General features: G+C 35.5%; 2 protein-coding genes across 2 annotated transcripts; both read right to left on the bottom strand.

The window, feature by feature from the left end:
- Nucleotides 1–17,778: 17,778 nt before the first annotated feature.
- Nucleotides 17,779–21,001, bottom strand: LOC143631539 (uncharacterized). Its single transcript, XM_077100281.1, has 3 exons — nucleotides 20,932–21,001; nucleotides 18,038–18,444; nucleotides 17,779–17,871 (listed from the first exon to the last, which is right to left on the bottom strand). The coding sequence occupies exons 1-3, from the start codon at nucleotides 20,999–21,001 to the stop codon at nucleotides 17,779–17,781; spliced, it is 570 nt and encodes a 189-aa protein (XP_076956396.1).
- Nucleotides 21,002–35,831: 14,830 nt separating this feature from the next.
- LOC143631538 (uncharacterized) lies at nucleotides 35,832–59,088 on the bottom strand. Its single transcript, XM_077100280.1, has 5 exons — nucleotides 58,822–59,088; nucleotides 49,290–50,300; nucleotides 43,116–43,295; nucleotides 40,980–41,156; nucleotides 35,832–35,888 (listed from the first exon to the last, which is right to left on the bottom strand). Exons 1-5 carry the CDS (start codon nucleotides 59,086–59,088, stop codon nucleotides 35,832–35,834), a joined length of 1,692 nt encoding a protein of 563 aa, XP_076956395.1.
- Between the last annotated feature and the right edge of the window lie 13,001 nt (nucleotides 59,089–72,089).

Raw genomic sequence — 72,089 nt, 5'->3', positions numbered from 1 at the left:
TAACTCACATAATTTTTATTTCAATTTTAGTTTGAGAATAAGTCCAGGTCAGTAGGTGTGTCCTAGGCGCAAGATTTCAATGTTGTTATGCACATATACGACAAGCCAAATAATTAAAGTATGTTTCTCATATTCAATTGATAAACTCACTTATTATATTTGCATAGTAGCAATCTGTTGTCACATGATACCATGGTTACATGATTACCTTTATATGACTGTAAAGAAATTATATGATTTTTGTGTAAATAGCGTGAAAAATCCAACTAAAGCACACATCTTTAGCAAACACCAATCAGGTTTTGGCTTTGAACTTTTTTGTTACAAGAAAGCTTTTGATGAGGTGACAGCTCAACAATTTGCGAACGGGTCAGTTTTTGAACTCTTTTTAAAATTATTTTGTATTATGGGTTACTTTCGATACAAATCAAAACATTGGTCACATGTAATTTAACTTGGATTAGTGGCGGCAATTTCTAACACGACCCGGACCCAACATAAAAGAATTACAGGTTATAACGAGCTTACACGACCCGTTTAAAAAACATGTCGGGTTTGGGTTGACCTGTATAAATCGGGTGTACCCGTTAAACTGTTTAAATATATATATATATATATCTATATATATATATATTTTAAAGCAATTTTTAAAACTTTCAGTTTCCTCCTAACTCTTAAAATGTGCTAGAGAAGATAATTACTATTTCACTCCCCAAATTGCCTTTACAGTGCAGCCTTCAATTGTCATCCATAATATCATTTCCCAAGTTACATTTCCGACTCTCCAACTAGCCGAGTTCAAGCAAATGCTTTGATTTTATTTGAAGCTGTGTGGTTTACTTTTGGTTTGAGTCTACCGGTTTTAACTTCGTAGTTAAATTTTATTTGGACTTTTGCATCTTAATGCCTTGATATTATTATTAGTATGTGTTATTGTAAAAATTGAGTTATTTTAAAAATATAGGTTAAACGGGTCGTGCTCGGGTTGACCTGAATTTATATGTGTGCGGGTTAGGGTTGAATACTTTGACACGGATAGTAATATGGGTTGGGTTCAAGTTGCACATTTCAACCTGTCAAACCGCCAACCGATAATCCGACATGATTGACACCCCTAAATTGGATATAGGTCGATTTGAATTTTTTTTTCACTAACATTAACTTTGATTTTCAAGATACTGGCATTTATCAAAACAAAAAAATTACCAAGATAAATTTTGGTAGTGTTGAAAGGTTGATAGTTTGCGTATAAAGTTTGGTTACTTATAAGCTTATTAGTTAGTGTGCGGGTCAACGATTTGCATACATGTCAAATTGACAATAGATATTATGCATATTCATTTTAGGTTAGGTTTGATACGGGTCAACATTTTGAGTATTTTGTACAGAACACTTAAATTTTTTTTTCTTTCTAGCTAACGCCCACTTTGACTTCCAAGTTTCAGGTCAAAACAAAGGATTATTCTTTCTAGCTAACGCCCACATGATAATGAATGTCATGTTGTATCGGTACACATTTCGCAGCCATTGGTGCTCTTTGTATATTGATTCATGCTAAAAAAAACCTTGTGTACATATGTTTTGTTTTTTGCGTCGCAACGCGCGCAGGTCAATTACTAGTATGTATATATGAAAGAAGGTATGTATGGATGTATGGTTGTATGAGCAGGAAGGGAACATGCTCTAAGAATATATGCGAATGTAGGAAACATACCCTAAATATATATATATATATATATATATATATATGCGAATGTAGGGAATAAACCCTAATAATATCTGTGAATGTAGGGAACAAACTCTAATAATATCTGAGGAAGTAGGGCGTAATGCTCTTTAAAGAAAGGTAAAAAAGTTATGTATATGATATGTAACTTCAAATACGTATATGTAAGTATGTGTATATAATGTATGTTTCTTGATTAACTATAACTCACTTAGCATAGCTGACTTTTAGTATGCACACATGCAAATAGGTTAAAAACGAATGGCTTGAGGAAGGACACATGACATTGGAATGAAGAGGTTGACATCTTGAGATGAATGTTATGATGTTACACTTTATTATTTTTTTATTTTGCAAGACAAGTTTGAATAATGTTAAGACAATATTTGAATGACGATGTAATATATGGCTGTTTAATGTTTTTACAAAAAGTTCTTAATTCACTATGATATTTAGAACTATGTTTATGAGTAAATCCAATGATGATGTAGGGCATTGTAATCGGGGCTTTACATTCGTGAAGAAGAAACATAGCACAAATTTAGTAAACAAACACGAAGACAACATGTTTAAATGTTTTATAAAGACAAATGATATATCAAGGTTTAAGCTACATAAATTAGACTAAAGGTCTATAGCTTGTAATTACCTTAACTATCTCAGATTATATAAGTATTCAATTGATTAATTTAAGGATCCAGTTTATATGTACATATAGTTGTAATAGTAATAATAAGATTAAGGAAGTTTTGAACGAGAGAGAGGATGGACAGAGGTTCGGTATAATATAAATCAACACTTAAATTATGTAAGGCTGCACAACCTTATATAGACGATTGTTAATCACGATTCAGATCTACACGATATTGATTATCAATCATAGATCTAATATACCTTAATAAGATCTAGTTCATTGTTTTACTCTTAATCAGTATATATATATATATATATGTATGTATGTATGTATGTATTAGTTGTATTATAGTAATAGCTTATATGAAGAATTGATCGAGAGAACACTTGGACAGAGGTTCATTACTTTATAATCAAAACTTTAATTAACAGGGGTAGGAACACTCCTATATATAGACGATGGAACCAAATCATTATACATCCCGTAACGAATTGGTGTCCAGTTCGTTAACACACAGACCCAATAAGGGAAACATAACGAATCTTTGATTCGTTATGCCCCATTCGTCAACATTCCATGACGAATGGGAACATACATAACGAACTATCAGCCCATTCGTTAAACATACTTAACGAATGGGTGCTACATTAAACGAACTGGCTAATTCTTTAAACATCCTTAACGAATCAGCCTTACATTAACGAACTAACTATTAAAGATAAATATCTTTTCATTGAAATAATAAATTACAATACGATAAATACAAAGACTCGAGACGCCAAAACCATGCACTAACAAACACCCCCTCGTCTTGAGCTCTTTGTCTTCTACGTTTCTTGAAACGCTTAGTCTGCCTGTCCCGACAGCTATGAATCCCATACTCATGACATAGACGAACCACATGCTAAAATTGCATAGCTCGGACATAGTCTTCATGGCGTTCAATCAATATCTTATTCACGAACAGCACGTCATTGTCAGTCTCTGATAAGTTAATGAGCCACATTGGATCGATAACTCGAATAAAGTTAGTCTTTAAACCTTTCCCAAGGACAATGACGGCCTCACCAGTATGATTGTCGTAGTACCAGCGGTTAAAAGTTAGGTGAAGACCTTGCGGGAAAGTCTTCACAGGTACGCACTTCATCGTTTTTGGTGGTTTTACCTTAAACACAAGCTTCCTCCATCCCGTATGTGGATCTATCTCGTCGACACGTTTACGTATCGGAATCTGCGGCTTAAAGAATTTGAACCTGCGGTGAACAGCAGGTGTTGGTGAAACCATTTTGCATTCCAATTTCCACCGCGGTTCATGAAAGGTCGATTCACGAGGGTACGCACATCCCAACGTGGTAATGAGAGAACGTCAGTGATGTTCTGATAATACTGAACACCGTTCTCCCATTTGACAATACAGACCTTTAATTCTGAATCAAAAAGCCAGGAAATGATATCACCTTTCATAGTAGACACGGCCTTGAATGTAGTCTTTTGATTGGCTTTGGCGCGTGCAACTGCTTCCTGCTTTAGCTCTTCATCCACATATCTGTACGTTTCAATAATCTTACTAATATTCTTGTTTCGGCAAGAGAACCAACCCTGAATATCGGCAACTGAGGGATCAGATTCCATTCAAACATCTTGCCTTTACCCTTAGAATCTTTCTCCAGATGGTCTTCAGCAGCTTTTACATTTTCTTCATTGAAAGTAGGAATACCCTCATCAACAATGGATCGTTGTTAGAGATCGGGGTATTCCTATGCTGTCACATCTTCGATCTCGATTTCCTCATCCTCATAAATAAACGACGTATTCAAAGGAATCTTCGGATCTTGTAAGACTTCCTCATCGTTCAACACCTCTACATCATCTGCTGCCTCTAAGGCGTCAAGTTCTTCATTATTAAGACCCAGCAGAATAGAAATTTGCTCGCGTGTCAAAGACCGATCAACAAACTGTCCCTCCTCTATCTCATCAGCATTCACCATACTTCTTATAACGCCCGTAGCATCCATAAATAGCACAATATTTGCCTTGACCGACTCGATTGGGTTGACATTTGTCGAGTCTTGATAAACAATCAGCTGTTTATCTTGGTCACCAACCCCACTTGTACCAGCACCGGAGGATGAGCCGTGAGCTTGTTTCGGCTCACTTCCCCCTGCACCCGACTCATCCATATCTTCATCATCATTCCTGAGCTTCTTTAATACATCTTCTTTACATGTAAGCTACAGAATAAGATCCTTTTGTTCTTTTATCTTCACCCCCTGAGCAGTAGCAATCTCACGAAGGGCTCTAGTCTCCTTTTGACCGAAAGAGACATAACTCATAAGCTTACGTTGATTTATCAGAATTTGCTCTTGAGCTTGACGATCAGCTGCCATTTGATTCTCATAATGTGACATTCGTCAAAATAGGGTCCCGTTTGTACTCGTTTGTATTCGTTTATGATCCGTTTGTCATATAAACCGACCCATTTTGTAAACCGAAACTTATGATATAATCAAAATGATGGTTTTTATGTTACAATATTGTTTTACACTTGTTGGGTCTTCAAAACATCCTTTACGGGCCTTAAAACGCGTTAAAATCACTTAAAACGAACTTGGGGGGCCAAACTGTCATTTTTGAAACTTTGTAAAGTATCATTGGACCAAAATATTGCTTATGTTCCCTTATGTCTCCTTGTTGGTTTTATTATCAAACGAGTCGGAGTTTTAACCCTTAAATCACTTGTTTAACCAAATCTAACTCTTCCTATAAATACAAGGCCATCTCTAACATAAATCTTTGCTCATAAACTCTTTCCTCACTCAAATTCAAAGACTATATAAGGTTATTTTCATGTTTATGTCGGGTTTGACTTTGAAAGTCAAATTTTTGTAATTTTTCATTTTTGTTTGTTTATCTTAGTATAAATTAATACTTGAATCATATGGCACAACATATATATAATAAACACCCCTTTTTACCTTTGGCGGTTACTTATTTGACCCCGGTCGGTTAAGTTTCGGGCTTCGTAAGGCAAGGCTTCATGTATTTTACAAACCAATCCGAACCAATCCGATTTTTACTCGCTTAAGACACACAACTGATTTTAATTATTTTCATAAGTACTTGGAAATTCTGGATCCAACTTGATCTCATAACAAAGTTTGGACCGAAAAAACCGAACACTTGATTAACGTGCGTTGTTAGTTCTAAAATAATAGAACTACATACTGGTTAAGTGTTAATATATTTTTATGAGTTATCTCATAACATTTAATATTTTGGAAAGTTGACTTTGGGTTTGACCAATTATCAAGACCCGAACCAACAACCCGAACACTCGTTAAAAACCCGTTTTAGTATCTATATTCCGAAGGGCCTTGCATTTTTACCCACCTTATTACTTAACATAGGTTGAGTAAATATTAAGGTTAGATACTTTAACTCGGTTTCGAGCAAACTTACATTTTAAAAGGTTATTATTATAATTCCTTAAATAGTTATATTTTAAAACCTTTAACTTTAATTGTTTACATTACTTAACTTTTATTTTATCCTAAAGACCAGTGACGGAACCAGAACTTTTCTGTCGGGGGGTCGTAATATAATTTTTTTTACATACGTTAAACTACATTAGTGACCGTTAAAAAAAACGCCAATAACCATTTCAAATGAAAAAAGTACATCAATCACCATTTCAAAACAAAAAAAAACATCAATCACCATTTCAACAAAAAAAAGATAGTAAAAAAACTAAAATTAAAAAGAACCAAAATAAGTAAATAGACTTACTTCATGATTTTGACAGAATGTGTACAATGAAATAAGATTTTTCTGAAGATTTTGATGGTGACTTTTCGGAAAACGGCAGGCATAAAACAATGGTACACATTTTTTTATAAAATATAACAATGTTGTGAAACAAGCCTAGTAGCTATAATAATATGACAATGAGATGTAGGGAGAAAGAGAGGAGATTTCATTAATAGGTATATAGTACAATGAGGTACAATAGAATATTATATAGGGATGGGAAAACTTGGAGAAGAAGCCAAATCTATTTTAGGTGTTGATAACCATAATAACTATTATTCATAACACTCCCCCTTGGTTATCAACTTCATACGCTTCGGGATGCTGCCTCATTAAAAACCTTGCTAGGAAAACCCATTGGGACAAAACCATAGCTAAGGGAAAAAGAGTGCAGCGCGCATTGTCTCACCCTGATTTATATATCAATTAAAATAGTAAGTAAAAATCTTATGTGAAAGCTTCGTAACTTTTGTACTCAATCATTTGCGTCTTGGTCCCATGACATGCGAATCTTGAAGTTGAACAATGTTGCATGATCTTCACGTGAAAACTTCTATCACCTCATCTCGTAACATATACAATTGTATCCCTGACCCTGTTGTGTTTTTCTGCATCAACAAGACTAACCAAACTTGTTTTGATGGATTAGTAAAATATATACATATATCTTTCATACCTGAAATATATGTTTTAACCCATTCTGATATCTCCTAGTATGACACATGTCGATAAATACACATAAAGAAAATAATAATAACATATAGCTAACAGTATGACATAATGCACATATTCATTTAATTATGGTATTTCCGAACCAATAATATTCATATTCAGATAGGCAATGATATAAAGTCATTGTTATACATCCTTTAACATGCTAAATAAATATGATTAAACTTTTCCATGGTAAAATGTCTCAACATTTTCTTGATGCACTTTGATAGATTTATAAGCATATAATTACACATCTACTCGAACTATAAGTCGAACAATAATCACACTATGTCAAGGTCTTTCAAAAGAATTTTCTCTTTAAAAGTTCATAAGTTCCTCTTGATGATATGTGCATCATTGTAAACTGTGATTATAATGACCTTTTAAGAGTGAAATTTTGATAAAAGTATAGTTATATCCAACTCATCTCCCTCTTTATCAAAATATCACTTGATTTGTATCAAGTTCAATCCGAATAATTTAATCCATAATTAAAAAGCATAAATCTATGCAATTACCAATCCATCATGGACTTCTTTTCAACTTGACAAATTATGCATACGCATTCACTTTTCCAGGATTTTTCTGCATAAACATGCTCATTATCATATCATTTTATATCACATATCAGAAATCCATAATGTATAATTTCTTTGTTTATTAATATATTGTACTCATCATGTACATTCTCTTCTATGTGTATGCTTATTGATACACACAATCAATTAATTTTTTCAAGTACTCAATTACCTTAGGAAACTCTTCAAGAGTTCCATTTATATTCAACATATTCAATATCGTAAAGTATACAAATATGAATCTTCATACAACATGAGTCATAGTGTTCTCGAGAATTTAATTAACATGATTTGATAATTCAAATTCTTCGAGACTTTCTTTTAAACTTTCAGTATCAACTGAATCACAATATTTATTAAATTCGTATTAAATCTCTATTTGTATTACCAGACTATTTAGTTATAGGAAAGTCAATGATTCCACAATTGGAGAATGCGTCTCCTATTAATCAATTATGGGTCTTTGCAAAATCTTTGTGCCACCAATTTTACCTTATATCATTTGATTGTATTTTCATAACTCATATATAAGACCCGTTTGTATCTAACACATTTTACAACATTAGTTGTACGGACTGCTGGTCCAACAAACTTTTCGTTATTTAAAGAATTCAACTCTGCCATGTTTGCGTCTTTCCACTTTGGCCAATCATTTTTCATTGGCAGATTTATAATCTTGATCCTCGTCATCTTTATATCAAGCGCTAATTATATATATAACGACGTCGGATTTATTTAAATTCCATATATGTTATAGACATGATACGATATAATTTACTAAGAGCTCTTTACTTTTAGGTACCTAAGGTTCTTCAAGAACCATCTTGTCTAAAATCTCTTTCAAGAGACCTTTTATTGCACCTCGACTTGACCATCTTTATCACTTTCTCCAATTTTCGAGGAAATTTCACCTTTGGAATCGATTAGTCTACCACGCTTCATGTGTACGCTACACTCATTATCAATATGCGTTTGTCCTTCTGTGACATTTATTAACTGGAGCATCAGCAGTTGGTACTTATGACTTACTTAGTCACTTCATTCTGGTCAGTGAACACGTCTGGTAATTGTTTCAATATTCTTTGTAAATGAATTATCCTTTGAACTTCTAGTTCACACTTTTTACTTTGAGGATCAACGATAATTCATTCTAGCCCATTTCCTTTTCCAACTGCTTTATATCTCCCCTAATGTTGGGAATGTTAATTCACTTATAATGAAAACCAAAAAGTTGTAACCATATCTCTCATTAACAGCTCTAAGATATTTACAATGTATAAGTGTTTCATACCCAACATAAATCCCAACCTCCATTGAGGCTCCATCTATCTTTGTGCGTCGTGGTGGAGCAATTTCATTACATATCACACAACCAAACTCTTTGATGGGAAGTACTTGGTTTTGACCAAACCAAATTTACTGGGGAGTAAATGTTATAACTTGTTGGCTTGATGTGAATTAATTTTAAGACATGTAAAATCATATGTACTCATATACAAACATGAATCTTTGCTCTCATGATCATTGGTTTCATAACCAATTCGTGTATGAATATAATATGTATGAAGTTCAGCATATTCTTATTACCAAACTCATATTCTAATATGGAATAATGTGCTTGCTCTCTCATTAGCTAAGCCAAAATTCTCACAAACTTGAAGTTGTGAATTTGATAATCATTTAGACGATGCATCGATTTGTAATACTAAATGATATCATGTTTGGATATGTGTATCCTCTATTATTTCCAGAATATTCAAAAGTTCATACCTATAAAGCAGACATTGCATATTTAATTATCATGAAAAATATTCTGATTTTTCAATATATTTCACATCATTAACTCGGTGTGGTCTACCCGATCAGGCCATTAGATAATCATGATCCATAAACTTAAGGTTTATGATCCTATATGTATTATGCTTATTTAATACAAGACATAAAATACGAGACAACAATGTATTATTGTTTCAAACGATCATGTTTAGTTACTTTAATAACTCCAGATTTTGTTCTCATATTTGATCAATATCTTTGCCACTTATAGTGGTCGATCTCAATATTAATATGAATATTACTAAAATTCCGATGGTTGATCTCACTATGAACATGACCATCATTGGAATTTTCTCAACTGTGTCCATGAGAATGATAAATACATAGTCACATACACATAAGTGGAATGGAGTATAACCAAACAGGTTTCATGATTTTTTATTATTTCTTCGAACATACGGATATAAAGTTACTTCAAGAATTCTCATGATATGCTCCTGAGCATATTTGAAGTGTAACAAAAAAAAAATTATCCGATCTTTCGTATAAATAACTTTTCTCTTCACATAATATATATGAGAAATAGTTACATGACCAAGCCATGTAAGATTTATTTTGATATTTTTATAGACTTCTAATGAGATTTATTGATCTTTTTGCAAGCTATGCTATAACATGCCATGGTATAAAAAGGAGTTACATGATCATGCTTATATATTATAAGAATAAAAAACAAAAAATGTTATGAATGAGAACATTGATGATCAAGTTATTCAAGAGCTTTATTATTCCAACTTTTTAATATAATTAATATTCCAACTATCTATAGTATTTCGTAGTAGCAAATAAACATTAATGGTAGGCACTCATCAACAAAACTATTTATTTGACATACAATACAAAACAAATATTTTGTTACTCCGAATGAATACTTGGTAACATCATTTAATTATAAGAATAAAATCTTTCTTCTTAAAATAATAACAATGATAATAAGTTATTTTTAAAAAAATATATAATGTATCTTATTTTTAAGGAAAAGATACTTAATATTTTATAACCTTGAATAATGAAATTTTGGGAGAATAACACTTTAGGTCATATTTTTTAAATAAATAAGTGAACCTTTTACCATAGCCCAAAATGATTATGATACTTCATGATAGTGGTAATAACCCACAACTTCGGTTTAGTTGTTCGATTCAACACTTTCTATATAAATAAATTTAGCACATAAATACAAGGTACACACAATGCAAAATTATACAAAACATGACATTATAAATATCACTATATAAACAATGATATAACTGATCACAAATATATCATATAAAGTATTTTGTCACTTTAATTTTAATATAAACAAATATCTCTATCGAAGTTCTACTTTCTTAATAACATATATTACTTTTCTTTACCACACAATCATCTCACATGTTCAAATCTTATTCAAATTACAAATTATTGATGATTATTTTATTGATAAGTGTGTTATTGAAACATATTAAGAACCAATTTTCATGAAATAACTAACTTCCATAAAGTAGCATCTTATAACCAATTTTCATAGACAGCTAATTCATTTAGTTTGATGCAAATATGAACCACAATATATGCGGTTCATAACTTTGCAATTAAGTATTGATCGTCTAGAGGTGCATAACTTTAACGCCGAATACATCTAAAATAATTTTAGTACAATTATTTGATTACTCATGGACTATATATTAATTATTCTGTATATCATACTATAATTTCAATAAAAATATAACATGTACATTTAAAAATAAATTAATATTGAAAGGCAACAGTGCCTTTTTCATGAGACACATATTGATGCTTTGAGAAAAATAGTTTTCTTGAAAGTTTATAACCAGATGTAAGCTATTTGGTCGCTTTTATAACGTAAATATCATCGTTTTCTATTAGCGTTATAGTACAAGATATATTCAATCAAGGAATTGTCAGAAATTATTACCTTCTCATCGAGTAAAACGAAGCATTCCAGCTACGAATAACTTGGACGGTTCTAGTGGTTTATCACAGTGTTGACTCTTTGTACAACAGCAGCTGCGTTATCTGGTGATACTCTAGTACGTGGCTCGTAGCAGTATAGTATCGGCCCCAATATCATAATCATAGATATCAAGAACATTTAAAAGACCAAAATATTGTAATAGAAATAAAACAATCCACCAAATATCATTTATATTGTTGTATAAACCTAATATTTTTAAAATCTAGAACTCGAGCTATTATAAAAATATAATAAAATATATCATACCCAAAAGTTCTTTACTGACAAACTAAAACCAAGTTATATTTATTGTTTAAATTAATAAGTTAGTTGTTTTTGTAATAGTCAGGAAAAATAAATCAAGATATGGTTAAAATTCATTCATTATGCTTCGTCATAAATTAAGATCACAAGTAAAATAAATTCTAATTTGAACCACTAAAATCAACACATAACACGATTGCGTTTTATGGTTTAATAGAAAAATATTCAAACATTTAGGATTAAAGATCACCATCTTTTTTATACCATAATCTGCAATTTATTTTATTTATTATTTTTGTCTAACCTTCTGTTGTAGCATATGTATTTAATAAAATATTATATTGTATTCTAGATGACGACGTGAGTATCATGAATCAAAAGAAAACTTGTAGAATAGTTTGATTGAACATACCTTATGATAATGAATTCCAACTCTAAAGCAACTCGTGCTGATAACGTGTTGTGAAACAAGCCTGGTAGCTATAACGATATGACAATGAGATGTAGGGAGAAAGAGAAGAGATTTCATTAATAGGTATATAATAAAATGAGATACAATAGAATATTATATAGGGATGGGAAAACTTGAATGAGAAGCCAAATCTATTTTAGGTGTTGATAACCATAATAACTATTATTCATAACAAACAATAAAATATTAGGTTTTTAATTTTAATTGAACCCAACTCTTTTTTAGGCCCATACCCATTTAACTATTAAATCCACTTCAAAAAACAAATAGATCAAATATGACGCAACTGATGTCTGCTCTTCGTCATCTTCTCTGAACTAAAAGTCTGAAACTGCCGGAGTCGCTGCTCGCTGGCCGGAAAACTAGTGAACTTTTTTTTTAACTTGAAAGCCTTATGGAAGAAAACCAAGAGGGTCAACCATCCGGACCCTCCTGTAGATTCGTCCCTGCTAAAGACTTCCAAGACAAATCTTCTAATACAAGACTTCTTTTATTTTAGGTTTCGTTCGTTAAACCCTAACATACCGGTTAAACTCCAAATCAACCATCTTTCAAGTTTATTACTTGAATGTGAGTACTTTCATACCCGTTTTTCATCTTTCGTTTTGGGGTGACATTTCATACTTATTCAACTAAATGATTTATACTTGAATCTTAAACCACAAACGTATTTGTATACTTTACTTAAATAATTGCTTGATTTGGTGTTCTATGCTTACATGATTATTTGCCTACGTGTTTATCTCTTTTGGTTGGTGGAACTATAAATCCTAGTCTATTTGGCAACCCCTTATAGTAAGGTGTCGTTAACGTAATGCTATTAACGATAACTATAAAATCCTAGACTATTTGACATCCCCTTATAGTTAGGTGTCGCTAATGTTTTTAGCTATATCTATTTATCCAAGTTATTGCTTTATTTATTGTTTCGTATATAAGATTGTGGCTTTTTCATACTATATACTATTATGCTCAAACTTAGCACTTCTTTGGAATTGTTCTTTGATTTCTATGTGATGGTATGCTTTGCGGCTGGTTTCATGAATGGAGTATGGTAGTTCCTTGCATCCGCTTGATCACTGTTAATATTCACTACTCTCCACAGGGACAGAATTTTGATCATTGGTGGTAAGTTGACGCTACTACTTTCATCTCATGAATCCAGGGTCTGCCAAGAATCACATTACAGCATGATAGGTTATCTATAACACAAAACTTTTGGAAAGAATTAACTCCCTCAATGTAAATACGAAGCTTGATGTCCCCCAATGTATTTTTGGTTTCTCCACTAAAACCTACAAGGACAGATGATCTTGGTGTGATTTCTGTTTCAGGGATGCTCATTTTCTTGAGTGCATCGGCCTAAATGATGTTCATTGAACTCCCGCCATCTGCGAGGATTCTGCGAACATAATGGTTAGCAATAAATAAAGTAATAATCAAACCGTCATGATGAGGATCCTAGAGGTGAATGCGATCCTCTCAAAAAACTTCACGTCTCAAGATACAATTATCATTCCATTCTTTACGTCAAAAATATTGTAACCCTTGGTACCCCGTAGATAACCCAAAAGTATTCTCGGCCACCCACGTTTCTCAAACTTGTCACCCATCGCTTCGGTACTACAATAATATGCAAGGCACCCAAAAACCTTTAAACCTTCATAATCGAGTTTTTGTCCATTAATGATCTCACAGTGGGTCTTATTTTCAATAACTTCTGAAGAAGTCGGATTATAATGTACGTTACTGTCATAATGCATTCTCCCCAAAATGGTGTGGGCAACTTAGCTTCAAATTTCAAAGTTGTTGCCATTTCAAGGAGATGACGGTGTTTTCGCTCCATCACTTTGTTTTGTTTTATGTGGGCATGTAGTCTCTAGAAGAATACCATGCCCTGTAAAAATTATGCATTCTAGTTGAGGTAAATTCACCTTCATTCGTACTTCTAATTCTCTTGAAAATTTTATTAAATTGTGTATTAATCATTTTGTAAAAAGCAATTAAACAATCGCCCACTTCTGAATTATGTTTTAAAAGAAACACCAACACAGACCGACTAAAATCATCAACTATGATTAGAAAATAGTTGGCACATGTGAGTGATGGAGTTCTATACCTTCCCCAAATATCACAATGTAGGAGCTCGAAACAACTTTGGGTTTTTATTGAACTTACTGGAAAATGTAATCTGGTAAATTTAGTTCTAGTACAAGAATCTCCACAAGTACCATTTGTTCCTAAAGAGTCATTCTTAGCAAAGTCCAAAATATGAAGTTTTCCATGCGAAGCATGTCCAAGACGATCATGCCATAAATCACTAACAATTGTCATTGTTTTTCTCTCTCTTACCACCCTGCTCATCTGATAGAGTCCTTTCTTCCATTTACCCACCCTAATCAACTTCCTCGAGTTCAAGGCATGTATAACACAAAATTTAGGGAAAACGTGACATCACACTACAAATCATTTGCTAAACGACTGACAGATAAGAGATGACAAGTAAACGTGGGATGTGTAAAACGTTTTTAATTCGACTTCTGTTGGGTAGGATGCATGACTCATATTGGGTATGGTAACATGAAACTCACATGTATTTTTAAGATCATTATTAAACCAATCGATCCTGCGAGTTATGTGATCAGTAGCACCCGAATCCACAACTCACTGGTTACAAGTGCCGAATTTGCCTTCCATGTTGGCGATGGGGTGGGACCTCGCATTTAGTTGAAGCGACTTCAGGAGAAAATTTTCTAAGGAATTGTTGGTAATGTTTGTTGTTTAAACCGGGAATAAGGTTGTTCTTTGCTTCCACACAACACACTTTCGCCTTAGGTTGTTCAAAATTTATTATCTTTACTGACATACTTTTTTTATTGCCTCTTATTGTATTTCTATCGGTTTGTTGTGAATGAGCCAAGGCTGAAATCAACTACATCACAAAATAAAGACAAACCCTATAAATTTTATTTTTCTTGTGTTTGCGTCAAAAAAATGACAATGGCATATCAATTATTCAAACCACTGCAATCATTCCATTACACGATGGTATATGTGCACTATTTAAAAGCAACAAATTAATCCAATACAATTGGTAACAATAAAAATATTTGTATACCAATAATTAAGTTGTAGATGACGGTAGAATCCTTTATTCTTGTGTTGTGGCAGCCGTGATGTTCAACTGTGGTTGCAGCTATGTTGTTTAGCGTTAAGGTTGGTTCAAGCGATAGGATATATGCTCTTATACCATAAAGAATTCGATAGGTTTATATCTATCTATTCTAATAAATGAAAAATAGCTGAGGATATAAGTCATTTTGAGATTAATTCCTAACCTAAATTTCCAGCTCAAACTATTCTTGTTTTTTTAATAAAATTATATTTATGTCAATGCAATCAAAAGCATATCAGTGTTTCCTTTAATCACAACTACTCCTCCAGAATGGCTGGTAATACCACTTAAGGGCGGATAGACCGTCCACCCAGTGCCACTACCCACTTCTACTAAGGCTGGGCTTAATAGGAGCAAGGGACTTGGTGGCAACAACCAGAATGAAATATTATTTAATCGTGGAAATACCATGTCAGCGCACCTATCAGAATCGGAACAGACCAATTACCGGATCCACCTATCATCGCCGGCATAACCATAAAAAAGATCATTAAAAAAGCGTGAGCCGTTATTAAAACATTATAAAGTTGATGATTCCCACCAAGAATTTGATCGCCGGGTCGTGCTAATTCCATACGAATCAGTACTGAGAAGCATGTACTATTTATTGTTAAATTATAGGGGTTAAAAATATGCGTGTATTTATGTCATTGTAATCAAAATATTTATATCTTTAATGAAATCAGTATCTATTTTTATTATTAAATCAATTTATATACACTTTTGAGTGATAAATGGGACAAAATTCCATAAACGATATTTATAGGTCTAAGATGATAAGGATAAGAAGAAATTATGAATGAATAGCAATTTCATTATGACATATTAATTTAACCTCCATAAATGCATGGAGTTTTCATCCATCTCTTTCGAAATTGTTATGAAAATCATGTGTTATTCACGCTAATTTTATATATGATTTTTTTATTTCATTAATAATGAAACATCTTATCATCTTTTGTTAAATTTCACTATTCCATTAAAAATCAGCATACACGTTTTTTTTTCTTTATTATGAAGAAATTGTGTGAGAATTGAATATTCTATTGGAAAATGTAGTCTAAACTTATAAAACCATTTTATTTGATAAACTATAGGTTTTTTAAAATTTAATCAATTAATATCTATAGCTTAGTTGTATTTCTTTTAAGTATTTCGTGCATTACATGGGTTTTAAAGATTGTTTTTATAATATATCATCAATACCCCAAAAGGTATAATAAATACAAGCACAAAATAATAAATAAGGAAAAGATCACAAATTAATATCTTTTCTATGTGGTTTTGTTTTCATCACACACATTATTCAACTACCAATCCAATATTATTTCACCATTAATGAATATTAGCAACGAATCATTAGCTACCATAATATGCGATTGTTTCTCCATGTGATACATATCAACACTAACAATATCAACGAGATCAATCAGCGAAACACACCATAACTTCTTAGTTTCTACAACAATCACGTGAATAAAGTTTACACAAAAAGCACCTATTATACGTGCCCGGCTGATGTACTCCTCGTCATATACGATAAGAAGAAGATCGAAATAGATTATATGGAGATGATGAAGCGTTTTAACAAATTTGCTTATGCTTTATTCTAATAATCGGTGATGATTTGTAATTTTATGAAGAAAGTTTGATGGTGACTTAGAATGAAAAAAGTCAGTGGCGTAACCCTAATACCATGAGCGATGTTTATGTAAAACGACAAGTGAGGGAGATGTTTTGGAAAAGCGAGAGTGGGAAGGTAAGTATAGGAGCATATGAGAGAGTGTAGCCTCCCTAAATTGCGGCTTCTAGACGAAATTTTGGGTATTTGATGGTTGAGAACAAAAGTTTTTGAAGGGTTGTGATTGTCCTAAAAGTTGATTACTTTATTTCACGTGAACATTATAATAGATAATTAGACACAACTACTTATGGCCTACAACCCATACATAATAAACACGTCATCCAACATATTGTGTTAAGAGTTAGACCAGGGGAACATGTAACGCGTTAGTGAGTCAATTTATGTCCCGTATACGACTTTTAAGAAAAAGTACGATAGGTAGTGGCGGAAACAAAAAAAACTTCCTAGTGTTAGACCTGGGGAACATGTAATGCGTTAGTGAGTCAATTTATGTCCCGTATACGGCTTTTAAGAAAAAGTACGATAGGTAGTCGCGGAAACAAAAAAAACTTCCTAGGGAGATTAAAAAGAGGTTCGAGGGTTCAAATCTCACCTAAGATATTGATGATGAGTGTATGTAAGTGGTCGTTCAAAACAAAGTGTTAACTAACACAGTTTCGCCGTGCCTGCAAGCCAAGGCAGAAATGTAATGCTACGATGAATTTGCATTTGGTAATATGATTTAAAAGCATGGGAGTAAAATAAGTACGTTCTTAAAGATTTGTTTGCAATGTAAGTTGAAACAGAAATTCATTATTGAAAATACAATAACTCAAGGTCTCATTTCAAGAAAAGAAAAACCATGACCATGAAAAAGTAACAGGGAACAAGTTCATCTCATCAACATGTATGGTGATCCGCAAAATCATATCTTTTCAGCGAGCGTGCACTTTCGAAGACCACCAAAGAATCTTTTCAAGAATTAGGATGATTAAGAGTTAACCCAGTGGGTTATCTCTGATGTAGCCTGCTTGTATATCTCATCATAATGAAAAGTCTCCATAAATTTGTCACAGCCATATGCCTAATTAATATCGTGAAAAAAGGAAACAAAATTAGTTATATGTATATGATAAGACATATTAAACATACACACCAGTTAGTAAGTTCCAAGTAACACAACCCTGTCAACTATAAACATTTTAGAAGAATTTGATAATAAAGGGAGAGAGAAGTGAAACATTGCTTACTTGGGCATGAATCATAAACAAGCTCTTAGATTCATCAGAAGAGATCTCATCTAAAACAATCTCTATCTTGTACTTCTCCAACACAAAGCAAATTGCGGTATGTAGCCCAGGTTTGCGGATTGAGCAAATGGCAATTTGCGCATCTTTATCACACACGTTTAATGTGACATTTGAAGAAATCCATGTTTGAAAAACTTTGGGTGAATTTAATGGGAAGGATAATGAGGTGGAGCCAGATGCTGACACTTTCCCAATGTTACCGGATGAGGAACCCAGATCGGCTAAAAACGACTCCCTAGTGATTTTGGTGGATGGACCATAGGGCATTTCTAGCTTCTTTGTTTCAAGCTTTTGAAGGGTTTGTTCCAGGGTTTTGATGTAGTGTATAGCCTCATCAACTACTGTAGCTTTTGTTGGGTTTCAAAGGTGTTCGGAACGAAAAAGGTCAAATATTTAAACCCGTTTTAGTTAATAATTTCGTTTAATAATTATTAGTCAATATTAATATACAAACATATATTAACGAACTATATAAAACGCAGCGGATGATTAAACGAGTAACACGAACCATAAACCGAAACCCAAAACCCGGATCCGATTACAACTTTATACGAGAACGATTAATCGAATAACAAACATAGATAAAAGTTTAGGCTTTATACCTTGGTTATCGAAACCGGGAAGACACCGAGGGCTAACGATATGAGCTAGATGACACAATCAAAGAACCAAGAAATCCGGTGGGTGCAAGTATAGGCGACTGGTGGCGGCGCTCCGGTGAACAGCGGCGGCGCCACAACAGTCGGCAAACGCAGCAGCTGTTTATGGCAGCAACGGAGCAGCAACAGCAGCTGTTGAAGGCTGCAATGGTGGTCCGGTGGTGGTATAAATGCAGCAGCAGTTCAGCTCTGGTGGAGGTGGTCCGGCGGAGTGGTGGCTGGCAGATCTGAGCTGCGGTGGAGGTCCAAACAGGACAACAACAGTGGCAGCCGAAGAAAAGCACAGCTTAGGCTGCCGGAAAATAGCGATGGCCGGAATTCCGGCTCATCGGAAAAACGACCTGCCGGAAAACGGCGGTGGTGTTATGGGTGTGGCTAGGGTTTTCAAAATGGAAAGCCTTAGTCCTTTTATATAAAGTAATTATACTATATATATAGAATAATAACTTGGGTTTAAACCAATTTGAATCCATTGGGCTTAAGCCCAAACACCAAAATAAAGCCTAATCCATCTTTGATTGTGTCGGGCCCAGTCAACATGTAAGTGGGTTAATATATCGTTACCCCCGGTGTAACTCATACCGGGTCACATTCGGGTCGGTCGCGTTGACTTGACCGAACCAACCATTAAATCCAACAGTCTCCCACTTGGACGGATTTGGGTCAAGTATCACAACGCTAACAGCCAGAGGCGTTCTAGCTACACATAGCTGTCCCCAACCAAATATGACATTTTTTAAATCCATAACCAAAGTATCTTGGAATACCTTATTGCAAGATAATGAATTTATAGTAACCGTTGTCATCTATCCTTTTTGTATAAGACATTAATTGAACAATGACACATGGATCAAATCAATCTCATATAGTGTTCAATTATTGTGGTTCTCGATATAGAGTCAAAGTGGTCCATTCAAACACACAGTTAGTTTGGGTGATGCCTCACACTTTACCAGTTTTAATCAACGAGGGCGCCAATATGTCTAACTGTTACATTTTAATGTAAGAGTACAAAATCCCATCTTGACTACATACAACTCCCACTGAACTCCAGAACATTCCCAACCAATGCCTTTATGGCTGGAAGTTACGCAACAGTGGTTGACATGATCAAAGAATATTCCTCGGTAAATGAAAGTTCTAATATGTATCTCAGGTCTTAGGATACTAAATGAGCATACTATTATTAAAACATCTTATGATCAAGATCCATGAAGATGATTTGATGCGAGTTACATCCAACGCCATTCATAATGAGGTTTGTGAGTTTGGAAGTCAACTGCTAGAGTCCAAAGTCAGAATAGTCTTAATTCAGAATCGATCCCACGAGTCTGACCGACTACGGATAATTTAGAATACAATATTCACGGATTAAACGTATTAAAATGAACACAGTTGTATTATTCAACGTTTGCATTTAACCATTAAATCAAAAGTGAACAGAGAAGTACAACTGATTAAACGTCCATACATCCAAATACTAAATCAAAATAAATCACTAGCAAGTCTAAGCCCGATAGAATCTCTATGCTGATCATGCTTGTCCCGAGTTATCGGCTTAGAGAACGAGTCAGCTAGTTTTTGATCTGTGTCTACTTTGCTTATTATGATGTCACCTCGTTCCAGTATTTCTCGTATATAGTGGAACTAAAAATGTGCTTGGCCATGTGATGATAATTGGGCTCTTTGGCTTGAGCAATAGCACCTGTGTTATCACATATTACGTCGATCCTTTTCCTAAACTTGGAATTAGATCGAGGTTAGCTATGAATTTCTTCATCCAAGCAGATTATGAGCGAGAAGTATCCCGGTCATTTTGGAAGTTAGCGTCAGTGTAACATCTTACAGTGAGCTCCTCTTCTACTCCTCCAAACACGCTTACGAGATGTTAGGTCTAGATTATAATATAGTGTATATGACAGAGCCAATCGCTGAAGCATATGAAATTGCTTGCATATGCTTTGTCTCAATGTCCGTTTCCAGAGATTGCGATTTGCTAATACGGTTCCTTTAGAAATGGAACAGCTCCTATCTTGGAGTTTTCCATTGAGAAGCGTGTCATGACTTTACTTATGTATGTACTTTGACTTAGCCCTAGAATCCGTTTAGATCTATCTCTATAGATCTTTATTCCCAGAATATATGCGGCTTCTCCAAGATCTTTCATTGTAAAACAAGATTCCAGCCAGTGCTTAACTTCCTTAATCATAGGAATGCTGTTTCCAATTATAAGTATATCATCCATATACAGGATAAGGAATGATATAGTGCTCCCACTAGCCTTTATGTAAACACAAGGCTCATCTTTATTTTTTGATAAAAATCAAATTCTTTGATTATTCTTATCAAAATAAAGATTCCAGCTACGAGATGCTTGTTTGAAAATCTACTTGCTCCCTGTTGCCCGACCTTCGGGGAGTAGCTCAATCAAGTTTCAGACTTAATTATGATGAATAGATTGCATCTTGGCGTTAATGGATTCACGCCTTTTCTCAGATTCCGGATCCAAGATTGCAGATTTGTATTTAGTAGGTTCGTCGTTAGACTCGGCTACTAATAAGACTTCGGGACCATCTAAATGCCATATGTATTTAGAATTTGGTACGGGAGTCCTACTACTTCTGCGAACGTTTGTGTTTATGTCTGATGTGTCAGCAACAACTTGTTGATAAGACATTCCAACTTCCTCAGCGGTTAATTGTGGTTCTTGAATTTCTTCAAGATCGACAATGTTATCTCCAGTTCCTCGATTGAGAAATTCTTTCTCGAGGAAGTGGCCTTTTCTCTTGATAGAAATTGTATTTGTATCAGGATAAAAGAAGTAATAACCGATTTGATTATTGGTATTTGGCGAATGCGGGAGGTGGTCATAAGGGCGAAACTCCAAAAAGGAGTGAGGCAAGTTGGTTCTGCACAACATCGATCGAACCATGTTTAGCAAAGTTCGATTCCACCTCTCGCTCACGCCATTATGTTGGGGTGAGCCAGGTGGAGTGATCTGTAGAGAAATAAAAAAAAATGAAAATATAATAAAAGTAAAAAAACCAAAATGCTTATCTAGCATCCCCGGTCCCCAAAAAAAAAACCTTCAAAAAATTAATTAAAAAAACACGAAAAATATAAAAAAACATCTAGCTTTCCCGTTCTAAAAAAAAACTAAAACTTAGTTTAGGCTTTAGGTTTAGTTTAGCTTTTAGTGGGTGTAGGTTTTTTTATCTTGTCGGGGGGGGGGGGGTTGACACTTTTTATTAATATTTTGCACGTAAAACAATAAATATCATTAACATTTTACATATAAAACAACATTTCATAAAGATTTTATATGTAAAACAACAGTTCATTAATATTTTACATTAATTTTGTAGTAGAAAAATACCTCTAAAAAATCTAAAAAAAATATAGAAATAAAAAAAATGAAAATATAAAAAAATGTAAAAGAAAACCAAAATGTTTATCTAGCATCCCGGTCCAAAAAAAACCCTTCAAAATAATCGAAAAACTAGTTAAAAAACAAAAAAATTTAAAAAACCTAAAAAAATTTATCTAGCATCCCAGTACAATAAAAAAAAAACTCAAACTTGGTTTAGCATTCGGGTTTAGTTTAGATTTTAGTGGGTTTAGGTTTTTTAGCTTGTCGGGGGGAGGGGACTTTTCATTAATATTTTACACGTAAAACAACAAATCTCATTCATATTTTACATGTAAAACAACAGTTTATAAAGATTCTACATGTAAAATATTTTACAAGTAAAATCTTAAATAACTGTTGTTTTACTTATAAAATGTTAATAAGATTTGTTGTTTTACGTGTAAAATGTTAATGACTAGTTTTGTTATTTATGTAAGATATTAATTTTTACATTTAAAATTTAATAGAACTTTTTTTTTTACATGTAAAATATTAATAAGATTTGTTATTTTACATGTAAATGTTAATGAAAAATGTTATTTTACATGTAAAATATTAATTTTTACATGCAAAATCTTAAACAATTATTGTTTTACATGTAAAACATTAATGAGATTTGTTTTTTACGTGTAAAATGTTAATTAAAAGTGTTATTTTACATATAAAATATTAATGAACTGTTGCTTTACATGTAAAATGTTAATCAGATTTTTTGTTTTACATGTAAAAGTGCCCCCCCCCCCTCTCCGATAAGCTAACAAAACCTAAACCTACTAAAAGCTAAACTAAACCCGAAGGCTAAACTAAGTTTTAGTTTTTTTATGAACTGTTGTTTTACATGTAACATGTTAATTAGATTTGTTGTTTTGCGTGTAAAATTTTTATGAACTGTTGTTTTACATTTAAAATGGTAATGAAATTTGTTTTTTGACGTGTAATAATTAATGAAAATTGCCCCCCCGGTCAAGATAAATAAACCTACATCGATCCGCTAAAAGCTAAACTAAACCCAAAGACTAATTAAACTATTTTTTTCATTTTTATTTTATTTTATTTTTAATTTTTTGCATGGGGATGCTAGATGTTTTTTTTTTGGTTTTTTATATTTTTCGTATTTTTTTAATTAAATTTTCAAATTCTTTTTGACTAGGGATACTAGATAAACATTTTGTTTTATTTTATTTTTTTTTATATTTTCTTTTTTTATATATTTTTTTAACTATTCTTTTGTTTTTTTAAGGTTTTTTATTACTATAAAAATAATTTGATGTAGGTGATTGATGTTACACTATAAGAATGTGGGGAATTGATGAATTAAAAAGGGAGTTCACTAGCTCCCCATTTTTTTGAAGTTCTCCGATGAACCCTCCCATATATATATATATATATATATATATATATATATATATATATATATATATATATATATATTTGTGTGTGTGTTTTAATTTTGAATATATAGTTACAACAACCTTAATTTTAACTACGTTTTAATATTTTTAACTACATTTATATATTTATATTCATATTATCATAATTATGTCTCATATTTATTTATTTAAACTAATTATTTATAAAGTCGATTATATGTTTATTTTATTAAATGTAAAATGTGATTTTATAAATAATAAAAGTAATGATTTTTATAAATAAATGATAAATAATAATAATGATTTTACAATAATGATAACATTAGAGATCAATCATTCAATCAATAAAATTCTAGTCACAAACATAACTCAAATCAAATCTATTTCTTTGTGCATGTTATATCATTTACAATTAATTTATATGTTCATTATTAACTAGGAATCCTTAACGATAAAACCCGAAGGGTTTAACATTCTCGCATCATCCTTTGACTTTTGTTCATCTAATCTGGTGAGTAATCACTCCCCTATTTTACTTGTTTTCAGATACTTATGGGGACTTATGCGTACCTACTATTAATCATTTACATAATACATCATACTATCAAATGCAAACTGTTAATATTTGTGTTGTGTATCAATTAAATGACTACTTTCTATTGGTTTATTTGTTTATTTTATCGCATTCGGAGAGGTTCATCCGTTATCAATTATCACATCATGTCGTAATGGCCGGCGCCCGATCGCATGACAATGGTTTCACCGACAACTCAGTTATTCTATCACAGTAACCAACACCCAATTCTCATGGAAATGGTTTAGCCCGCACATCATTATTTGTTTGAAATATTTACATGCTATGATTTGATTGTTTACACTCATAAATAACAGTTTTGCGGTTTCTTATATATACATATATATATATATATATATATATATATATATATTATTGTTAGTGTCAAAACTGGTGATTTTCTCACTCAACCTCGTGTTGACAACCCTATTCTATTTTGTACGCATTTGTAGGTTATAAGGTTGGATTGTTTATCAAGATGAAGATCATATAGAGATGACTATTAGGATTAAAAATTATTCAAGAATTATTCGATCTTGTTTTGTAATATTCTATGAATTGATGTACTTGTTTTTGAATTGCTATTTAAAATAATTAATTAGATATTGTCACTTTATAATTGCATGATAGTACTTTGTGAGCTGTGAGCAATCGGTTTTCACCTCGGCATTTCTGTTTTAGGTTAGAGTGTGACAGACTGGTATAGAACCGAAGGTTTAAGATAAGTCGTTAGAAAAGTCATAGAAACATGCTTAGGACCCTATACGTGCTTATTTGTTTACTTTATGTGTTCTATTTATGTGTTATAGTTTACTTAGTTAATTGTTAAATTAAATGTATATTTATACTGTTATGCACACACAACTCTGAGACTATGTCTCACTCTCAAAATATTTTCAATACTTTGAGGCAATGCCTCATTCTCAAAATATTTTTATTTAATTTTAAAAGTTTGTTTTCATTGTTGATAAATTTCTTATGAATTCCCTAGTTTTTGTTTTCGCTCTTTCCCATTAAAGCTAGGAAGTGTGACAAAATTCCCCGTTAAAGTGGAAATTGTCATACAACCGACACTTTAAGCGGTTAAAACGTAATTGGCTAAATAGTTACATTTCTCATTATGTTTTATTACTTTTAAAATGTCTAGTCAGGTGAAAAACACATGGCAAGCCACTGACATGCCAACTATTCATTTTCATAAATTCCTTATATTGGCGATATTTTGTTGAAGCATTATCATCCATGGTGATACACGAGATGCTTCAAGTACTCATGTTTACGTTCGTTTATTTGTTATTTAGTTTGGTTGGGTAAAACGGCATGTAACACTCATGGGCCAACAAACTCAATTGTATCGTTGATATGTTAATTAGTTGGGCCAATAAAATGCCATGGACAAACTTATTGAAAGCCCAACTCACACATTTTTTTTGTTTTGGTATGCTAAAAAGTTGGGTGTAACATCCTACTTTTGATAATAATATATAAAAGAATTTCGTTTATTTAATAGTGTGTTATTATTTAGTTGTAGATAAAAACTAATTGAGTGTGGGCTTGGTCAGTAAAAGATGGAATAAGGGATGGTGATGAGCCTTAGTCCCATGGGCTTAAGGATATATAAACCCCTTAAACCACCCTAAAACTTAAAACCCTCATTTTCATCTTCTAGCCTCCATAACACACTCAAAAACACGCACAAACACTCCTCCACCATTTCGGATTATTTGAATCCGAACCAAGAAGGGTTGTGTTAGATCTTCGTCATACAAGTAAGAAACACGTCCATAACCACGTGTTGAATCTAAACCGTAGCTAGAAGTAACGTACATTTTAGATTAAAGGTTGAGTTTTTGAGGTCTGTTTGCCCTAAGATGTGATCGGGCATTATCATGCAAGAAAAATATAAACTTGAACGTAAACGGGATGTTTGGAATGAAATGGGACAAACGGGTAACGTTTGAAACAAGTTAGTGCAAGGAAACAATATGGTTAAAGTTCTAAGCTTACATATTATGCAATACGGGCAAACCGAGTCGAAAAGAAAGGCTAGAAAATGATGGGAATAAAATCATGTTCAAAGGCAAAATAATCGAATCGAGTGGGCAAAGTAATCAAATCGAATAGGCAAGTAATCTAATCGAGTGGGCAAAGTAATTGAATCGAGTGGACAAAGTAATCGAATCGAATGGGAAAAGTAATTGAATCGAATGGACAAAGCAATCGAATCAAATGGACAAAGTAATCGAACCAATTTCAATTCGATTAGAATCTGCCATTTGATTAAAATTTCCATTCGATTAGAAATTTCATTCGATTAGAATCTTCATTCGATTAGCTTGACCCCAGCCAGGGCTCTGCCCTTTAAATCCTGCTAGGGGCTGCTGCCCCTAGACTTTGCTGCAAGGGGCGCTGCCCCCGGACCCCCGTAGCTAGGGGTTACAATAAACCAGAAGAATGATATATTTAGAAGTAGATAATTGATACTTATAAATACTACACAGTTAGCCGTGCACAACTAAGGAGGGGGTATTACATTTAACTCTGAGAAGCACAAGACACATATGAGTTTCTAGCCCCATTTTCTTGTTATGTTTTTAGGGCTGTGTGCATACTCGATGTGATTAGTTGATACACTTTCCTTCAGTGGGAAGTGTATTATATGTCAAGGTGTTATGAATGATTTATGAATGATCTATGAATGTTATAGAAATGTTAGGAGGATGTATGAAGTTATATGAATATAAAAGTAATGAAATAAATGTATGATTGTATGGTTGTATGGAAGGAAGGGCATCGGACCCTAATAATATCCGAGGATGAAGGGCACCAGACCCTAATAATATCCGAGGATGACAGGCACCGAACCCTAATAATATCCGAGGATGAAGGGCACCATACCCTAATAATATCCGAGCTTGACGGAAACCAGACCCTAATAATATCTGAGGATGAAGGGCACCGAACTCTAATAATATCCATGTATGTAGGGAAAAATGCTCTTTATAATGTTAGGATAGTTATGCAAGTATTGTGTACGTTAAAGAAAGAAAGTATGAAAGAATGAATTTATGTATATATGGAAGAATGATAAACATGTTAAGTATGTAACACGTACCTTCGGGTATGTATATGTGAATGTAAAGTATGTTACCTGATTAACTAGAACTCACTCAGTGTAGCTGACTTTTATTATGCACACAGGTAAATATGCTAAGGCAGCTAGCTTGAATGAAGACACATGGCATTGGACTAAAGAGGCTGTCATCTTTAGATGTTGTGATGTTTTAATATGACTTTTTATATTATGTTTAAAGATAAAAGCTGATTTTTATGAAAAGGTTAGAATGATTATGTAATATATGGTTGAAATTTTTTATTCCGTGAAAAGTTTTAACTCACCCTGATATTTAGAACTGTGTTTATGAGTAAATCCAACGTCCAATTAGGGAACCGAGACCAGGGCCTTACAAGTTGGTATCAGATCATAAGCTCGAGAGAAATGAGCATCCTATATGCTTAGTCTCAAACAGAGAATGGGACTAAGTAAAAAAAACCAGAAGATGCCAGTTCAAGAAAGCCATGTGTCACTCCAGCAAGCTAAGTAAGGGTAAGGTACATGACTAATTTCATGTTTAATTTAAGAAAGTTAGCTCAATTTCTAGAGATAGGATTATTTGATTGTTGTGGATTGTTTTAACTGTTTAAAAGTAGAACCTAGCACAAGTGGACTCACAAAGGGAAGTGTATAGGACACGAGGAGTAACGTGATTAGCTAATCACAGGTGGCCATTGTTATTACCTGTTAGCCTCGCTATCCTTGTACTAAATTGTTCCTAGAGTGACGAAGTTTGTGTTTCCTTATAGAATACGAATGGCTGGAGCAAGGAAGGTTGTTGGTCAAGGAGGTTGTACCGGATGTCGTGGCAGGCCACATATTGTCTGGCAACCTTCTAAAGAACAAGCTACTAACACGAGAGAAGAAAGAAGTGCAACTGGGCGGGATCAGAGTAACAATGAAGGGTATCAACTGGATCCTGCTATTCAAGCCACCATCGCTCAAGCTGTTTCCTGCACTGAAGAATCTGCATCCTCGCTAAGTCTGTTGAAATCCATGCAAGGACTGCTTAAAAGACAAGGTAGAGTGGTTAGAAGGATGAAGAGAATGAGAAAGGTGACTCGATCGAGGTTAAGTATGTGAAGGTTGGTGATGGAAGGAGGGGCCGAGATGGGTGTAACTACAAGTCGTTCAAAGGTTGTGACCCGCTGAAGTTGACCGGATTAGGGATGCAATCTCTACTCTCCAGTGAATAACCGCAATGGACAAGGTTATCCAAATTAGCGAGTGTCGTCTTGACCAAGCGGTGAGGTATGCTACCGTCGCTTGGTGATGAGGCTATGTTCTGGTGGGAAACTGTAGAGCAGAGAAAGACCCGAGAAGAGATTAAGGCTATAAGGTGGGATGACTTGAAGGAGTTGGTCATGAAACGTTTATGTGCGGATGCTGAAGTTGAGAGGGCTGAGATGAAGTTTCTGAATCTGAGGGCGGGTAACATGACACACCGCGAGTACACTACCGAATTCAACCGCATGCGTAGGTTGGTTCCCGACATGGTGAACACTGAAGTGTAAAGGATCAACTACTACATCAGAAGACTTCCATAGAAGGTCCGCACCTTAGTCAGGGCAAGCAAACTCGCCACTTTTGAATTTGATGTCGTACTCATAGAGATGATTTACGATGACCTGGCGGTGGACGAAGTGGTGGTGGAAGAGAAGAACGAAAAGAAATGGGTTAATCAAGCTAAACGATTTGGTACTCAGTCATGGAACCCCAGGGATAAGAAGCAGACAGTGTGGGAGAGAAAGACATGTAAGACTTCTGGGAAGGTGCACAGTGGAGAGTGCAAGTGGGGGCATTGGTTCAAATGTGTGCCACAAGTGTGGGAAAGCTCATGGTGGAGAATGCAAGCTTGGGTCAAATGCATATTATAACTGTGGAAAGGTAGGGCATTATTCTAATGAATTCAATGCAAATCCTGCGTGTTACTAATGTGGAAAGACAAGTCATATGGCAAGGGAGTGCACTGATGGTGAAGCTGGGGAAGTGGCAGGAAGGATGCTGACCAGTATAGGCCAATGACCAAGGCCTGCATGCTGACTTAGGAGCAGGCCAAGCAGATCCCATATGTTGTGACAGGTACGTTTCTAGTTAACGGTACTTCTGCTTCTATATTGTTTGATTCAGGTGCGAATAGAAGTTTTCTAGCTACGACATTAAGTAAGTTTTTAAGAATGAAATGCTGTCGTGTGCCTGAAACTTTTACCGTAGAAACCGCTAGTGAGACCTTTTTTAGGATGATGAGAATGGTTAAGGATTATAAGATAGAGTTAGAGGGACGTGAGTTCCCTGTTACCCTATATGTTATGACCTTAGGAGGGTTCGATGTGGTTTTAGGAATGGATTGGCTATCTGAGTTTGAGGCTGAGATAGTGTGTAAGAGTAGGTTGATAAGGTTGAAGTCCTTGGATGGTGATACAGTGACGGTTTATGGTGATAAAGAAAGTTCAGGGCTTAATGTCATTTCGATGATAAAAGCCAAAGGATTGTTAAGGCGAGGGTGCGGTGCCTTCCTGGCGTATGTTGTCAAACCTACGGCCAAGATGAAAGAAGTGAAATATGTTCATGTTGTGCGTGACTATCCAGAAGTGTTCCCTGAGGACCTTCCGGGGTTGCCACCAGAGCGTGAGGTAGAATTTCATATAGACTTAACAGAAGGAGCACAGCCCGTCGCGAAAGCATCTTACTGCCTGGCACCGTCCGAGATGAAGGAACTGATGTCCCAACTACAAGAACTCCTCGACAAATGTTTTATAAGGCCATGTGTTTCCCCGTGGGGCGCACCGACATTGTTTTTTAAAAAGAAGGATAGAAGTATGAGAATGTGTATAGACTATCGTGAGTTGAATACGCTTACTATGAAGAACATATATCCTTTGCCACGGATTGATGATTTGTTGGAGCAACTACAAGGTGCAAGTTGGTTCTCAGGAATAGACCTTAGATCAGGCTATCATCAGCTTAAGGTGAAAGAGGCAGACATCCATAAGACAACGTTTCAAATGCGGTATGGACATTACGAGTTCCTCGTGATGTCGTTTGGTCTAACGAATGCTCCCACAGCATTTACTGACATGATGAATAGGGTATGTCGGGTAATTTTAAACAATTTAGTTATCGTTTTCATTGACGATATATTGATTTATTCAAAGAGTGAGTCTGACCATGCTGAACATCTAAGAGAAGTATTGGAGGTTTTGAAGGGAGAGAAGCTGTATTCTAGGTTTTTCAAAATGCGCATTCTAGTTGCGTGAGGTACAATTTCTGAGGCACGTAATCAATCCTGAAGAAATTACCGTGGACCCATCTAAGATTGAGGCGATAATGAATTGGAAGACTCTGCAAAACCCGACTGATATACGCAGCTTCTTAGGATTGGTTGGATATTATAGGAGATTCATTCCAGGCTTCTCCAAGATAGCCACACCGTTGACTAGTATGACCCGAAAGTCTGTAGTATTCAATTGGGGTAAGTTCCAGCAAGAAGCCTTTGAGGAATTGAAGAAAATACTAACACAAGCTCCAATCCTTTCTCTACCTTGTGGTGATGTGGATTTGGTTGTTTGTACTGATGTCTGGCATCGTGGGTTAGGTTGCGTGTTTATGCAACGGGGAAATGTGATAGCTTATGCGTCCAGATAATTAAAAGTTCATGAAAGTACCTACCCAACGCATGATTTAGAGCTAGCAGCAGTAGTGCATGCTCTCAAGATATGAAGACATTATCTGTATGGTACTAAGGGCACTACTTATACAGATCATAAGAGTTTAAAGTACTTTTTCGAGCCAAAAGAGTTGAGCATGAGACAAAGGAGATGGTTAGAACTGATAAAGGGTTACGACTGTGATATCAAATACTATCGTGGTAAGGTTAATGTGGTCGCTGACACACTAAGCCATAAGAATGAAGAAGCAATCGCGACAGTGAAGTCTTATAAGTTGATCATTAACTCAGATCTCTTCGGAGAGATCATCAAGGTACAGTCTGAGGTGCTTATGTATGAAGGGTTAATGAAGAAGGAAAGAATTTATGGACAACAAGACGAGCTAATAGACAACACTCATGGTGTGAAGACTAGCTTTGATCTTATGCAGATTCCACGCCATGGAGATCTTAGAGGTCGAATCCTAGATGAAGCTCATAAATCTAGAACTCAATTCATCCGAGATCCACCAAGATGTATCAGGATCTGAAGAGAGGCTACTGGTGGCCGAGTATGAAGAATGACGTGGTAGATTAGGTCAGTAAGTGCTTAACTTGCTTGCAAGTCAAAGGAGAGCACCATAAACCTTATGGGAAGATGCAGCCTTTAGAAATACCCGAATGGAAATGGGAACACATCACCATGGATTTCATAACTAAGCTACCGCGTACAGCTAAACATCATGATACCATTTGGGTGATAGTGGACCGTTTAACTAAAAGTGCTCACTTTCGGCCTACACGAGAGGCCATCTCGTCAGAAAAATTAGCAAATGTGTTCATAAAAGAGGTTGTGGCTAAGCATGGAGTGTAGTTGTCGATTGTGTCTGATAGAGATACTTGCTTTACATACAACAATTGATAAAAGTTCTATGAGGCTAAGGGAACAAGATTGAACATCAGTATGGCGTATCATCGTCAAAAAATGGGCAATCTAAAAGGACTATCCAAAACCTTAACTTGCTTGTGTTTTGGACTTTTGAGGAAGTTGGGATGATCATCTGCATCTATCAGAAGTCTCTTATAACAACAGCTACCACTCGAGTATTGGTATGCCGCCGTTTGAGATGTTGTATGGTAGACGTTGTAGAACTTCTGTATGTTGGGGAGAGATTGGTCGGAAAGAGATTGGAAGTTTAAAAAGTTGTGCAAGAAACCTCTTCAAGATTTGATCAGATCGAGGCAAGAATGAAAGCTGCTTAAGATCACAAGAAGTCCTATGTAGATAAGGGACGACGACTGATTGAGTTTATCATTGGTGACAATGTGATGCTCAACGTCTCACCTTGGAAGGGTATTATTCGTTTCAGAAAGAGAGGAAAGTTAAGTCCAAGGTACATTGGACCGTTAAAATCGTAGCTCGTTTGGGTTAAATGGCTTACACGCTAGATTTACTCGAGGAGTTGGAAGGAATTCACTCTACCTTTCATGTTTCTCACTTGAGAAAATGCTTAGCTGATGACACTTCTCATGTACCATTAGTAGACATTGAGGTTGATGAGCAGCTAAACAATATTGAGCAGCCTGTGGAGATAGCTGACCGTAAGGAAAAGCAGCTTCGTCATAAAGTTATTCCTTTGGTGAAAGTGATATGGAAGCATCGTAAGGGATCAGATGCTGCCTGGGAAGTTGAAGAGGAAATGCGCAAATTTACCCAAATTTCTTTAAGTAATAGTTAGGTTTCGGGGACGAAACCTATTTTAAGGAGGGTAGACTTGTAACATCTTACTTTTGATAATTATAAATAAAGGAATTTCGTTTATTTAATAGTGTGTTATTATTTAGTTAAGTTAGATTAAATAATAGAGTGCGAACTTGGTCAATAAAATATGGAAAAATGGTTGGTGATGGGCCTTAGGTCCATGAGCTTAAGGGTATATAAACCTCTTAAACCTCCCTAAAACCCTAAAAACCTAAAATCCTCATTTCCATCTTCTAGCCTCCATAACACACTCATAAACACACACAAACACTCCATCTTCATTTTGGAACATATTTGAATCCGAACGAAGAAGGGCCTTAGGTCCATGGGCAAAGTAATTGAATTGAGTGAGCAAGTAACCAAATCGAATGGGAAAGTAATCGAATCGAGTGTGCAAAGTAATCGAATGGAGTGGACAAAGTAATCGAATCGAATGGGCAAAGTAATCGAAACGAATAGACAAAGTAATTGAATCGAATGGAAAAAGTAATCGAATCGAATTCGATTCGTTTAAAATCTGCCATTCGATTAGAATCTGTCATTCGATTAGAAGTTCCATTTCATTAGAATTTTCATTAGATTAAAATTTCCAATTGATTAAAATTTTCATTCGATTAGAAACTTCATTCGATTAGCACGACCCCAGCCAGGGGCTCTGCCTCTAGACCCCGCGGCCAGGGCGCTGTCCCGGACCCCCGTTAACATGGGGTTACACTAACATAAGAGTATGATATAGTTAAAGATATTTAACTTACTTATAATTATTACACAGTAAGGGCGTGCACAACCAAGGAGGGGTATTATAGTTAACCTTGAGAAGCACAAGACACAAGTGAGTTTTAGCCCCATTTCCTTGTTATGTTAATCGGGGTTATGTGCATACTCGATGTGATTAGTTAATACACTTACCTTAAGTGGTAAGTGTATGATATGCTAATGTGTTTTGAATGATGTATGAGTGATCTATGAATGTTATAGAAATGCTAGTAGTATGTATGAAGTTATATGAATATAAAAGTAATAAAATAAATGTATGATTGTATGGTTGTATGGTTGTATGGAATGAAGGGCACCTGACCCTAATAATATCCGAGGATGAAGGGCTCCAGACCCTAATAATATCCGAGGATGACGGGCACCGGACCCTAATAATATCCGAGGATGAAGGGCAACAGACCCTAATAATTTCCGATGTATGTAGGGCAAAATGCTCTTTATAATGTAAGGATAGTTATGAAAGTACTGTGTGCGTTAAAGAAAGAAAGTATGAAAGAATGAATGTATGTGTATATGGAAGAATGATAAACATCTTAAGTATGTAATACGTACCTTCGGGTATGTGTATTTGAATGTAATGTATGATACCTGATTAACTAGAACTCAATAAGCATAGATGACTTTTAGTATGCACGCGGGTAAATAGGCTAAGACAGCTAGCTTGAATGAAGACACATGGCATTGGACTGAAGAGGCTGGCATCTTTAGAAGAATGTTTTGATGTTTTAATATGACTTTTTATATTATGTCTAAAGAAAAATGTTGATTGTTATGAAAATATTAGAATGTTTATGTAACATATGGTTGAACTTTTATAATCCGTGAAAAGTTTTAACTCACTATGATATTTGGAATTGTGTTTATGAGTAAATCCAATGTATAATGTAGGGCACCGGGACCAGGGCCTGATGTGTGTCTAAGGAGTGCTCTTTCTATGGGACTCACAAATAAGCTTTCAATTTAAAACGAAAACTCCTCATAACACCACACACAACCAGCAAGTGTACCAATCACAAGTAATATAGACCTAAGAAGTCCAAGTATCGACCACAACGACACGTGAGAACACCTATGATCATAAACCCTAGACAAGACCTTCATAAGAATAATATTTTTTTGTTGGCTTTTAATATATTAAACTACTTGACCTAAATTACTTTAACTAAATTAATTAATTGGACTGACAGAACTGACAGACAAAACTTTCCTAATTTAAAGACTTAATTGGTAATGGAGAAAACGTCTACCTAGGTAAGAAATCAAATTGACGGTCTAACAAGCTAAGGAACAGAATGATCTCACGACACTGGTATCTAAAGATGACACAACTAAGGTTCGCTCAAGCTAGCTAGATCACCTCTCGGTCTCACCAAAAAACTCTAACTACCCTTAATTGATTTTAAGAACAAACCGGGAAACGAATGCTAAGGTGTTCGAATGTCGACTCTCCTCTCGGACTCACTGACACACGCCCCTAATGGAAATGAAAACTACACAACCAAGGATAGAGGAACAATTTGGTTTAACACAAACTAGGCCAACTAATCGCTGACGAACTCAAACCCGAGAAGATCCCAACCAGTTTTCACGCAATCCTAATAAGCAAAATCTATGAGACGACTCTACTTCCTATCACCTCTCGGTCTCTAAGAAGGTACTTACCCGCTGAATTATATCAATTAACAATCTCAACAAAACCATACGCTTGTACCTACCGCAAATAAACTCTAAAAACAAAGTAAAGACTTGAACATGCAACTATCAATCAAAACCAATTCAATTAATCGAGTCACGAGATTATGAGATAATATTAATAATATGGCATCCAATAAACACAACTTAATTCATCACTAAACCAAACTTTCAATAGCAATTCAAGTCATATTAACCAAACAATCCATTCAACTCATCAAAACCAAACGATAATCATCAAAGCTAGGTAGAACTAAGAAATTTAGCCAAACATAATTTTTGGACAACAGATATAACTCAAGTTAAACATCATATTAATCACCAAAAACATAATCAAAATCATCCAACAATCAATTATGATCATACACTACTCAATTCTCAATTCAATTGCAAAACAATTCACTTTTATGATCAAAATCAAAAGAGTTATGAACTAAGAACAAGGAAACAAAGAATATGGATGTTATACTCTTGTATGGGGCTGAGATATTTGATGTAAATCGACTCCTAGCTGCTGTCCCGAGTCATCTTGGCTTCCTTCTTCTTCCCCTAATATCAAGAAGCTTGAAAAATAACTTTCTCCCTTGTGCTTGATGTTGCCGATCGGCCTCTAGGTGGTGAGTTAGGGTTTTTTTTTTTTTACTTTTTTGATATTTTATAAATAATAAGCATGTAAGGCTTTTCCCTAGTGGTCTTGGGTCGGTCCTTGAGTTTGGTCTACAAAAATTGATCATAAAGGCCTTTTCGTCTTCCAAAACCTGGTCATTTTCTCTTTAAAATCCGCAACCTATGAAAGATATAAAACTTTGTAAGATCATGTTAAAACAAGCTAAAATCATTATTTATTAGATAATTAAGCAATTAAAAAGATGATAAAAGGTGCATAAAACAAGTGTGTTTTACAACACATCAAACATCCCACACTTAAGACTTTTACGTCCCTGAAAAAGAAATCTACACAGGATCATAACCAAGTGAAAACAACAAACTCCCATATTATTTAACATTATTAAAATAATAGAAACAACTCGACATATTGACCGTGATTGCCGGTATATTTGTTCACTTTAAACCCAGTCACTAACCAATCAAGCCCCCCATTGCATTAAGCGTTTTAAGTTAAAAATCCACGGCTACACCTACCCCATCTCAAACAAAGAGAGCAAGAAAAACTAGAGTCAAAGCAGACTGGTCCGATAAATCACCGTAAGGCAAGGACTCACTGACGGTACAAAGCAGATGCACTCGGTGAAATTTGATGGATGAATGGCCATATGGAGGCCATACGAGCTATTCCTAAATATTATTGGACTTTGTCCTATAAACCCCTAATTTGATATTTATTGACTAAGAACCTTGAGCCCCAATAGCGATAACCTCAGAGTCACTGTGCCCTTAGCAACGCATAAACTCTCAGCCCCGTTTAGTATGTGCATCTTTGGCCTCTTTTACCATTTTGGGATACTTTTTTCATCTTTTATTTGTACTTTCTTTCTTTTTTTTCCATGCTTTTGAAAGATTTTTTTTTGCACCTAAATAAATAAAACTATTTTCTAAGCTCGTAAAAAGATGGACATTGTGGTGATGTGCTAGTTTGAGTGCATCTAACTCTTACCATCTCAAAGTTTTTAGATTATGGTAATCCTCCGCAAGCATCGAAATTCGGTTTCACCGTTTTTCAAATTATTAGGTATATTAAATTTGCAAAAGAGGATTATCAAAGCTAGTTGGGCCTATCGCCACATCCCAAATCAGATATGCAAACAATCTCTTCTTTTATTATTACTATATTTTTCAAAAGTTCCGAGAGCTTGTTAACAAAACGGTAATAATATCATTTCCTGCTTAATGTTGAAGAAAAACAAATTTCAAGAGACATTTTTTCTCTCTCTTTTTTTTAATTCAGTTGCCCAGCCACTTATAATTTTCGGGTAAATGGATATCCCGTATGTCTACAGGTAGTTAACAGGACCAAACATATACAAGTATATGTCCCTCGAACTTAAGTAACCGACATAATTTTCAGCGAAAGAGTGCAAAAATGTATTATTAATTTTTAAATTTTTTTTCTACAACTAAATAAAATAAACTCATACCCACACTTAAAATGAAATCGTCCTCGATGAAAACAAGGAAAAGAAATAAAATAAAATTAAAATTAAAATTAAAATTTTCAAGAATAAAACAAAGAACGGGTTACTTCTCTAGTTTATATGCAGAATCTTCACCAGCTATATATCAATCGAACGAGCGTATAGCATTTCATTTGCGGCCCAACCTCGAGAGAAACAGTTCCAAAACGCCATCAAAGTTACCATGCGCATTATAATACCTGCAATAAGTCAAACTCGCTCGCATGTAGCGGCGTACAAAACAGAAAACAAAAACATAAGAAATAAACATAATTTTGTGTTTTTGCATTTTTGTTTTTTTGTATTTTTCTATTAGTATTTATATTTATTTATTTTATCATATTATTATTATTATTATTAATTTTTTTAATATATTTCTATATAACTATCAAAAATAAAATAAACAAAAGTGATAATAAAGAAAATCATAATACACACTCTACAACTTGGGCTATCTCCCGAGTGATGCATCCAACATGTCTACGCCTCGGTGAGTGAGTCAAGGTAGAACACCTTGACTGTCTGATCAACAACCGGCTCACCTATGTAGTGCTTCAACCTGTGACCGTTCACCTTAAACTTCCCGCTCTTATCTTGTATCTCAATAGTGCCATACGGGAATACCTCAGTGACTGTGAACGGTCCCGGCCATCGGGATTTCAACTTTCTCGGGAACAACCTGAACCGGGAGTTATACAATAAAACCATATACTCACAATTGAACTGCTTATTACCCTTCTATTTTCTATCATGCAGTTCCCCCGTCCTCTCCTTATACCTAAATGATTGCGTGTACGCGTGATCCCGGAGCTCCTCTAACTCATGCAGCTGATGGAAACGAGTGCCCTATGCGGCACACAAGTGAAGATTAACCATCTGGAGGGCCCATGAAGCACGGTGCTCCAACTCAACAGGAAGATGACAAGCCTTCCCATAAATCATCCGAAACGGCGTGGAACTGGTCGGAGTTTTGTAGGCTGTACGGAAGGCCCACAAAGCATCATCCAATTTGTTGGACCAATCCCGACGATTCGAACCAACCATTTGCTTAAGAATACCTTTGATTCCCCGATTACTCACTTCCACATGCCCACTAGTTTGAGGGTCGTAGGCGGTTGCAAGCCGATGGGTGACCCCATAGCGCTGCAACGCCTTCTCCATCTTCGCATGCAGAAGTGTGCACCTCGATCACTGATCAAGGCTTTCGGGACACAAAAACGAGCAAAAACACTCTTAAGAAACCGGACTACAACTTGGGCATCATTCGTGGGTAAAGCCTTAGCCTAAACCCACTTTGAAACATAATCAACGGCCACGAGTATGCACTTTTTCCCACACGAAGATGGAAACGGTCCCATGAAATCAATGTCCCGCACATCGAAAACCTAACAAACCTGAATAGCGTTTTGGGGCATTTCATTTTGCGACGAGATGTTGCCGACACGCTGTCAACGATCACAACTCCTCACAAACGCATGCACGTCCTTAAAAATCGAAGGCTAATAAAAACCAGAATCAAACTGTCAGGCCCCTCGATTTCAGCTGGATCTTAATTAATCATGTCATAACTCACACAGATTAATGTGTTGACAAGAGAGTTAATGATGGGTTGCTATATTTAGAAAGATATCCGTCTGTTAAAGGCGGAATCAATAACAAACATACGTTTGCAAAGAATAATCAAAGGTAGAAAACACACACATGATTCACTCAAAAGATTTCCATCTATATAATTTTCATCATACAAAGTGGATAATCGATTTAGGGTTCTAGGAATCCTAGGACAGCCGTCACTTTCAAGAAAATATTCTTTCTTATCCGAAAAGTGTAAAAGTCTCAAAATCCGTGTCCTCTCTCTTGGCGGCGTGCCCTGAACATTCTATTTATAGGCCTGCCAACCTAGGACAGCTGTCATTCCTGCTAGAAACCCTAAATAAAATCATACATATTCAAAATAAACTAAGTGTAAAACAAGTCTTCCGGGTAGGCTTTTCATAAATCTTCATTTTTCGAGTACGCTGTGTACTCTGCCATCCTTCATGACTTGGTAACATAGAAGTGTGCTCGGGATCAGTTTCTGGGTAGACTTTGCTTGAAGAGTATTTCACCAAGTAAAACACTCACCGAGTAGACTTCAGTCTTCTTGACTTTGCCAGACTTTACCCGACAACTCCTTACGAGCAACCTTGTTCTTCAATGATCCATTTCAGCTCTTTGCTATAAAATAACTTATTAGCAAAGTGTACTCGGGAGTACTGTTCCTTGCTTGAGCTGAACCTTGCCCGATATTACTTAGAGATATTCCTTTAGATTATCAAGCATACTTGGATCATACTTATTAATGAATACCTTGCCCGGACTTCCAATCACTTGACTTCTTGGACTTGGTCAACCAAACCTTACTCGGAAGAGTAAAATACTTGGTTCTGAAGAACAGACTTGCTTGATAAAGTGAACCTTGCCCGGATTTACATAAACTAGTGTACCTTACCCGGCAATGCACTAATTTGCAAACCTTGCTCGGATATCCACTAAAGAAGACTACTTGAAGATAACCTTGTCCGGTAGACAAAATATCGTACCCGGCCAAGTAAAACCTTGCTCAGATGTCTAAGGTGTGCCCGGATCCATACTTAGCGAATTCTGAGGAGGTTGAGAAGATTCCAATCTTCCATATACTTCATTCTGATCAAATCTTTGACTCAACAATCTCCCCCCTTTGGTCAATTGTTTGACTCAACAATCTCCCCCTAGATTGGAACACCTCAGCTGACCCAAAACATTTCTATAGTTACTTACACTTAGCAAAAATACACATCAAATCAAAATTGCATATTCAAATAACATAAGCAAAATTTCATAATCAGAAAGTTGTCCGAAGACATTACAAAACAAAGCCTATTCTATTGATCTTGTCTCTTTCTTGCATTATGAATGGCTTGTCTTCGATTGATTATCTCTGAAGCAGCTTTCATCTTGAAAATATTAAGGGCTTGGTAGTGAGTGTGACTTTCTGGTATAGCCAAGTCCCTTATATCCATTAGATCTTCATTGTGCAGGCATGTCTAGTCTTCATCCCTTTTAATGATCCCCAGAATTTTTCCATCCGAATTCCTCAGCACAAAATGATTATCATTCTCTTTGAATTCATTGTCAGCTATAATCCCATTTTTCTGTACTGTGTAATTGGGGCGTCTCATTCTTCTTCCCAGACTTATACATGTATTCAAGTTGGACAATGGATTCTCATCTCTGAAGGTCATCTAAAAGTCTCTTTCAGCTATGTCCATTCTTTTCAGCTTTGCAATCCTTTTTGACTTGTGAGACTGAATCAACCTCCAGCTCCTCTTTTCTTTTAAGAACTTGAACCCTTTTCCAGCTTCTTCCCACAAAAATTTTGACAGATCATTCATCTGTTTACCTGCCAATCTGCTTCTGTTTCTGTAATCATACAATCTGAGAGTTGCCATCCTTCTCAATTGTTCTTCATTGAATTCATAGAAGTCACTTCTCACAACAATTTCTCTCAATTGTCTACTCTCCATAATCACTTTTAATACACCAGTAACAGAATCAAAGTATAGTTCTCTTGGTAGATCCACATTAAATTGTGGTCTTGTTCTTTGTTGTGCTGAACTGCTTGATTCACCTCTTCCTCCTTGTGGAAATCTTCTTGAAATAGGAGGTCTGAAGGGAATCGACTTCTTTGGTTTTGCAGGCCTCAAGTTAAAAACATTAATGTATACAGCCTCTACCATCTCTGTTGGTAGATTGGCAAGTTCAACCACATCGTGTCCTGCTGCTTTAAGTTCTTTCAACATTTTATCCATGCCAGGAGTTCTTGCCAATCCAGCAGGTACAAACCTACCATCAGCATAGTATCTTGGATTCTCTCCTTCCCTTAGGGCTTTTTCCCATTCATCCTTTTTAATATAAAAGAGGTATTTCAAATCCTCCTTTTCCAAGACATTGAAGTCTGCTTCACTCATTCCCCTTTGGTTGATCATTATGCTCCTCAGTATGTTTATCATTTCTTCATTTTCCCATGGAACAAATGGTTCATCCTCAGGTTTAGGTTTCACATCTTGAGGAGTAGGGGTTTCAACTGATCTGATTTGTTCTTTTTCCTTCACTCTCAAGGTCTGAATTCTTCTTTTCTTAGCTTGGGGTTCATCAGTTGGTTCAGCCTGTTTGGTAGAGCTCTCAGTTTGGACCCTTTTCAAATTTTCTTTTCTTTTCAACTTGTTGTATTGGTCCAACACTGATTCTCAGGTTAGATTCTCAACAACTTCAGGTTTCATACCTCTTTCCAATAAATATCCGCACATGCCTCCAAACTTTTTCTTCAACTCCTCCATCTTTTCCAGTTTCTCATTTTCTTTCACACATTTTTCAATCACCATTTCTCTTTCACTGTTATAGAGATCTTGGAGTTGATAAAAAGTAAAGTTAGACAGATCCTTTTCAGAATAGCTGTGCCTTCTGAGATAATTTCTGTATTTCTGGGCATCTCTATTCTTTTCTTCCATCTTTTTCTTCAGAGCATCTCTCTCTTTGTCAAGTCTCATCTGCAACTGATCATCATCAAGATCAGCCAGTGAATCAAAACTTATGCCATATGTTCTCAGTTTTACAACCAAAGGATTTTTCCTTTTAGCCTCCCTCATACTCAACTCAATGTTTGTCCTTTGTTCCTCAGTCATTGTGACTTGAGGGGACACAACATTAGTAGCTTTCACATTCATTTCCTGATCATTCTCAGGGTCATCATCATCATCATCAGAGTCTTCAGACTCATCCTCACCTTCAGTTAGATCATTCATTGCATCAATCTGTGGTTCATCAGAAAGTGGATTCTCAGGGATTGATACATTTGGCACTCCTTGCACATGTTCATCTGGCCTTAAAGTCTGCAAAGGAATTGCTCTGATTGGGCTATCATCATTCTCACTATCATTATCAGGAGTCTCAACATAGTATTTGTTCTTTTCATCCCATCTCCCTTTCTTTACATACTCAGTACCTTCAGCTGACATGAATGTTTCTGGTCGATCCCTTTTCCTTGAATACTTCTTTCCATACTTGGGATCATCCACATACTCCCATTCATCAGGATTTTGTCTAATATCATCTTTGATCTGTTGAGCCCATTTCTGTGCAGCCATTAAGGCCATGGACTCACCAATTTCTTCATCAGCCATCATATCAGTATTCAGATTTATTGGTTCAGCAGTCTCATTTGTTTCTTGTTGACTTTCAGTTTGAAACATGCTGACCACCATAGCTATGGAGTTATCAACTTCCTCATCTCTTCTCAACTCAATCAAGGCCTCTATCACTTCTTGATCATCCACTTCTTCAATGAATTCCCTTGCAAATTTGGCTTGATTGATCAAGTTTTCCTGCTCTGCCAACTCTACAGGGTCCATAGTTTGGGCCAGTATCTCTCTGTCCCTTGTTTCTCTCAGAATGTTTTCTTGTTCCCTTAGAGCAGCAGCAGCAGCTTCATCATCATCTTTGAACAATACATCCTTTTCAGGATATGCCATAACAGGCTCTTCTTCTGTAACTTTTGCCTTACCCTTCTCAATCCTTCTCCTCACATCCTCCTCATCTTCAGACTGCACATATTCATCTATTTCTTTTTCAAGGGCTTCCTGTTCTGGGTCATGCTCTATTCTCTTGGAACTTGCTTGTTGATCAGTTTCTGGTTCAGTGTGTATAAGTTCCTCAGTAGCAGCATTTTCATCTATCATTACTTCAGTCTCTTCTTTTGTCTGAACATCAGTCAAGACATCAGTAGCTATGTCAGTTAAAATATCAGTAGCTATATCATTAGAGGCTATATTTTCCTCAATATTTATTATTTCAATCTCATCCACTCTCTCAACATTCTCTTCAACTTTCTCATTTTCAATCTCCTTTTCATTTCCTGTCTCAATATCCTCCTCACTCCATACTACTCTCACAATCTCATCATTCACATCATAATCCTGTTCTGCACCATCAGACATATCAGCTTCATAATCTATCTCTTCAATTATCCTCTCCTCACTACTCTCCTCTCCATCATCATAAATATTCATAATCATTTTTAAAGCATCAGCAGTCTCTGAAACTGTTACATTTTCTTCATCATTTCCACCTGAGACAGTTTGCATAGATACATTCTCCCCCCTGTTTTGGGGCAGTTGAGGTCTTCTCAACCTCCTGCTCCAGGGTTTGAATTCTCAAATTTGCTTCTACTAGTCTTTTCAACAACATAACATTTTCCTCAGTTACTTCTTCATCCCTTCTTCTCAGTTCAGCATTTTCTTTTAATAAGGTCAGAAGGTCACTATCAGTTGGTGGTGTTGTAGGTGGTGAAGTGGTGAAATGTTCATAATCAGGTTGGTCTTGGTTTGAAGTGTGGGATTGAAATATGGATGGTGGTGTTTGTGGTGGTGGGGATGTATGTGTAGATGTTTCTGGTTGGCTTAAGGTTAGGATTTGTGGTTGTGTGTGAGTGATCTGGTGTGGTGGAGTTTGTGGTGGTGATGGAATAATTGGTTGTTCAATGTGCTCAAGTTGCTCCCCCCTGAATAGGTGCAACAACTTCAATATTCACTTCGTCTCCTCCTTTATCTCCATTACCATCTCCATCATCAGAGTTTCCATCATCATCACTGTCATCCTCTCCTCCTTCCTCCTCTGAGCTTAACTCAGGTACTGGCATCACTTGCAAGTCATGGTCCAATAACCATGGCAATATCTCAAATGGAACATTTGAGTTGTATGTATTTGAGACACCTGGATTTTTGATTCTTCTATATGTGTCAGGGTCTTGCAGTTGGTGTGTAGTTCCAACAGTGGGTAGATCTTGAAGCTCACTATTGAAGATTATCTGTAGGAATCTTGGATATTGTAAAAATCTTTTTCTTTCAGGCTTCTTCAGATTTCCTACTAATCCTTCAAATATCATCTTAGAGAAATTGAAGGGCAGATCATATATAACCCCAACTGTGGCCTTTGCCAAGTCGTGACTCATCAAGGTCCACGATCCCTTCCTTGGAGCAAATCCGTGTATAACATGGTGAATAAGAAATCTGTACATCATAGGAAACATGCCCTTCTGAAACTGTCCATCATGAACATTTCCTTGATAACCCATTGTCTCTTCAAATATTTTCATTAGGTGGGGTGTGCTGAAGTTTATTAAGTTGTGATCACCATCATTCAACCGGAGACATCTTCTTATCATTCTCTCTGTAATATGTATCTCTTGTCTAGCCACGGTTGCCTCGATTCTTTTACCATTTATGTCCTCAACCAGTTCAGCAGATCTCCAGAAATCCAAGGAGTGATTTATGTAAATTACAGGGCTTTCAGTGAATGCGAAACTGACATTGGACTGAGCCATCCAAGTTATCATCCTAGTCATCGGCTCATTGTCAGGTGTGACTTGTAGAAGTGCACACATATTATGTTTTGGTTCAAAGACATACTTGGGTTCATCGTCTGCCATATCTGAAACACATAAACAAACATATTCAAAGTGAAATTAGTCATAAAGTTCAGTACTTTTGGATAATTTCAAGGTATAAAAATGAAGAAGAAAGAAAAAAAAGTGAAAATCATCAAGAACCTGTTATTCGACAAATTTATAACCTAAACACATAAACAGAGTGTTAGTAATCAGATACATAATCAAAGCCCATTATAGTCTAATCGTGGTCGGAAAAAAACACATTAATGTTGCTTACCGAGTCGGAAATAGAGGGCTAACTCAAGTTAGGGTTAGGAATAATAGAATGTGATAAGTTGGTTTGGGTTTCTTTGAGAGTAAGTAGTTTGCAGTGGAAGGAGAGAGATGGAAAATTATGTTGAAAATTTTGCCTAACGCCCTCTTATATACCTTTTGAAAGTGGGTTTTAAATGCTCTTTGTCTTTTTGTGAATTATTAGCTGTCATACAGTAACATTATCTACTTGATATTAAAAACAATATTTATCTTTTAAGTTAATAAAACCTTACTCGGAATTTTTCTTTTCAAAGGTTACTCGGTATACATCCACTTACAAAGCTTACCCGGTCAAACTTTGCTTGGAAAATTTTCATTTTTGAATATACAAAGTTTGCCCGAATTCTTCTATTTATAAACCTTGCTCGATCAAGCAAATTAATTTAAAGTTAAGACATAATGAAGAAAGCTTACCCGAAATACTAGATTTCTTGAGAAATTAATCACAAGGCAAATAATCAAGTATAATCATCAAATAAACATCCTTACTAGGAATCAGTCAAGACACCCATATAGATTTCTCAATTTCAAATTAAAACTTATCTAGCATAAACCCTAATAAGAATCATAATCAATTTTATCATACTAACTGACATATTCAGTCAAGCATACTTGAAAACATAGTGTGCCCAAGCAACCATTCAAGAGAATAGTGTGCCCGAACACCTTTTAATGCAAAGTATACCCAAATAACCTTCATATAGTACAAAGTGTGCCCGGAAAAGGAATTCTAGCAGACAGTGTACTCGGAAAGTTAAGTTTTGAAATTACCAAGTATATTGAGGGAACAAAAGTGTATCCGAAATATAAAGTGTGCCCGGAAAACAAAGTTTGCCCGAAAACACTTGTAATTTCAAAGAAATCATAAACACACATATCACAGAGCATGCTCGGAATGAAATTAAAACACATAAACATTTAAGTGTGCTATAGTCTAAAATTTCAAACAGCTTGCCCGAAAATCCTATGTTAGCACTAAGCTTGCTAGGATAAACACATTCAATCTTCAGGTATGCCCTTACCCGAGGGATTTCAGCATGCCAAACCATACCCGAAAAATGACAAACTTAAATAGTGATATCTAAGCATGCCCGGAAAGATTAACAAACCTTTCCTAACAACATATTCACACAAATCACAAAGCTTACTTGATGTACTTTATTAAGTTCATAAAGTTCGCTTGGAATCACAATCAGCATATAACATGCATAGCTTGCCCGAAACAAGAATTTCTTGTTAAAAGTTAGCTATAACAACACATAATCATCTCAAGACTTCAAGCTTGCTCGGGAAATGAGTACAACAGTATACTCTACCCGGAAAGTGTAAACACTTCAAAGCATGCCCGAAAATCATAAAGTTAGTCAAAAATGACTAAGCTTACCCAGAAAGGTCATAAATCATCAAACCTTACCCGAAATATCATATTCAAACATATTCAACTGTTTTGTGCCCGGAAAGGTTATAAAACATTAAACCTTACCCGAACTTACATATTCAACCTATTAAAGGCAAAATGCAACACTTTTTGACTTAAACCACTTGTCAAAATATAAATTTTTTTATTAAAGATCATAGTTTAAGAGCAAATGGTGCATTTAGAGATCAAATTTCAGTTATATTTCTCTTCATAACAGCTTCTTCCATTTTCTGAAATGATCTCAAGAATGGGATCATATTGACTAAGTAGCTTTCTCAAAACTTCATTCTCAGCATTATTATGACAACATAGATAGGTTAACAGCAGGTATAAACTTAGCATGAGTTTCATCTCTTTGGTGATATGATTAAGGTTCAATTTAAGCATAATGCATTAATGGTCAACACTGTGCTATGATGCCTCATATCTCTTCTCAAAGCTTATTTGGCTTTCCTCAGATCACCCCAATTTGACTCTAACCTCCTGTATTTGGTCAAAAACTTGTTTTTGTATGACAGAACTTATTGATTTTTGTATATATATATATATATATTTAGATTCAAACATATACAGAGGTTGAACGTTGGACTTAGTTAATAACATGCCTTTCATTCAAGATGAGACAGATTTTGTCAACATCTTTGTAGTTCTTGTTGTAACCCTCTTGTTTGATAAAATATTTAAAAACGCTTATCAACTTCTGGTTGATTTATTAATTCTTCCCCTTGTTTTTGATATTTTCTTAAATTTTCTTAAAGCATGTTCCTTGTCATATTTATAGATGTTTCATTTTTGGTTGACCAAATAACAACAGGCTCGTGTATGACTGGGTAATCATTTTCTGCCTATCATTCAGAGAGATTTATCTTGAGACATGCAAAGACAACGATGTATCTCCACATAAAGATTAGCATATTCATTATGTTTATATCACTTTAGATTTTACATCATCATGGGAAAGCAACCATGCATGTTAATGACTATACTAAGGTCCTTTTAACCTACTAAATCCATATGATTGGCTAAGCAGTCAATGTATTATCATTTTCCAAATTAACAGTTCAATATTCAATCACCCCAATATCTCTTCATTGTCAGGTAAATGGCTATCCTGTTTGACCAGAAGTGGTCAACAGGACCAAACATACATGTGAATATATATCCTTTCAAAGTCAGAGTTATTGACATAGTTTTAAGTGAAAGAATAAGAAACAAGTTATAATTGCCCCAAATGCATTCAGTTTTCAGGTCAATGGCTATCCTGTGAATCTATAGAGATTTAAGGACCAAACATACACAAGTGCATGTCCTTCCAACTGGGCAAATGGCTCAATTTTCAGCAAAAATAACTAATTGAGTCTTTTCTTAAAAAAAATCCTTCTTTTGAGCTTCTTTAAAGCTTGAACTGAATAATCTTATCATATCTCAATTCCATTAATCAACTTGCTCATGTTTTGACCAAAATAAAGTATTTATGCAAAAATTCATTAGAAAATTCATTTTATCATTTAATTTTGACATAAAACTTATTTTGACACAAACAGTTGTAACACAATCGAATCTTAATCAAACATAACATCATTAAGACAAGCAGACAATATTAACATTCAAGGTCTAGCCTATCTTAATAACATCACATGATCAGATAATACACATATTCAAGCATTCAAGCAGTGATGTCAAATAAGCTTACTCTAACAAGTAAATCACAACACAGACACTTATTCTAACATCACGCATGCACATCAACAGATAATCATGCAAACCTATCAATCAGATCAAACATGTCAATGTTTGCATACATACACAGTTAAAGCACATAACAGTTAACATATTCAGTAGCATATTCAAATATCATACTTACGTAACATAATCAAGCATATTCACTAAACATTCAATACGTGTAATCTCTAACAAAATAATCAGTTATCACGGAGAGACACACAACCAGGCACACATCCTTAATCAGATTTCATCAGAGTTGATCATTCCCAGGGCTTTCAGAAGAAAGTTGAACCTGGTTCTATCAAGTGGTTTGGTGAATAGGTCAGCTAAATTGTCACTTGTATCAACCCTTTGCATTTCAATCAAACCTTTTTCACTGCAGTCTCTGATGAAATGATGTCTGATTTCAATGTGCTTAGTTTTGGAATGTTGAACTGGATTTTTAACAGTAAAATATGCAGCAATATTGTCAATAAGAATAGGGGTGTTCAAGAAATTCAAACCATAGTCCAGCATCTGATTTTGAATCTATAGAACTTGTGCACAGCAGGAGGATGCAGCAACATATTCAGCTTCTGCAGTAGAGATTGAGACCGTAGTCTGCTTTTTACATTGCCATGACACTAGCCATTCACCCAAAAATTGACATCCTCCTGAGGTTGACTTTCTGCTCATGTTGCAGCCATCATAATCACTGTCTGTATATGCAATCAGATCAAAAGCTTGGTTCTTTGGATACCAAATTCCTAAGTCTGGTCTTCCCTTCAAATATCTGAATATTCTTTTAACAGCATTCATGTGGGAGACTTTTGGACTTGATTGGAATCTTGCACACACACATACAGCAAACATGATATCTGGTCTTGTTGCAATTAGATACATCAGAGATCCAATTTTGGCTCTATATTCATGTTCATCTATAGGCTCCCCCTTTTCATCTGCAATCATCTTTTCTTTGGTGTCCATTGGAGTTGAAGCAGTCTTGTACTCTTGACAGTTGAACTTGTTCAAGATGTCCTGCACATATTTGTTTTGATGAATGTAAATCCCCTCAGCCTTCTGTTGAACTTGCAGTCCTAGAAAGAAGTTCATTTATCCCATAGAACTCATGCTGTATTTGGACTTCATTACCCCTTCAAACTCCATACACATTTGTTCATTTGTAGAACCAAAGAGGATATCATCCACATATACTTGTAACATAAGCAAGTCTGATCCCTTTCTTTTGTAGAAGAATGTCTTGTCAATGGCTCCTCTTTTGAAACCATTTTCAAGAAGATGATTTGATAGCTCATCATACCATGCTCTAGGAGCCTGATGCAATCCATAAAGGGCTTTTTTTAACTTATACACCCTGTTTGGATACATTGGATCCTCAAAACCTGGAGGTTGAGCAACATACACCTCTTCATCAATCTTTCCATTTAGAAATGCAGACTTAACATCAAGCTGGAACACTCTAATGTTCTTTGAGGCAGCATATGCAAGAAAAATCCTGATAGCTTCAATTCTTGCAACCGGTGCAAAGACTTCCTCAAAGTCTATTTCTTCTTCTTGAAGACATCCCAGTGCTACAAGTCTAGCTTTATTCTTAATCACCAAACCCCTTTCATCCCTTTTGTTTCTAAAAACCCATTTGGTTCCAATTGCATATTTGTCAAATGGCTTATCAACAAGATCCCACACATGCAGGTCTCTAAATTGTGCCAATTCCTCTTGCATTGCTTCTACCCAACTATTATCTTTTAATGCTTGTGCTATGTTCTTTGGTTCTATTTGGGACAGAAAACAAGAGTAAAGACAAATGTTTGCAATTTCTGAATGACTTCTTGTAACTCTTTCATGCAAATCACCAATGATGTTTTCAGAAGGATGATTCTTTTCCACATAAGGAGTTTGTACAATCATATCTGTAGACAAATTTGTGTCAAGATTTGTTTCATTGAGCTCTGGTTCTTCAATGATCAAATCAGCTTCTGCATCATGAAATTCTGGTACTTCATCATTATGTTGTCCTGAAGTAGATGCACCGTTGTTTTCTAAGTTCAATCTTTGAAATAGATCTTGAAATCTTGTTGTAGATGCAGCTTCTTCTCCACTTGCTTGGTTGCTTGTGTCACCCTCATTCTGAATTTGATCATCCTGTACATCTTGATTGTCTTGATTGTTCTTAGTATGAGCATGTTCAGGATTGTGATTATTTTCTCGATCAGGTTGACCATTGTCATATGAGGGATTCTTCACAAAAGTATACTCCTTTTCTTTTCTAGCAACTTTCTTCCATAATTCTTCCAAGTCCAATGATTTCTTCTTTTGCTCTTCAATTTCACTGGTCTTGTAGAATGATTCATCAAAGTCTTCAGGATAAATCTTTAAAGACCTTATTAACTTCTCATGATCAAACAGCCATGCTGCACCATTAATTGTATTGAATTGATTCTCATTAAAGATGATGTCAGATGATTCTATAACACTCAAGTGATCTTTCACATAAACTCTGTAAGCTTTTGAGTGTGTAGAATATCCCACAAAGAAGAAATCCAAGGATTTTGTTTGAAACTTGTTCAAATAGTCTCTTGTATTTAAAAGAAAACATTTGCATCCAAAGGGCTTGAAAAACTTGATGTAAGGCTTTCTGTTGTGAAATATTTCATAAGGAGTTTTGTTATGCCTTTTGTTCACAAGTACCCTGTTCTGAACATAGCAGGCTGTATTTATAGCTTCAGCCCAAAAAGTGACAGGCAGATTAGCATCTGCTAATATGGTTCTTGCAGCTTCAATCAAAGTTCTATTTCTTCTTTCTGCAACACCATTTTGTTCAGGAGTTCTAGGAGCTGAGAATTGTTGTTGTATTCCTTTTTCTTCACAGAATTCTTGCATAACTCCATTCTTGAACTCAGTGCCATTGTCACTTCTCATCATCTTGACTGTCTTATTCAACTTGTTCTCAATCATTGTTACACAACCTTTAATCAACTATGCAGTCTCATCCTTGGTACTTAGGAAATAAACCAAGTGTATCTTGAATACTCATCAATGATCACCAGACAATATCTTTTCTTCCCAATACTTGGTACACTCACATGACCAAGAGATTCATGTGAAGTAATTCAAGTACTTGATCAATTGAATTGATGAGTTTTGACTTATGAGTAGATTTGTGTTGTTTTCCCTTTTGACATGAATCACAATGATCTTTCAACTTGAATTCTCTTATAGGTAAGCCTATGACATGCTCACCTTTGACAAGTCTATTCATGTTCTTCAAGTTCACATGACACAGTTTCCTATGCCACAATTTTGACTCATTTTCAGTGGCTTTGGAAACAAAACTTGCACCTCCTCTTGAAATAGCTTCTTTCATATTCAATTCATACAAGTTACCATTTCTTGGTGCCATCATCATAATCATTTCAGGTGGAATTACAAACTCAGGTTTTAAAATGAAACATTGTGAATCATCAAAACTGACTTTGTAACCCTTATCACACATTTGTGATATACTCAGCAGATTGTACTGAAGACCTTCAATGTGAAATACATTATCAAATGAGACTTTCCCATTTGTTAAGATTCCTTTTCCAACAATCTTTCCACCATTCTCATCACTCCCAAAAGCTACTGGACCTTCATACTTTTCTTCATAATTGACAAGAGATCTCTTGTCACAAGTCATGTGCCTAGAACAACCACTATCCATATACCATATGTCATTTAGAGGAGTGGACTGTTCCTGCACATACAAAGAAAGTTTGATTAGTTGAGTGATGAAGTGCAAGCCTTATCAACTTGCAGCTCATCAGATTCAGTTTCAGACACAGCTTGGGAAGTGAGTGTTGTTGGTTTAGGATCTTCATGAGTCAATTCTAAGTTGTCTGAATTATCAGTTTCATAACCACACTCTCTTGGAGTTTTAACAAGTGAGGTTGGACACTGGTATTCAGCTGAGTCAGTGGCATACTCCTTTATCACATAGTCCTTATTCTCAGAGTAGTCTCTCACATCAGCAACTTGCTCAACCTTACTCTCAGTCTTAGGTTTCCAAAGGAAACCATGTGGTTCATATCCATATTTTAATAGAAACTTCTCATCACCAGTGAGTTCTGTTGGTTTATTTCTAGAATGTGCATCTTTTCTTCTTGTCTTCTCACTGCTTGATGATCCTTGAGAACCATCAGATTTGACTGATTGAGTATCTTGCTTGATTCTCAAAGACTGATAGTTCTTTTTGGTCAATTTCTCATGCTTCTTAGGAGATTTACTTCTTTTTGCTAATTCAGCCACTTGCTTCTTTGTTGTTACTTCATCTTTCTTCTCAATCCTTGTCTCCTTTGCAGATTTCTTTTCTTCTCTGTTCATGGTTTCATTTCCACACACCTTTCCTTTTCCCAGATATACATCATACTTCTATTTGTACAGGACAAAGTCTTGGCCATACTTTGTTCCATCTGGGACATGAAATGGTTGAAATTTCAATCTCTCATTGCATGAGTCTGTGTGGTGACCATATTCATCACACCTTGTGCACCAAACCTTGCCTTTGAATATTTCATGTTCTTTTGGTTTCTTGAATCTTTCACTTGGCTTAGGTGTCTTGACTCCTAGAGTCTTCTGATTCTTTAAGCTATCAAAGTTAATTGAGAATGGCACAAACTCCTCAATCTTAATGTCTTGTCTTTCAAGTTTGCTTTTGACAAAGACAATTTTTTTAATAATCATAGGTTCTTCATCACTGCTTTCTCTAACCCTTGACTGTCTTTTCTCATACTCTTCCATAGTTTCCACTTCTCCAACATCCAACACCTCATGACTAGAAAAGATTGGATAAACTGGGATAAAATTTTCTGTATCGACTTTTTCAGTCACCATCTTCTTTTTGTTTTTCTGCTTTATCCTACCCAATACAGCCTTGCTTGGTGGTCTGACTGCATTGTAGTTTATCTTACTCCTTTCACAAATGTCAAAAGAAACATGTTCTCTTTTCATTTTATCATTCTGTTTCTTCAATCTTGGTGGGACTAGTGGATACTTTGGAAGTTTATCAACAGATTCCGGTTTTCCTCTTTCAGCAGCTTTGATTTCCTCTTCAGTAATTTGATCACTCAAATTACTCAAGTCATCTTGATCCAATTCAACTGAATCAAAGTCATCCTCAGAGACTTGAACTCCAATTGACTTATCCTCTTTTACTTCTTCCTTAATCACAAACTCTCCTTCTTCATTCACTTCTACCTTTTTGTACAAATCAACAAATTCTTCCTTGTCTTGAAAGACATCTCTGAATTGTTGCAAGTATGCATCTCTTTTCTCTTTGTCAACTTTTGGCATGAAGTTGTTGTTGAATGGAGGTGGAACTGCTTTGTATTTGTCTTGTTCCTTCACCTGGTTCAGTATACCACATATGTTGCCTGTTGAGACCAAATTCTTCAGAAATTCAGTTTCAACCTTCAGTCTTGTGTTTTGCACCTTTTCTTCAACCAACATCTTCTTTAATCCATCAATCTCAGTGATGTATCTGGTTTGAGTTCTGTAATTGATCATTCAATCATCTTCAAGGCTTTTAATCTTTTCTTCACTGATCATCTCACTTGCCTCATACCCATTGATGATACTTTGTTTTCTAAAACACTCACTTTCCAGCTTGCTTACTTTTGTTCTCAATTCAATGATAAGTACATTTAAATCAACAGTAGGAGCAGAGTGTACCTGAGATGATGATCCTTTTTCTTTCTCAATTATGGCCATGAATGCCACATTTGCTTTCTTGATATCATCTGCAATGTCCTCTTCATGATTGCTCTAATCAAAATTCCTTCATGCCGTGTAGTCACTGCCACATTTCCTTGATTTCTGATATGATTTTGATTTGCTGGAACAGTGTTGTTTGGAGCATTTTGAGCTGCTTGAAGGTTTTGATTGTTATTCATTTGAAAACCTTGAGTCTGTTGCATACTTTGTTGTTGATTATTCATTTGAGGCTGAAAGTTGTTGAAGTTGGGGTTGTAATTGTTGTTGGGATTGAAGTTGTTGTTGTTGAAGTTGTTCATTTGATTGTTGTTGTTGTTGAATCTTAACTGACTTTGTTGGTAATGCTGCTGACCTCTTGGTTGATTTTGTTGATATTGCTGCTGACCTCCTTGTTGTTGATTCTGGTATTGATTCATTTGAAATTTTCTTGGTTGATTGCATTCTTTTTTAAAATGACCAGGTTGCTGACAATTGTAGCAGATTGCTTTTGACTTGTCAAATCCAATCCTGTCATTTGGACCCGAAACCAGAGACCTACCAGTTCTGTTATACAGCCTTTTACTTCTCAAACCCAACATGGCAGCTTGCCACTTCAAATCCATGTCTTCCAAGTCATCTGCATCAATTTGCTCTAAATCATCTTGTACCACACTTGTGTGAATTAGGTTATTTGCAAAAAATGTATTATATGACTCAGTAAACATAGTCAGCAATGCATTTGTTTCATTGCTTTGACCATTTAGACCACTAGAGTGATGCACATTCCCACTTGCCATTGAGGCAGTTTCAGTATCATCAATCAGTTGCACATTGAACCTCTGTTGATTTTCTTGATTACTTGTGCTACCTCCAATGAAAGATTTTGGAGTAACAACATTATGTTCAGCTGGGTCTTCAATAATGGGAATTTGCTGTTGATTCTTGGTAGACAGATTTCCCATGGGTGCAATCAATGCATTTGAAATGTTGAAGCAGGGTCTATCTTCCTTAATTATCTCATTCTCTATCATTTCAAGTTCTGCAGCCTGAAGAAAGCATACTACATCATCCAATTTCAATTCATTGAAATTATGCTTCTGAAGGATGAACTTGCAAGCAGTATACCATTCTTTTGGCATTGATTTGAGTAACTTTGTATTTAAATCAAAGTCAGTCATTACATAATCAGTTGTCCTCAACTCATTCACAATACTTAGAAAACGTTCTAGTATTGATTTCAACATTTCTCCTTCCTTATACTTGAACCTTTCCAACTGTTGCTTCAATCTTTGCTTCTTTATGTTCTTTAGTTCAGTATTCCCTTCATACATCTCAAGGATGGCATCATACATTTGCTTGGCAGTTGTGTGATGTGCCACCTTGGTCAGAATCTCCCATGACAAACCTAGCTTAATCATAGCTAAGGCTTTGTCATCCACCTTTCTCATTCTTTCTCTTACAGCAGCAGTTGTAGCTGCATTTGCACCTTCTTCAACAGCAGCTTGTGCACCATTCTTGATGGAGTTCCACATATCAATATCATTGTAGCATACAGCTGCTTCAAAGAGTACTTTCCATTTGATAAAGTTTTCCTGTCCAACCTTGGTATCTTGATAGTAGACACCTCTTGTTCCTCATATCCAGACATTTTAAAAAAAATCAGTTTCTTTGTAAAAAAACAGAGTTTCAAAATAATCAGATCTGAAAACAGAATGCTCAGATCTGATGTGTCTGATGTGATTAGAACAAGATTTAGATATAAAGATTAGAACTTTAATTGAAATAAGGAAGAGAAAACACCGGTAGATTGTAGATCTGGAAGAAAAATGAAAAACAGGGCTGCTGACGTCACAAATCAATCGAACAGTGGTCTGCTTACGTCATTCTTCTTCAAATCTTCAATCAGCAACAATCTTTCCAAAATAGCAGTAACAAGCTCTGATACCACTTGTCAGGCCCCTCGATTTCAGCTAGATCTTAAGTAATCATGTCATAACTCACACAGATTAATGTGTTGACAAGAGAGTTAATGACGGGTTGCTATATTTAGAAAGATATCCATTTGTTAAAGGCGGAATCAATAACAAACATACGGTTGCAAAGAATAATCAAAGGTAGAAAGCACACACAGGATTCACTCAAAAGATTTCCATCTATATAATTTTCATCATACAAAGTGGTTAATCGATTTAGGGTTCTAGGAATCCTAGGACAGCCGTCATTTTCAAGAAATATTCTTTCTTATCCGAAAAGTGTAAAAGGCTCAAAATCCGTGTCCTCTCTCTTGGCGGCTTGCCCTAAACATTCTATTTATAGGCCTGCCAACCTAGGACAGCTGTCATTCCTTCTAGAAACCCTAAATACAATCATACATATTCAAATTACATATTCAAAATAAACTAAGTGTAAAACAAGTCTTACGGGTAGGCTTTTCATAAATCTTCATTTTCCGAGTACGCTGTGTACTCTGCCATCCTTCATGACTTGGTAACATAGAAGTGTGCTCGGGATCAGTTTCCGGGTAGACTTTGCTTGAAGAGTATTTCACCAAGTAAAATACTCACCGAGTAGACTTTAGTCTTCTTGACTTTGCCAGACTTTGCCCGACAACTCCTTACGAGCAACCTTGTTCTTCAATGATCCATTTCAGCTCTTTGCTATAATATAACTTATTAGCAAAGTGTACTCGGCAGTACTGTTCCTTGCTTGAGCTGAACCTTGCCCGATATTACTTAGAGATATTCCTTTAGATTATCATGCATACTTGGATCATACTTATTAATGAATACCTTGCCCGGACTTCCAATCACTTGACTTCTTGGACTTGGTCAACCAAACCTTACTCGGAAGAGTAAAATACTTGGTTCTGAAGAACAGACTTGCTTGATAAAGTGAACCTTGCCCGGATTTACATAAACTAGTGTACCTTACCCGGCAATGCACTAATTTGCAAACCCTGCTCGGATATCCACTAAAGAAGACTACTTGAAGATAACCTTGCCCGATAGACAAAATATCGTACCCGGCCAAGTAAAACCTTGCTTGGATGTCTAAGGTGTGCCCGGATCCATACTTAGCGAATTCTGAGGAGGTTGAGAAGATTCCAATCTTCCATATATTTCATTCTGATCAAATCTTTGACTCAACAATCCCCCCCTTTGGTCAATTGTTTGACTCAACACAAACATCTTCTTCGTCATCGAACTCGCACCATGGTGACCTCTTGTCGGTCCTACATGACAATGGCTCCGAATTTTCCATCCCTCCTTAGCATCTACACACCTCATAATCAGCTAATCAGTACCGATACAGAAAAGATACGGGTCGTCCCATAGGTAGAACTTAATGTAACTAACGAATTTCTTGTTTTGCTGGTAAGGCACCTTCGGGAGGTACCCGTCCGCAAGATAGTTCGCGAAGTCAGCGAACCATGGAAAACCCTCCTCCTGCACTATAATAAACATGAGACTCTCTGTCGGAAAACGCTCATCGATCCTGACCCCCGAATCTCCTAACTCCGCTCCATCTAGACGTGAAAGATGATCGGCTGCTGCATTCTCGCCCCCCTTTTTGTCACGGATCTTAATATAAAACTCTTGAAGCAACATGATCCATCGGATAAGATGAGGCTTAGCATCTGGCTTGCTGAAGAGATATCGTATAGAAACATGATTCGTGTACACAATCGTCTTGGACAGAACTAGATAGGACCTAAATTTATCGAATGCAATCACCATAGCTAAAAGCACTTTCTCGGTGGTGGTATAACTCTCATGTGAACCATTTAGGGCCCGACTAATGTAGTAAATCGGATGGAAGTGTTTATCCTTCCACTGTCCAAGAACCGCTCCGATTGCCAAGTCGCTCGCCTCTCACATCAACTCGAATGGTAACGACCAGTCGGGAGCAATCATGATCGGGGCGTTAATGAGTTTGTCTTTTAAAAGATCAAACGCCTCGATACACTGCTCAGAAAAAATGAATGAAGCATCCTTCTCTAGAAGTTTGGTCATGGGTCTCGCGATCTTAGAAATATCTTTGATGAAGCGGCGGTAGAACCCGGCATGACCTAGAAAACTCCAGATGGATCTCACAAATGTGGACGGGGGAAGATTAGAAATGGTCTTGACCTTCACTCGGTCAACCTCTATTCCCGCACTCGAAATATGATGCCCCAAAACAATGCCCTCGAGTACCATGAAATAACATTTCTCCCAGTTAAGGACTAGGCTGGTGTCAGTGCAGCGAGCCATCATCCTCCCAAGATTAAAAAGGCAATTATCAAAAGAACTACCAAATACAGAAAAATCGTCCATGAACACCTCCATGGAGTGCTCGATCATGTCGTTGAAAATAGCCACCATGCATCTCTGAAATGTGGCTGGAGCGTTACACAATCTGAACGACATACATGTATAGGCAAACGTTCCGTAAGGACATGTAAATGTGGGTTTCTCCTGGTCATCGAGAGCTATCGTAACTTGGAAATACCCGGAGAAACCATCTAAGAAGCAGTAGTACTGCTTACCTGCCAAGCGCTCCAACATCTAATCAATTAAGGGTAAAGGAAAGTGTTCTTTTCTGGTGGCATCATTTAGTCTGCGGTAGTCGATACAGACTCTCCATCCAGTCACAGTCCTAGTGGGAATGATCTCGTTCCTCTCATTGGTGACAACACTCGTGCCACCCTTTTTAGGAACCACTTGAACTGGACTCACCCAAGCACTATCAGAAATGGGGAAAATGATCCCCGCATTAAGGAGTTTAATGATCTCCTTCTTCATAACTCTTGCATTTTCGGATTAAGCCGCATTTGCGGCTGAACGTCAGGTTTGAAATTATCCTACATGAGGATTTTATGAGTGCAAAACGAAGGGTTGATACCCTTAATGTCGATAATCTTCCATGCAATCGCTTCCTTGTGCTCTCGTAGCACCCTTAACAACTTCCTCTTCTCAAGCTCCATCAAAACAGATGCAATAATAACCTGTAGCTTCCTCTCTTCATCTAAAAATGAATACTTCAAATGGGCAGGCAAATCCTTATGCTTTAAGGAAGAAGGATGACTCTCAACGGAGGGTCGGTACATCGAATCGTCTCGTACGATCCAAACAGACACGCCAGATTCAGGGCCATGTGACTCGGTTTTGTCATCCAAGGTATGGTCGGTCATGTCAACCATCTCAATCACCAGAATCTCCATATCGAGAATCTGGATTTCGGAGGCAGATCCTCCACAGATCTCGCTGAAAAACTCCCCAACATGTTCCATAATGGTATCGACGAAGTATAAGGAGTCATCAGCAAACTTTGGGTGTTTCAGTGACTGTCTAACGTCAAAGGTGACGTTCTCATCCCTAACTCTCAAAATCAACTTACCCTCGCGGAGATCGATCAACGCATGTGTAGTGGCAAGGAATGGTCGGCCTAAGATAAGTGGGACACTATCATCATCGTTCATGTCCAAGATGACAAAGTCCACCAGGAAGATGAACTTGTCGACACGAACAAGCATGTTCTCGACCACCCTCGGGGATATTTCATAGAACGATCAGCAAGATGGATACTCATCCTGGTGGTCCTCGGCACACCTAAGCCCAACTTGCGATACATGGAATACGCCATGAGATTAATTATGGGACTAAGATCCGCCAGCGCATAAACTACCGTATCATCACTCAAGATGAAGGGAATCGTGAAACTCCTAGGATCGGACATCTTCTTTGGTAACTTTCTCTAAAAGACTACAAAGCAGCTAGCACTCAATGGGATGGAAGAGACCTCAGCTAACTTCTCCTTATTCGAAAGAATATCCTTAAGGAACTTTGCGTATTTTGGCATTTGAGTGAGTGCCTTAAGGAATGGAATGTTAAGGTGAAGCTGCTTCAAAAGATTAATAATTTTGGAATTCTACTCCTCGTCTCTATCCCTGCGGAGTCTCCGGGGGTATGGAACTCTAGGTTTATTGACTCTCGCTGGTGTGCTGGGTAAATGCTAGTTCTCGGCCTATGCTGTACTTCCTGGGCTGCGCCTCTGATGCACCTTGGCCGGTGTAGACTCCAATTGAATCTCCTCGTCCACCTGCTCCTCTACATCGACTGCAGGCTCCGCAACGACTCCTCCTCCAGTCGTATCCTGAATAATGGGCTCGCTGCGTGCCCCTGCACCGCTCCTCGTCGTGACAGCTTTTGCGAATCTCTTCGGGTTCTATTCAGTATTACTCGGGAGTGTTCCTGGCAACCTCTCATCCAGACAACTTGCTATTTCTCCCATATCCCGCTCGAGATTCTGAATTGGAGCTCCCTGATTTCTCATCAATGATTCGTGCTCCCTAAATTTCTCCTGGGTCTCTTTGTGATGGGAATCCTCTCGAGTCATGAGCTGTGACAACATCTGTGTCTGCTGTCCCACCATCTCCTCTAAAGTGGGCTTCTTCTCTCTGCTACTCGCCCCCTCATCGGAATCCTAGAATAGACTATGACGCTGCTGGAATCCGGAATGATTTCCATTCCTCTATTTGGAATTTTGATTACCCCTCCACCCGAATTATAAAAATTGAAAGAATTTCGATTTCGGTTCGGATTACTAACAAAGTCTACCGCCTTCTCTTGGAAACCTACGAGGCACTGAACAATATCATGCCCTCCTCTATAGATCTCGCACAACTTGCTCTTCACATGCAAGTCCTTCACAATCTTCGTTAACGCCTCAACCTGTGCTGCAAGTGCGGTGCTCATGTCGACCAAATGCATGCCGCGTGATAGGGATTTGACAGTCTTGGTGCTCTTGGCGGGTGGTCGCTAGTATCCACTCATGGCTAACCCGTGAAACAACGTAATGCACTCATCTGTATCCTTCGTCGTTAACAAGTTTCCTCCCGCTGTCGTGTCAAGCATACTCTACGTCGCGTACGTCACCCCGTTATAGAACTTCTCAACGACTTCCTAGTCTTGAAGGCCATGGTTCGGACATAAAGCAAGTAGATTTTTGAATCTCTCCCATGCCTCGTAGAAGATCTCGGTGTCCTCTATCTGGAAAGAATGAATCTGATTACACAAACGAGCGACCTTAGCCGGAGGATCATATTTCTCAAGAAACTGGGTCTGCATGGCGGCGCAAGTAGATATAGAGCCCAGTGGGAGGGTCTCAAGCCAGATACTTGCATGATCAACGAGTGAGAACGGAAAAACGCGGAGTTTGATGGCATCTTCGGATACGCCGATAAGTTGAAAAGTGTCGCAAATACGTGTAATGCGAGTGAGATGAGAATGCGGGTTTTCGTGGAGCAACCCGTGAAGTTGAGCAGAATGTGAAATGGTGTTCAGTATGTTCAATGGAAGCTGCCAATTTGTGTTAACTGCGATGGCTGGTGGAGCAATGCTGGATCTTGCGCTCGCATCGACCGGATGGGCCCGGTCTGCAACTGTCCCTCTCGGTGGTGCGTCGGCCATAACCCTATCCTATCGACGGATTCAGAAAAAGTGGGAGAAGATGATGTATTACCAACGGACGAAGAAGAACTGGAAGACGGTTTTGTACAACGTCTCTCACGAAACTCTCTCTAGTTCGGAAAATCCTTAAGATTCAGGTGGTCCTAGAGATCGAGTACGTGGCATACAAATTTTAAAATAAACAAAAGAAACTAAAATTAGCTAAACTATTTTAACTAACAAACAAAGCAAATGAAAAAAAGTAGAAAACAAGATAGGTCCTAACTCGAGTCGTTCTCAATACGCCTCAAACCGTGTCACCTACAACGGCTCCAAAAACTTAATGTGTGTCTAATGAGTGCTCTTTCTATGTGACTCACAACTAAGCTTTAAATTTAAAACAGAAACTTCTAATAACACCACACATAATCGGAAAGTGTAACGATCACAAGTAGTATAGACCTATGAAGTTCGAGTATCGAACACAAGGACACGTGAGAACGCCTACGATCACTAAACCCTAGACAAGACCTTCCTAAGAATAATATTTTTTAGTTGTCTTTTAATAGATAAACTACTTGACATAAATTACTTTAACTAAATTAATTAATTGGCCTGACGAAACTGACAGACAAAACTTTCCTAATTTAGAGACTTAACTAGCAACGGAGAAAACATCTACCTAGGTAAGAATCAAATTGACGGTCTAACAAGCTAATGTACTGAATGATCTCATGAGACTGGTATCTAAATATGACACAACTAAGGTTCGCTCAAGCTAGCTAGATCACCTCTCAGCCTCACCTACAAACCCTAACTACCCTTAATTGATTTTAAGAACAAAACGGGAAACGAATGCTAAGTTGTTCTAATGTTGACTCTCCTCTCGGACTCACCGACACACGACCCTAATCTAAATGAATACTACACAACCAAGGATAGAGGAACAATTTGGTTTAACAAAAACTAGGCCAACTAATCGCTAACGAACCCAAACCCGACAAGAACCGAACCCGCTTTCGCGCAATCCTAATCCTGACAAGCAAAAGCTATGAGATGACTCTACTTCCTAAAACCTCTCAGTCTCTAAGAAAGTGTTTACCGGCTAAATTATATCAATTAACAATCTCAACAAAACCATACGATTGTACCTACCGCAAACAAACTCTAAAGACAAAGTAAAGACTTGAACATGCAACTATCAATCAAAACCAATTCAATTAATCGAGGCACAAGATTATGAGATAATATCAATAATATGGCAGCCATTAAGCACAACCTTATTCATCATTAAACCAAACTTTCAATAGCAATTCAAGTCATATTAACCAAACAATCCATTCAACTCATCAAAACCGAACAATAACCATCAAACCCAGGTAGAACTAATAAGTTTAGCCAAGAATAATTTTTGGACAACAGCTATAACTCAAATTAAACATCATATTAATCACCAACAACATAATCAAAATCATCCAACAATAAATTATGATCATACACAACTCAATTCTCAATTCAATTGCGAAACAATTCAGTTTTATGATAAAAAACAAAAGAGTTATGAACTAAGAACAAGAAAACAAAGAATATGGATGTTATACTCTTGTATGGGGTTGATATATGTGATATAAATCGACCTCTAGCTACTGTCCTGAGTCACCTTGGCTTCCTTCTTCTTTCTTTAATCTCAAGAAGCTTGAAAAATAACTTTCTCCCTTATGCTTGTTGCTGTTGATCGGCCTCTAGGTGGTGAGTTAGGTTTTCTTTTTAATTTTTTTTGATATTTTATAAATAATAAGCATGTAAGGCTTTCCCATAGTGGGCTTGGGTCGGGCCTTGAGTTTGGTCTTCAAAAATTGATCATAGAGGCCTTTTTCGTCTTCCAAAACCCGATCCTTTCCTCTTTAAAATCCGCAACCTACGAAAGATATAAAACTTTGTAAGATCATGTTAAAACAAGCTATAATAATTATTTATTCGATAATTAAGCAATTAAAAAGATGATAAAAGGTGCATAAAACAAGTGTGTTTTACACACATCAGGGCCTTAGGGCCTTTCATTGGGTAAATAAAATGCCATGGAAAACTCAAAGAAAACCCAACATATCGAAGAACATTTGTTTATTTGTTTGTTTACTCGATTTCATTTGAAACTACAAATTATGATTTGATTTAGTTACTCAATTACTCTATTATATTTCAATCAAGATTTATTGATTTGATCTTATAACATACTTAAAAACATTTTAATTCTCATTATTGAGCACAAATCATTCACTCATCAAGACACATTATCACAGGTCGATTGAAACAATTAATATTTTATAATTGAATTGGTTTTCTCGCATTTATCTTATCATATTCACAAAATATCAAGAGCAATTAATATTTTACACATCTTATCATATTATTAAATTATCAAACTATCAAATGAATTAAAAAGCATTATTATACATTTTATTATTTAAATGGCATTCTAATATTCATGTAATCACACTTTCAACTATCAAACATATCTAAAATAACTCATCACCTTCATAAACTATCAAACACGTTTCAAGTATCACCCTCAAAATTTTAATTGTTGACATCTTAATTCGTGATAATGCAACCCTTTCATATATCAGATTATCTCATTGATCATTCATTTTTAATTCTAAGTTATCCTTAAGTTATGAATAAACACTAGTATAACTTAATTAAATTTCCTTTTTCCTCAATAACTCAAATGGGATTTACACAACTTATCAATTTTCTCAATAATTCTGAACTTATCTAATCATAGAATGTTTACTTACGACACTATCGTTGTAATCAAAATTAATCATCTATTTTCTATAACCATCATATACCCATTCGTATACTCAAAGATATGGCTCTTGCAATCTCTAGAATATAAACTCAATTTCAAAACATTAATGCAATCAATCCACTCTTGCTCATTAACTTCTTTGATGGTAATTTCAATTCATTTACCCTTACTCATCCTTATGACAACAACAAGAAGCTCAAGTTTATCAAACCTTTCCCAGTTACACTTTATTTTTTTACAACCCGTTCAAGTTCAACCCCTAAAAGCAATCTCAATTCAATTAAACTTAATTGTTCAAGTTTTCATAAATTTAAATAATTAAGGTGTTTTAAATCAGTTGAATCAAATCAATCGTAATTAAGTTTCTCAAAGAAGACTTTTATTGTTTTCATCATTTTGCCTAAACATATTTTGTCTTTTCAATCATACACTATAGCAACTCTTCGTTAAAATATTGTTTTGGAACAATTACAATTCGAATAACCTATAAATTTAAAGTCTTTTATCTCATACAATAAAATTAATCTTACTTTCCCAAAAACAATAGTTTATGATATCGTACTTCTCGTTTAATTTGTTCATTTCCGTTCATCCTAACTCATCTCAATATCAGCTATAAGGAATCCTTTCCTTTTGAACTTCCAAGATTTATGGCCTATTATCAAAAGATGTTTTAGAAACTATGCTATTTTATTAAAACAACTCAAGAGTTTAATTCATTTTTAGCAATATTTTATGCAACTTTGATCTACAAGTTTACAATTAAAATGTATTAAAACTTTTCTCACAATGTTATGTCTTTCAAATGTTTTGAACCAACATGACGATACGAGTTATGTGGACCATCCGAGGATGTAAGTAATTACGGATGCATACGTAATTACCAATGTCCGCACATGGAAATCATAGTACGTACAATTGTGTGTCATAATTTAGAACCAAAAGTTTCTTTGGAATAACGGTATAACTGTTAAGATGATAAGGACATGGTGGATATGCCGCTAGAACATCCTATATATAAGTGCCCTTATCGAATTGTCATTTGTAGCATTGCACCGACTACTAGAAGCTCCACGTTATGATATATTTTAAAATTTATTTGCAATTCTTACTTTCTCAAAATTTATCTATTCTAAAGACTAAATTTGTTTTAATATTCTCTAATTTCGGAATGAAATTACTAAAAGTAGGGGATACTTTAACAACTCGGGTTTTCATATAATATATTAAATGCCAATATCATACCCGTTTTCGTTTTCGGGTAATTTTAATCAACAAAACAGGGTATTTATCGAGTTGTTCATATTTTATTATATTTAATAAATTATCAAAAAATAACTTTGAATTATATACACATTTCACCCTAAAACTTAGTTTAACCCCTTTTTGTTTCCACACAAGAAGATTAGGGACCAGTTCGCAAAATCCGATTAATAATTTTATTATAAACAGGATCTAGACCTTTAAACCGTATCCACGTTCTTACCTACAACCTGTTTAATTTCTTTACCCTAATCTTCGTAGTATAATTATAATTGATTCTCGTAAATTGTTTATACGCTATTTCATCTTAGACCGACCATGTAATTAGGAATATGCGATCAATTTGATACGGATTAACAATAATATTAAACCATCTTTACTAGCATATGATTATACCATTTAGATATCATAATAACTTAATTCAACGCATCTACACCGTCTCTGTTACTTGGCGAACTTAAACCCTAAGGTTAGTTGCATTTACAACAAATGAAATTAGGATGACCATGGGGTCATAGTAAGAAATAAAGAGGGTTTGGTCGTGCAAGGTGTTATTAGCAAGAATGCGAAGATTACACAGAAGTTTATGCTCTTGTTGCAAGACTGGAAGCTATACATATTTTTTGGCCTATGTAGCATTTAAGAACATTAAAGTATAACAGATGGACGTTAAGAGTGTGTTCTTAATGGGGAACTTCATTAAGAGGTGTTTGTGAAACAACCTCCTGGTTTTGAAGATCCTGACTATTCAGACCGTGTTACCAATTAACAAGGTTCTTTATGGTCTACTACAAGCCTCAAGAGCTTGGTACGCCATGCTTGCTGACCATCTTACAGATAGTGGCTTCAAACGAGAGACTGTGGATTGTACCGTTTTCTACAATTCTGTCGCAGAAGATCTGTTCCTTGTCCAGATTTTTGTTGATGACATTGTATTTGGCTAAACAAATGACAAAATTAGTAAGGACTTCGAAAAGTCGATGCAGACCAAGTTCGAAATAAGCTCGATGGGAGAGATGTATTTCTATCTAGGATTTGCAGGTTTAACAGTCTGATGCTGGAATTTTCATTCATAAGACGAAGTATGCGAACGATGTCTTAAGCTAATTCAAGATAACTGCCGGAAATGTCCATTCTACTCCTCTTCCAGTGGGTCACAATTTGTCACCGATCGAATTGGAAGATACTGTTTGCTTGTGTGTCAGGTATCAAACGAGTCCCCGAGTGAGTCATCTAGAGGCGGTGAAACATGTATTTCACTATTTGAGGGGTAATCCTGACATCGGGTTATGGTATCTAAAGGATGATAGTTTCGATTTTATTGCTTTTTCTGATTCAGACTACAGAGGATGCAAGATCAACTTCAAGTCTTCAAAAGCGAGTTATCAATTTCTAGGAAGCCGGCTTGTTTCTTGGCAGTGTAAGAAGCGGACAACGATGTTCACTTCAACTGCTGAAGCCGAATATGTGACAGCCTCGAGTTGTTGTTCACATGTTTTATGGATCTAGCAACACTTGCGGGATTACGGTTTGAAGTTTTTTACTACTCCCATATTTATTGATAACTATGTTGCTATTTGTATAACGAAAAACCCCATGCACCACTCTAAAAGGAAACATATTGATATTCGTTATCATTTTATCGTGACTGCTATGAAAAGAAATTAATTGACATAGAGAAGGTGCACATGAATTACCAGAAGGCAAACCTTTTTACCAAAGAATTTTATACAATGAGATTTAAATTTTTGCTTGGTTTAAAAGGTTTAAAATCTCTCGTTGATATCTTAAAGCTCGGATAATCATTTTATTTTGTATAGTTTTATTTTGTTTTTGTTTTCTTTAATATTTTTGGTTTTTGGGGGAGCAAAAGGGAAAATACAAAAATATTGTGATTCTTGTATGTACTGAAAATCCAAAAACATTCAAATATTTCAAAAATACAAAAATGTAAAAATTGTGCTCCTAAAAAATGTGCTTTGAAGAAAAAAAGAGAACATGATAGTACATTGGTCATTTTATAATGAAATTTCAGTATAACAATAGGCTTAAAAAATTGTGTGCTTAACTGCATTGGTGCATTGGTAGGTAATAGACAAACAATTAGAGTAAAGTATGTGATATAAACATAAATATTGTCAAATTGAATGAGGTGTTAGTTTCTTCCAAAAGTCTTGGTAATGAAGTCATAATTGTAATAGCTTATCATACTCAAGCCTTTTGTTTGTGTGATCACCAAAAGAATTGTTTTTAAATAAATGCATCTAGTTTATGGTTAGCACTTCAATGGTGTATGGTCTTATGGCCTCAAATCCTGTATTGATTGGATGCATTAAATTTCTGAATACTATGAGTCTTTATGCGGTTTATAATATGGGTTTTTTTATAATATGAATATTAAATTGCTTCAAGAGCGAACCCTAAGTCAATAAACTTGATTATTGATGTACTTTTTGCACATTCACTACTGACTTAATCAAACACGTTGTCAGTCATACAATATTCCTCCCTTGTGTGCGTATTACTACACATAAGAAACGAACCCCAGGTGATACAATGTCTGTTAGCCTTACAGATGAACTCGTGCAGACTCATTTACAGTAAAGGAAAATTGGAGTATTTCTTGATAACATGGGTATACCTTGTAGTGGGGATTATTTGTTAAGATTTCCCAAATACAATAAAATTTTATATTTTGATCAGAATGCATAATGGTTTAAGTCAAGTTGAGGTGACATGGTAAAAGTCAAATTATGCCTGAACTGAGATTAGAGGCTGCTAGTTTCTGATATTATGTGCCTTAACTGAATCCTAAACATATCACATACATACTTGAAAATTTGTTATAAGTTTAAGTGGACAAGAATATCAATGACCGACTTAACGCTAGTCATAATAATGTCAAAGAATTAGTTATGGGAAGATTCCTTGATTAATATGATTCTCTGCTCAAATCAAAAAATATATATATTGCTTTCGTAGATTAGATTTCATACAAGTTTTAGTTTTAACTTTGTTTTAATTAAAAATATTCAAAATAAAAAAAATTGATTTTGCTTTATTTTCGATTTCTGAGCTAAAGGATAAATTTAAAAAAGAAAATACAAAAAGACTTTTATTGGTTTTTGCCTTTTGGGTAAATTTTTAAGGTAAAAGTTATCAAAACTTGTGTTTTGATTCTTATATAATGATTGAATGTTTAAATGGTAATTCACTTTTTACATTTTTTTTTTAATTCCCTCCATTCGTTACACTGTTGTAACGAATGGAACCCATCCGTTAACTTAATTGATAACGAATGATGATCATTCGCTGTGCATTTGACAACGAATGGCAGCATTCGTTATTGTTTCATTCGCTTCCGCTGGTCTGATAACAAATGACATCATTCTCTATGGTTGAGATAACGAATGAATAATGAATAAAGTGCTATTCGTTAATAAAATAAGTTAAGGGGTGATTCGTTAATTTTATTTAACGAATGAATACACGAATCAATGGTCATTCGTTAGTTCAAAACTAACGAATCGGCCTATTCGTGTACATGGGTTTGTGTGCAAACAATACAAAATATAAACCCATATGAAGACGAATGGTCTTTATTCGTATTCCTCGATATTCACAAAATACAAAGAGAAACTCTGGCCAAATTTTCCATAATTCTAAAACATCTCAAAACTCAGTTTTATTGATCGGTTCGTGTTCCTAAGGTAAAGACGAGCTCAACGATATCATTTTCGTCAGTTTTGATCAACAAATTATAGGCTAATTAGGGATGAATATGAACTGATCATGTTTTAACAAAATTAACCAATTAATCGTCATTGTTTGATCTATATGTTGATTAGGGTTGTTTGACAATGTTCTTATGAGTCTAATGATATTGGTTTTATAATGATTCATATTTTTTTCAATCAGATTGAGTTTTTGAATTGCATGTTGACTGTTTCAATCAATTCAATTTGGACTTTGACCTTTTGGGAGTCAAATTTAGATATTTAGATTGTTCATATGTGTTATGAATAACGAATGGGAGTTCCATTCGTGTCTACAGTGGCCGAATGAACTCATTTGTAGGTTTTGATAACGAATAGGAGCATTCGTGATATTTTATAACGAATGATTATTCATTCATATAGGATATGTAACGAATGGGCTTATTCGTTATACTTAACGAATCAATTCATTCGTTAACATAACAGAACATGCGTTAAGATCATTAATTAAAATAACGAATGAGATCATCCATTATGTTTTCCTATAACGAATGGACTCATTCGTCATGGATCATATAACAAATGAATAACGAATAAGTTACATAAATTTGAACAGAAAGCATAAGTTTAAGAAACTTGAATATTTGTCATTAAGTGTTTTAATGAAAAGTATATAAGTTCGGTTTTACTAATGTTGATACATGAAACGTCTTTAGCTTTTCGTCTTCTTAGTGGTTGGTTAGATAGTAGTGTTTACAAACAGATCAGCGGATAATTATCAAACTGAGCACATATGTTAAATACGTATAAGTCTGGTTATACGCTGGAACTACTGATAGGACGTATATGTTTGTATATGGGTTATACGTTTGACCGCACTTATACAGTACCTGGAGTTATGCGCTAGTTATGGTTGTTCGTATATGTCTGTACTTATACGTTTACTGATGTTTGTCTATATATAGGTTGTTAGTTTGTTATTTTCTTAGACTTTTGGATCATTGTTCTTTTATTGTCATATCACATTGTACTTCACTGATACTGAGATATATGAGATATAGAGAGAATATAATGGGTAATCTTGTTGTTTTCAATCACGTTTAGGGATTCCGCACCTTCACGTTTATTCTAGATATCGATCTACTTTTTCTTCCCCACATGAACACGTTCCTACATGTGGTATCAAAGCTTTGGTGCTCGATATCAGTAGAAAATACAAGAACTACTTGTTTCATGCCAAGAATCGATCTATTTCTCAATTCGTTAAAAGTTCGTTCCGGATTCGTTAAAGTTAAATATTGTCCAGAATCTCAGGGATTGTTCGTTTTTGTTTATAGATCAAGTCCGGAAAGTTTAATTAGATTTCGAGTTCGTTTACTTGCTTAAACGTCAACAATCGTTAAAACAACACGAAAAATTGGCCAGTTCCAAAATCAAAGTCCGATTACTCCAAAATGTTCGTTTTGATAATGGGAACAATCTAGAAAATTTCGTGTGATTTCGAGCTCGTTTGTTAGGTCAAACGTCGAAAAACGTTAAAAATGTTTTAGCTGGTTGGACTTATACGTTGAAAATGTTCGATTTGCTAAGGACTTATGCGTTTATATGGACTTATACGTTTCTAAAAACTTATACGCTCAAAACTTGTATGCTGGAAACACAAAACTTTGAAAATGTTCAAAATGGAATTTTCGAGTTTGTTTAATATTGAAGATGCATTGAGAAGAAATAGAAGACAAGTTTTGAAGAAAGAATTTGATGATTTTGAGATGATGACTGGAGAATCGGTTGATCGTTTAATCAAAATATATTGCAACCTTGTGAGCGAAATGAAACTTATCGGAATTGAGAAACGTGAGCTCGATTACATTGACATGTTGGCCAGTACACTTGTTGAGACTTCACATGAAATTTTGGGTATATTTGTTATGTCAATACAATCAGACCCTAACATGTAAAAACTCTCTCAATTCATCGAGAAGATAAATGTTCATGAATTGTCTTTCCGAAGGAATAGTAACGTTGATGCTTGTTAAAGTTCGGGAAAGTGTGCTCGTGAAAAATCTTGTGAAAAATGTGAGTTACTTTATAAAGAATGTTTAGAAAAACATGTGGAGTACAAAATTATAAACGTGTTAAGGAAGCTTATGATCAACTTCAAAAATGCGAAAAGGCACTGTGGGAAAATATTAATCAAAATGAGAAAACCATAAACAGATACATTGATGAAAATGTTGCACTTAAACAAGAAATACAAACTAAGACTGAAAGAGTGGATTTGAAGCTTAACAAATACAAATAAGCATCTTTGGATAAGTTAAATGGTGATGTTGTTGGATCTAATGATCATGGAGTGGGGTATAAACATGAGCAAGTTAATAAGCTTGAATTCTTACATGGTACGACATCTGAGAGTGAGAGCGAAATCTAGTATCAAAATCAATTCAATAAGGATTTCTTTACTTAAAAAAATAAACGTAAATAAACTAAGGAACCTTCTTGTTATATGAATAGTCCTAAGTTTTCTTACATTCTAAAATCAGATGTTGTTACATCTAAAGGCAAACAAGATGTTCTTAAACCAGAAAAACCAAAATTTCAAATTTCAAAATCTAAAAATACGAGCTCAAACGTCAAAGCAAGTATTCCAAAGGATCCTCCGAAAAAAACTTTCAAAAGAAAAGACAATACCGTTAAGAATGTTTCGGGGAAACCAAAAGTTGTTGATATTGTTGATTTGAAAGATTGTGATGTAAAATGGTTTAAAAGTTTGAAATATTATGTGAAATGATCCAAATCAAAGTTTTGTCATTGAATCATTAAGAAAAGGAGTCATCTGATCAAGTTCTTGTTGAAAAAGATTCATGTTCTAAAAGTTCGGATAACAGTGTCATATCAGTCAAATCCGAAAGTTCAGAAAATTCAACGTTTTAAATGTCAATTCTGGAAGTTCAGATAGTGATGTGTTGTAAAACACACTTGT

This window comes from Bidens hawaiensis, unplaced genomic scaffold, assembly GCF_021521415.1.
Source record: "Bidens hawaiensis isolate Kalapana, Puna unplaced genomic scaffold, B.hawaiensis_p1.1 tig00006086_1, whole genome shotgun sequence".
NCBI classification, from domain to species: domain Eukaryota; kingdom Viridiplantae; phylum Streptophyta; class Magnoliopsida; order Asterales; family Asteraceae; genus Bidens; species Bidens hawaiensis.
The sequence above is the reverse complement of the archived record's forward strand: the minus strand, read 5'-3'. Positions and strand labels throughout refer to the sequence as shown.

Coding starts and splice junctions, on each gene's coding strand:
- LOC143631538 (XM_077100280.1), bottom strand. CDS start 59,088: ATGGAGATTCTGGTGATTGAGATGGTTGACATGACCGACCATACCTTG. Junction 43,296..49,289: donor TGTGTATGGAGTTTGAAGGG/GTAATGAAGTCC, acceptor GATGATGGAGAG/GAGAGTAGTGAGGAGAGGAT. Junction 35,889..40,979: donor CAACAGAGATGGTAGAGGCT/GTATACATTAAT, acceptor TATCTTTCATAG/GTTGCGGATTTTAAAGAGAA.
- LOC143631539 (XM_077100281.1), bottom strand. CDS start 21,001: ATGGATGATATACTTATAATTGGAAACAGCATTCCTATGATTAAGGAA. Junction 18,445..20,931: donor TAAGCACTGGCTGGAATCTT/GTTTTACAATGA, acceptor ACCCAACAAAAG/CTACAGTAGTTGATGAGGCT. Junction 17,872..18,037: donor TGTTTATGATTCATGCCCAA/GTAAGCAATGTT, acceptor GATATTAATTAG/GCATATGGCTGTGACAAATT.